This window comes from Rhipicephalus sanguineus, chromosome 6 (assembly GCF_013339695.2).
Source record: "Rhipicephalus sanguineus isolate Rsan-2018 chromosome 6, BIME_Rsan_1.4, whole genome shotgun sequence".
NCBI lineage: Eukaryota > Metazoa > Arthropoda > Arachnida > Ixodida > Ixodidae > Rhipicephalus > Rhipicephalus sanguineus.
Genome location: NC_051181.1, coordinates 151611212 through 151683300, shown reverse-complemented (window position 1 = coordinate 151683300; position 72089 = coordinate 151611212). Strand labels below are relative to the sequence as shown.

Genomic DNA, 72089 nt, shown 5'->3' with positions numbered 1-72089 from the left:
AGCCTGGAGAAAATGATCATTTTACAGGCCATTCGTACACTCAGTTCAAAGCTTGGCAGCATCATATTCAAACTCAGACTTTGAGTCTGAGTTTGAGTACTTGGTTGGAAACAGCGCAGTTTTAACGTAGACGAAAACAAGATAGAAAAACACGACAGCTGAGTCACATGTAAAACAACACTCATAACTGCAGCTCCCACGTGGCAATAGTATCACACGTTTTCAATTAATCCATAATTGCAATATCTTTTACAGTTAACTTGATTTATGCTTGGCTGATGCATGCATCTTATATCTTCTGAATGACGCAATCTTGGATGTTCAGGCGATTTATGTCATGTTTATTTCATACAGTGGTCTCAGTTTTACCATAAAGCGTTGTCCACCGCATGTATCTGTTACACACGGGCCGATCAATGGCATAAGACAAGCAAGTTCTTCACTCCAGATGTGTTCCAAATGTGTGCCCCAAAGATGTGCCCTAAAGAGAGAGAACTCTGGGTGCCGCACTTGCTCCTCACGTACCTCGATGCGCCTGTGCTCTGCCTGCTTCATATTTCCCCATATGAAGTCCGGCTCCGGCCCTGGAATGCCGAGATCCTTGAACAATCTGAACCTACGGCGACGATTTAGCAGCCAGAACACTGCTGTGGCCGCGACGATAGCAGCGACACCTGTGCCGAGGCTCATCGCCTTCTCCATGTTAATGCTGGAAAGGAACCATTGATTAAGCATGTGACTGTTCCTTTAGAAAACGGGTTGCAACATTCGGGCAGGGGTGTCGAATAATCATGATCAATCTATTTTCCCACTGTAGGAAGAAGGTTTCTACAAACTATCTGCAATCACAGCTACCTTACGCGAGCTGATTTCACTTTATGAGCAAAAACTTCCAGTTTTCTGAGGTCACCTATACCGAGCGTCCTATTGCCTGGCGCACATTATTTCACTCTGACAGATTGTTATCTACCCTGCACAATACATGGCTTGCATAGCAGAATTCATTGATCTATTATCAATCGGATATCTGTTACGCTTGTTAGCTGTCTGATACCAATTCACCTTATGAGTCAGCGCAGGTAGACCTCTACACATACACAAGACAGCACAATGCCTTGAATAAAGAGGTTTCCCTGACAGCATGTAAAGGACTCAAATCGAGTATGAGGACTTCAGCAGAGCTCATGAATAGCAACATTAATATGGTCATGGTAGCGTTTGCTGTCGGGCTAGTTGGTGCATGGCTGAAGTTGAATTGATGGCGCAAATGGTCGGACATGGGCGAAGAACACAGGACGCGGAGAAGCGCTTGTCCGCTTGTCCGCTTGTCCGCGTCCTGTGCTCTTCGTCCCTGTCCTACCATTTGCGCCATCAATTCAACTTCAGCAATTAACATGGTGGGTGTGAAAGAAAGAATCGTAGTTGTTCGTTTAAACTCCCCTCCCCCACCCTCCTTGCGTCATTTGCGGCCAAATTATACACGTCACTTCAGTTATCAATGTGAAAATAAACACGTCACATGCAGCCGTGCGACGTGTACGTTTTCGCAGTGATTCATTTATTTAACTTGCAGTCACAATCGTTAAGTGTCTCTCATCTTCACAACGACCGCGTTCGTCTATATAACCAGAACATCGGGCATACCAGAAGTCTCCCGTGTCAGCGAGTACTTCTCCTTTCAATTAACAAACGTTTTCAACGACAATACAGTTTGATGAAGTAAAAGCAGATAAGACGTCAAACACATACCTGCAAATACACGAACACTGCAGGACCGATGCTTCCAATGCGGTAATGCGATGTCGAACAGGGATGCCTCGCTTATAAAAGCGATCGAAGCGTTCGCATTGAGCGGCAGCTACAGTGGTGAAATGACGTACGTGATTTGAATAGCGCCTTGTCGCTTTCGGTGCTGCTGGATTAGTCGGAACGCACTTCGATAGGAATGTGTTGTTTGCCGTTTGTAGAATGACGAGATTAGCAAATGTATGCTGCCAACTATGGCGGTCAACTGTCACCGCATGATTTGCATTCGACATTACATATAGCGTCATTCCAGGCCAAACGTCCCAGCTACTTTGGCGATCATCTCCAATGTTTCCGAAAAAAATCGTGCTGATTTCTTGCATTGAAAACAGCGAATTGCTAGAATATTTCGGAGACACAAAATTTTTTGGTCACGTGGGAGCCTTCCGTTTTTCGCAGAATGTCTTTTGAGTGTTGTATATGAGGAAAATTATTCTGAAAGTATCGTTGCTTGCTTCAATACCAAATTTGGTGTAGCTATTGAGGAAAGGCGTTTGTGTAAGGTGTCGAAAACTCAGTAATCTTACGATTTTTCTGCCGTACGTGCCTCCAGAATTATTGCCAAAATGTTAAGTGTTTTCCTTGTAATATTGTGCTATGTATATCAATATCTGAATAATGAATACGTACTCTAAAGAAGGTATAATTTGCGGTAAAAATATTTTCAGACCACGGATGTTTTCAAGTTTTAGGAGAAAATCACAATTTTGAAAAAATTATCAATACGATCCACATTAAGACACAATTTACACCACGTGGTGCTCCAATTAAAATCAATTTTATACCTCAATCAAAAACAAATAAATAGTTCTTCTTATAAGGCAAGTTTTAGCTTTACAATTTTTGCTTTAAGGAAGAAAATAATTTTTGAAGTTCTCTATTGACGGCTACGGGGAACTTTAGCGAGCAAGCTGCCGTATGACCGAATGGGAAGTTACCAGGGAATGGGGAAATTCAAGTATTATTTCCTTCCTTAAAACAAAAATTGCAATGATAAAATTTTCCGTATCAGAAGAACTATTCATTTGCTTTCGATTGAGGTATAAAATACATTTTTAATTAAGCACCACGTGGTGTAAACTGCGTCTCAATGTGGACCGAAATAGAGCACTGCACGGACCGTCATTCTCGGCCCGGGCCCGGCCCGGGCCCGGAACTCGTTTAAGTTTACCCGCCCGAACCCGGCCCGGTGACTCAAAGCGAGACCCGGGCCCGGCCCGAACCCGAGAAAAAATTTCGCCTACCCGGCCCGGCCCGGCCCGACAGCAAACCGGGCCCGACAAGGGCCCGAACCACTAATTTAGGTGGTGTTGCCCAACATGGAATCGACAGCAAGGTGTTTTAAGTGGCAAATGTCTGCGCTTTCTTCGCGCATGTTTCGCTAACAATTATACTTTTAACCTACGGTAATTTCCCGTAAAAAGGGACTCACGGGGGAAACAGTTGACCGGACATACTGGGCACAATGGATGGTTGTTCAGCAGTGGTATACTAAATCTATTAACGCGATAGCGTTAAAGAGCTCGTATCGCAGAAATTCCGCCGTCGGCGTCGGCACCGTTGGTTGTGAGCGAAAAATCATCATCTTGTCCGTGACCGAAAAATCGAAAAAGCTGCAAATAAAATAAATAATAAAAATGTTGGGTCCGAGTGAGAATCGAACCCAGGCCGTCTGCGTGGCAAGCAGGTGTTCTACCACACAGCCACGCCTCTGCTTGGAGCTGCACTGAAAGTAACTTTCATGCTTCCCAAAAATACGCGTCCTGTATACAGGTGTCACAGTACGAGATGTAATATCGCAGTAATGTTGCGTGGTTCAAGCGTACATTGCCATCGGGCGTCACACCACGTCAATATCATAACGACTTGGTTTAAAGACAGCCACCCATTACAAAAGGCACACACATTACTGCGCGTATTCCCTTAAGACCACGTAGTGGGTGCATCGCAACTTCGAAAACGTTTCTCGCGCATAATTTCTCCTGGTTTAAAGCATGCTACCGATTACATAAGGCACACACCTTATTGCTCGCATTCTGTTAAACACTCCTGCTGTTCGAAATGCGCACTAGGGGCAGGATATCGCTATCGCGTTCAACTCTTAAAGGCGAAGCTTAAGCGTCCCCCAATTTTTTTTTTTCTGCAAATACAATGGTGATCAAGGGCGTTTTGTAGCAGATAATATTGTAGCAAGGAAAGTGATTTGGAGCATGAGTTCAGTTTCAATAGGGAGCGCATTAAAAACAGGAGACAGATAACAGAGCGCCCTCTTCACTTTGTTTTTATTGCACTCTCTGTTGAAATGTAGAACATGCTCTAACGACGTAGCCTATCGTGCACCCTTCTGGATGTGTAGAACCTGCCTTCAGCATAGTAGCACCTTGCCACAGGAAGAGAAATAGAGGAAGAAGGCCAAACTTATTACCGTGTTGTAAATACACAAACCAATAGATAAAATTATTATAAACCGCGTGCACCACGTGTACTTTTAGAAATACGCATAAGCAGTCAAAAGGAAGGGGAAAAAAGCTATTTGTCATAGCATTATTCGCAAATATCACACCACTGCTAGCTATAAGTATTTTGTGGCTTATTTTATAGTTTATTTCTTCACGTGTTATTGTGCAAAAATACCAAATTGTCAAGGGATTCCGGCTTTAAGCACACCGTGCGCTGTTGCATCACATATGCTGCCGCACTAAAGTTTCTCGCACTGCCTGTGCTAGCCGCAGCGGCGCACATCTGCCTTACGAATCGTGAAGGCGTCGGCAGTCGTTGTTCTTAACTTCCACCACTGGAGGAAATTTAGGACGTCTTTGTGGGCCTCTACATAATGAACGTAGTTGTGCAGCTGATCCCTTCATTTCTCTCGTTCTCGAACGTCGTGACACTCTTTCAATATATTCTATAAAACTCCTCTTTGAGGGCTTCTCCTTGCAGTTTTCAGCAGTGTATGTTGCGCACGGTTTGCACCGTGCTCTTTTTTTTCATATTATATAATGCTGTATGCCTTCCTAATGATGTTGTACTGGTAGAAGGTGAGGAGCAAAAAATATTCAGCACTTGTCCCTCATAAAACTTCTCCAAATAGCCTGCACCACATGAAAGAAAAAACGTTTTTTTTAGATAAAATATGAAACATATATCATATGCACAACGTATCTGGAACAAACATAGAGACACTGAAGAGAAATACGATTTTACTATTATCAGTAAATTACTCTTTTACAATTCCAGAATCATGACGCTCGCTGCGACAAGACTCTTGGTAAGCGATAAAACGCACAAAAAGAAACTGCGGGTGGCGACGCCACCTTAAAGATCGCGCGGCAGACACCGTGACGTCATATATTCTGAGAGCGTCTACTGGGGCCTACGTAGTTCCTAATCAGTAAAAATGAAGTACAATGACCTCTGAGGGCGCCATGGACTTAAAGGGACCAACATATGGGCAGATTGTGTGATTAGATCTTGGTAGTAGAAATGAAAAGACCATGAAATTTAGTGACAGATTCCAGCATCATTTTCGCGTTTTGAGTCGGATTTATATTTTTAAATCGTGCTTAAAAGTAGCAAAAACCGATATATCGCGCAGCCTATCGGAAGAGCCTTGAAGCTGGATTATGAAGTCGGTCACTTTGCTGTACGTATAGTCACGTAGTCTAATGCCGTCGTGCGCGCCATAACTGGCCCTCGAAGTTAGAGTATGTATATTATTATCTATCCCCGCTTGGTTCTGTGCTGCCTACGAGGTAAAAGGAGTTGCACGGTCAGAAGCGGCGCGGCCTTCGCAGCCGCCAGTGGCCCATGTCCAGCCACAGCGCATGCGCGCGGAAAGCACGCAAGCGCAGTAAACCGCCGCGCTCGAACGCGAACCGCTCTCGCGCTCACTGTTTGCAGCATGTGTTGTCAAGTGTGATAAGATTCATATCCGCCGCAGATAGAAAAATTCCGGTTAAAAAATGTTTGACAGCGTTTTCCACGTTACCGTTCCGTGGCTAGACACTGACCAGTTAGCTTTCCGTTGCGCTAAAGAAAATAGGTGCCCTAAAAATTGGTTGTCAGTCCCTTCAACATACCAAGTTTCAGGAAATTTCGTTAGCCAAAGCCCCCAAAATACAACAAATACAGTTTGAAATCCGTGACGTTGAGCAAGGAGTTTTCAGGGCAAAACTTAAAAATGGAATTTGACCTTGATTTTCTCCTTTATTAATAAACTTGTGATGGCGGAATTAATGACATTCGAGTTCTCAGAGTACACTTTATCAGTCTAAACCGATTCAGTGTTTCACTTTAGTGTTTCTTTAAGAACGGAGCAATGTCCGAGCCCGGCCCGACCCGAGCCCGCCACCTCAAACCCGGGCCCGGCCCCAAGCCCGGAGCTTCAGGCCCGAGCCCGGCCCGGGCCCGCCGTGCAAACTACTTTACCTGGCCCGGCCCACGGGCCGGGCCGGGCCCGGGTTTTCGGGTAGGCCCGAGCCCGTGCAGTGCTCTAGACCGAAATGATGATTTTCTCAAATTAGTGATTTTTTCTCGTAAAATTTAGAAACATCCGTGGTCTGAAAATATTTTGAACGCAAAATATACCTTTTGTAGAGCAAGTACTTATTACTCAGATATTCATACATAGCGCAAATTCACATGGAAAGAATGCAAACATAGAAAATTTTGGCAACTTTCCGGAGGCATATATGGCAGAGAAAGTGCAGTTATTGCATTTCCACTACCTTGCGCAAAAGATTTTGTTTAGTATCTGCACCAAAATTGGTATTGAAGCAGGCAACGATGCTCTCAGAATAATTTATCTGATACGCCACACTCAGACGACATTCTGCGAACTCAAAGGCTCCCACGTGACCAAGAAATTTTTTGTCTCCGAAATATTCTAGCAATTCGCTGTTTTCAATGCAGAAGTCATCACGATTTTTTCGAAGGCATTTCAGATGGTTGCCAAAACTGCTGGGACGTTTGGCGTGGAATGACCCTACATGCATGTTAATATTCAGAGCGGCGAGTTCCCCCTGGGAATGGCTCATGGCCAAGATGGTATCACTCACGAGACCGGTGGCGTGAATTGTCATCCTATCTCCCGTGCCTTTTTGCCTAACACCTATATTTCAAGCAAAGTTCCTCAATATTTCTCCTGAGAAATTGACGCTGCTTGCGTTCACGCGGAAGGCAATGACGTCATATCCCATCGCCATCAATGGACACAATGCCTGCTACGCCAGGACGCACAGGTTCTTGGGGGTCACCGTCGATCGAAATCTGTGCTGGAGTCCCTATATGGCGGCTCTAAAGAAGCGCCTAACGGCCATTGCACATCTTTTCAAATTCCTCAGAGGAAAAACATAGGGCATATCAGTGCACGCGATGTTGCACTTATACAAAACGCTGTTTCTGGGGTACCTGCGGTACAGCTTGCCGGTTCTGACGAACGCTTGCAAAAGTAGTATACGCACAACCGAAAACGCCCTGAGCCGGGCACTCAGAGTTTGTTTTGAATTGCCACGCTGCACATCAACAGCGGAGACCATCGCAATTGCCAAAGATAATCGGACCACAATGCACATTACTCTGGAGCAGGCCCGTAGCCAGGGAGAGGGGGGCCCTTGCCACCCCCCCCCCCGAAATTTTGGTCAAGTAGGTGTTTTTACCAAAAATAAATAATAAAAATAGGTGTTTTTCTGAAAAAGTCAAGGTTTCCAGCAAGTGCCCTCCCCCCCCCCCCCCCCCCCCCCCCGAAAGAAATTCCTGGCTACGGGCCTGCTCTGTAGGTGCTCATATTAGGCGCCTTGCTCGCGCCTCTGCCCACCACCTGGCTCCGCTTCCAGAAGATCGACCAAGTGCTCCCTTCTGTAAGAGAATATACTTACCCAGAGTACCCTCCAACAATCTACACGCCTCCGGAAGGATCCTGACACCCCCTTGGTGGTTGTACCGACCAAAACTACGCTTCGCAAGAAGGCGGAGCTCTCGTCGCCAGCTTTGAAGCAGCTGCCTCTACTCATGCTGCACGAAGAATACAAAGACCATGTTAAACTTTACACGGATGGCACGACAAGTGTTGGAAGATCTGCAGGAGCTGGGATCTTCTCAGCAAAAGCAGAAAACATCCTGTTTCGAGCGTCACACAAGACAACATGGACATCCGCGGAGTTCGCGGCACTCCGCAGCGCACTCCGCATGATTAACCGAGAAGCATCACTAAAATGGAGCATCTTTACTAATTCTAAACCAACTCTGCAATGTCTTCGCACTGCTATACGTCGTGGGCCTTAAGACCAATTGGTGCTGGAAATAAGACAACTGTACTATCAACTAATAGACAAAGGGCATGATGTAACTTTTCAGTGGTTACCAGGCCACTGTGGCATCATCGGTAACGAGCATGCTGACGATACAGCTAAGAATGCTCACGAAAATTGTGGGATGGAACCTATTCCACTATCAAGAAACGATACAGTAGCAAAGATTAATACGCTTACACATGATGTCGCAAGGTCTATGTAGAACACGCCCGGTTTTCTCCACACGCGTCTTCACCGCCTGGATCCGTGCCTACGACTCACTATGCCATCTGGCCTACGTCAATCCGAGACGACCCTTCTCTGCCGCATGTGGCTTGGGGTGTCTTTTACGAACGTCTTTGCTTGCCGTATCGGAATGACAGACAGCGCTGCATGTGACCGTTGCGGCAATGACGAAACCATTGAACATATTTTATGTCAGTGCCCTCAGCACAGTTCTCAGAGACAGTCCCTCTCAGCACTGTTTGCACGCCTCGACGACAAGCCGCTTTCTGGGCAAGCAATCTTGGAATGCCGGAAAGATCGAGCTTCACGATAGAAAGCTACGAAGGCGCTGTTGAACTTTCTGCGAGCGACCCGCCTCGTGGAAGGATTGTGACACTCCTGTGTGTGTGTTTCTGCTTCCCTCCCTCGTTTTCTCATTCCTCTCTTCCTTATTTTTCTGGCTTCCCTTACCGCTTCCCCAGTGCAGGGTAGCAAACCAGATATTTTTTTACGGTTTACCTTCCTGCCTTCCCGCATCACATTTCTCTCTCTCTCTTTCTCTGAGCCTGTAATTTAAGCTAGTCTAATTACCTTTTTTGTATCAAACACTTCCTTAACTGTTCACCAAAATGGTTCAGCTAGTCGGATAAAGTGTTCCCCATGGCGCAGTTCAAGGTCGTTAACGTTATCTAATCTAGAATAATTACCTTTCGGCTTCACCTGCATTAAAGAGTTTGCAGTGGCTTAGCTCGGCTATGGCAGGATATACGTAGCGTTAGCTATGGTTCAGCTGATTATTCTTAGCTTTCCTGATTGTCAGGCTTCTCCGCTTTTCTGCGCCGCTTAGCAGTATTTGCGCTCTCCTTCTCCATGGCCATACCACACTGGGAAACGCCAGCCAGCAGGTCTGGCAACTGGCTAACCTGCCTGCCTTCCGTTTGTCTTTTCCTTCTCCTCCTCCACACTATATGTATACCGACACTGGTACGTCTGCGCATGCGCGCAAAATGAGAGGCGCTATCAAGCGGCTCCGCCGCAGCGTGAGACGGCCACTGCGCAACGAAGGCGCACAGCTGGGCGTGCGCCAGCGCCAGTGCATCTGCCGCAGCTATGACGTCACTCCTCTGGAATGCGCAGAGCGGCGAGGCACGCGCGGCGGCGGCGGCTCCGGAGTGCCAGCTGTGCGCCGTGTGACGTCACTGCTCCTCGCGCATGCGCAGCACGGCTCTTGGACTGCCACGCGAAACTGTTCCACCTCGGCCAGTGTAGCTAACGCTACAGTATTAGATACGTTACCTACGACTATATTGTTTATAGGAAACTTTCAAGCTCATCTCATGCATCAAGCCTGCCAAGACATTCTAATATATCTACCTTGCGCGAATTAAGGTTACTGAAACTCCGTGGTAAGAAGCGCAAAGTCGTGAGAACAACTAGGCTGACGCTTACTCTGAGAATACTTACTACATCAGCGAACTACCTCCTGCGCCTGTTGGCTCTTAGAAATATTTCGGTGTTTACAGTTCCCTCAACCTGGCATGGAATGCGCACGTCGACCACATTGCTTATAGCGCTAACCTCGTACATGCTTGGCTTCTCTCGTTGAAACTTTTCATGTTACTTATACCTACTGGAAATTAGTATTGTACAAAACTCTGAAAACGCCTCATCTGTTGGGTCCGCGTACGAAACCCCTAGCACGGAGCGTCGAATCCACAGCACAGCTAAGCTTTCATCCTTTCCAACTTCTTTTGTTTTCTTGGGGTATCAGAAACGAAGAAAGCTTGAAGTTTACCTGGCAATTCCATGCAGCGCAGTATTGCTTGCTAATGCATTTCAGATAAAATTTTTTGTAAACTGCACACGTTTCAAACGCACTTTCAACCTCATATGCACAGTTTCGAACTGCTATGCGCAAGAAGTGCGCGTGGTGCTGACATCTTAACGAATAAATAATCATGCGGCAATGTTCGAAGCAAGCAACCTCGCTCACGTAAAATATGTAACTCTCAGTTTATTTCATTCGTGCTCGATCACCACACTGACATATTTGAAGAATTAGTGCTTCATGTGGCAGGCTGCCAAGGTATCTACGTCATTTACTGTTTGAAGCACCACATTGTCTAAAATTTGGCGATGTCTTGTGAACTCAGCATGTACAGCTGATAACAGGCGATTCTTCTCTTAGCGACAGCACCATGCACAAATGATATCTAAGTTAACGTGTTAGAAGCGAGGGATGCGGATGACGTTGAAGGATTGAAATGAATTACATGCTCATTTATATCGCTCATAAGTATCAACATTTGTGCGCATACCCTGCCAGGTACACTATGCAAATTCAGGCTGGCGCACTCGCCAGCCTGCGCTACAACCTGATCTTCCAATAGCGCGCGCACACACGAATACACAAAGAACGACGACACAAACGCAGGCTATCAACTGTGTCGTCAATGTCGTTGGTTCTTCTTTGTGCATTCGTGGGTGTGCGCTGTTTCAAGATGACGTTACACCAGCTAGGCCAAATTTCAACGCTGCTCTAGCCTAACCGTCACTCCGTCGCCCGGAACAAGTGTCATGCTAGGGACAGATAAAATAGGCGGTTCCGCGGCCTCGCTTCGTAGCGTCAGCTGAAACTTGTGAAGAACTTGAACGAGTGCCGACCTTACCGGCATAAACGCTAATTACTGACCTATGCAGACCCTGGGTCCTAGCCCGAAAGGCATATAGGCTCCCTTGTGGTGGCTTCCGGCGCTGTCTTCGGCGAACCTGTCCGGAAGGAACTCGTCGGGATCTGGCCAGAGGTCAGGGTCGTGATGGACGAGCCACGGAGAAACGATTACGTTGACACCGGCTGGAATGAACTGCCCGCAAACAGTCGTGTCTTGGGAGCAGTGCCTTATCAAATACAATGGGACGGGTGGGTAAAGGCGAAGTCCTTCGTAGATCACCATGTCTACCCTCTTCAGGAGGTGCAGTTTGTCAAAGCGGAGCTCGCCATTTTCTTCTGCAAGAACCTCTTCCATCTCCTTAATTACCTTCTCCTGCTCTTCTAGATGTCTTGCTAAGAGATACATCAGGAAAGAAAGCAAAGAAGCCGTGGTTTCGATTCCAGCCAAAAGAAATATTGTGACGTTAGACGTCACGTAGCGATCATCCAGATATTTCTTTCGCCTCCCAGGCTCATTTTCTTCCGTCTTGAGAGTTCCTGCCTGCGTTTCCAGAAGCGTCCGAAGCACGCTTGGTTCTTTCGGAAGTTTTCCGGAGCGGTACAGCTCCACGGTGTTTTGTACGTGGTTGATAACATTTCTGAATTCTCTGGCATGTTTTGTGAGTGGATATATATGTGTAAGAAGTGCGCGTACAACAGGAACCGTAAAGGCCACTTCAATAGCTGAGTTTTCCATGTCTTTGATGACTTGAATGAGGGACTCCAGTATTGGCTCCTTGCAGTCTTCTTGGGATCTGACCTGTATAAGAAGCATGCCAAATTGTTCGGCTAAGTGCTCGCTATCTTCAGGGAGCGTCGATGCGAATATTCTAGAATTAATGTCGAGACTTTGACACCAGTTTCTGTGCAGCCGACGCTGTAGACCGCTCAGTTTGAAATCTAAGTTGTGTGTCTGTTATTATTTTTTAATTATCCATGTAATTAGTACACATAAACATGTTGATACCGGCTCAACACATACCAACGACAGCGCTAAGCTGTTCTTATTTGCATAAAAATTGAGCTAGTTGGTATGCGCTCATCTTTGAGCGACAAGCGCACACGGGACGAGGACGAAGATTAAGAATAACAGGGCAGGTGCTGACTTGCAACTAAATTTTATTAGGAAAAACAAATGTATATATGGGTGATGAATGTCATCACTTAAAAGCCCCAAGCAAGGAAGTACAGATAAACTCTGGTATCATATTTTGTAAGTATACTACTTAAGCACATAAATTCTGCGTCACTAAGCGACAAACTGTGGAATAAACCACACCTTACACTATACAGATTGCAAGGAGGCCATTGTTTATCACACAGCATTATCATGCGGAAGAGCTCACATAGGCCAGAGCGGAAGATGCGTTAACGTTCGTCTTAGGGAACACGAACGTTCATTGTCACAGACAAAGCGGTTCAGTGTTGCCGCCCATTGTCAGGAATGCGGCTGCGCACCCTTTAGCGACACCATGATACTGTCACACCATAAACAACAGATAGCAAGAGAGGTCATTGAGGCCTTTTACTTTCGAAGGAAAGGCGATAAGTGTGTCAGCCTGCCGTCAATTTCGCTTAGGGACGCAGAATTTATGCACTTTATTACTTGCAAAATATGATACCAGAGTTCACCTGTATTTCCTTGCTTGGGGCGTTTCACTTATGATGTACATCACCTATATATACGTTTGTTTTTCTTAATAAAATTTCGTTGCCAGTCAGCACCTATCTTGTGCTTCTTGTTCTTCGCCCTCGTTCCGTATGCGCTGCATCAACCAAGGATGTTCTTACGTCATGCTTGCTGCCAGCGCTAGCTCGCACATTCTCAAATCGGAGATTCGCGCAGAGGTAACAGAACTGTCGTCATTAAGGTCTAAACAAAGAGCGCTTGCTCACAAAGCGGTACGAGATTTAAGAGTGAGCATATAGGCACTTCAGTCAAGATGTATTGTTTACTTGCGTTTATGACTATTAACACAGCACGCAACGACCTTCAATGGCAGAAGAACATGCAGTCTTGATACACGTACCTGCTGCGCCAACACCGAGTTCATAATGAAGTCGAAGGTAAAATCCAAGGCTCGGTCGAACACTTCTACGCATCCATTTCTCAGGCTTATGGAAGAAATCCTCTTCACAAATCTAGCGGCACACACGTTAGCTTTTTCAGAGAGCTCCTTGATCGTGCCTGAACTGAAACCGTAGTTCAGCCTCCCTCGAACGTACTTCCATGCGTTGCCTGGCAGCAAAGACAGAGATTACATTAGAAACTGAACTTGAAACGCCGTAGAGGTCGTTCGTTTTTAGCAAGGGCCAGTCTGCAAACCTTGAGTGGCTGCTAAGTAAAGCCTTCTAATCGGTCGTGCAAGATTTGGCACACCTCCAGAAGCAACTCTTAGTGTAAAACGTAACTGACTTTTTTTCACGCGAGTTTATTCATGCATATTTATCCCTTACAACAAAGGCAGCTATTCACGCGTAAGTATCGTTGAGTTTCTAGTGATACCTAATAAGAATCAAACTCTAGAGATTACGTGTCAGGGCCATGATCTGATATTCAGGCCCAAAGCGGTTGTAGACTTCGGCACAATTTCAACCATTTGTGGTCCTTTAACCTGATAACTAACTGATCTAACTGCACAAGCGTTTCTAAATTTCGAGCCCTTCGAAATGGGGCCTCCGAGGCTATGATCGAACAATCATCAGCTCAGCACAGCCAGGAACATCAGTCATTTGGATACTACGGCAGGTTATTTTCAGTCAGCATTCACCATCGACAATGGAACACAACCGAATATAGTCCCATATCGCCGAACGCCGATCAAGCCACTCGAAATCACAGATTCAGGTCTGTTAAACCTTTTGTTGAACATCGACACAAAGAAAGCGATTGGACCTGATAACATACCCAATATGTTTCTTAAGAGATCTGCGGTGTGGAATGGTAAATACCTGTGTCACATCTTCAACAAATCATTAACGAAGTGTTTACTTCCTCCAGAGCGGAAAATTGTTAAAATCATTCCCATTCAAAAATGTGGTAGCACGTCACGGGTATCTAATTTCAGGTCCATTTCTTTAACCTCGACCGTGTGTAAACTTCTCGAACACGCAGTGCTTAAACATATAAACACGTACCTTGAACAGGAATCTATTCTTTCGCCCTATCAACATGGCTTCCGTCGCGGTCTCTCAACAGTCACACAGCTATTACAACTAACGCATGACATATCACAAAGTCTAGGTTATAGGAAACAAACAGACTTAATTTTATTGGACTACTCAGAGGCTTTTCATTGCGTACCACACAAGAAACTAATCAGGAAGCTTCAGTGTACAATAGGTGAAGGCCCTATTGTTAATTGGATAAAGAACTATCTGAGTGATCGTTTACAATTCCTGCATATTCATAACGAAAATTCCACTTTAGCATCTGTTACGTCGGGAGTGCCCCAGGGCAGTGTACTGGGTCCTGTCTTATTTCTGCTGTACATTAATGAATTACCTTCCAGATTGAATGTTAACATCCGGCTATTCGCTGATGATTGTATCTTGTACCGTGAAATTAATTCCGCTGATGATCACCATGTACTGAATAATGCACTAGAGTCTGTCTTTTCTTGGTTTGAGGAGTGGCAAATGACTTTGAATGCTAAGAAATCCGTAACGCTGACTGCAGCTAGAAAGAAACCAATATCTGATTTCACGTACACTATTAATGACACACCGCTTACTCGCGTATTCGAACATAAATATTTAGGCGTTAACGCATGATCTTCGATGGGAAACCCATGTCAGCAATATAACCTCAAATGCACTAAAGCGGCTTTTCTTTTTGAGAAGACGCCCTCATCTGGCATCTCAAATACAAAGTTGCTGGCATACAAAATGCTTGTCAGACCAGTGTTAGAGTACGCCAATATTGCTTGGTTTCCGTACACAAAGGACCTAATCGCAAGAATCGAAGGGGTGCAGAGGAAGGCAGTAAGGTTAATTTATAATAAATATAGGCAAACGGATTCTACTACAGAATTATTACACAAGGCTGGTCCGTGAACACTACAAGGTTGGGCAAAATAGCAAGACAGTCTCTTACAGTCGTTCTAGGTTAACACGTTACCGGTACTCTCGAACACTTAATGAAGACACTTTTCATTCAAACTGCTTTAAATATTCATATTTTCCGCAAACCATAAGAGATTGGAACCAACTTAGTCCTTCTGTTACCAACACTTCGTCTTTGAATGTGTTCTTAGATGCGGTAGAAGCAAACGTACACGCTGAGCAGTTTTTGGGAACTCTGTTGTTCTTTTTCTTGTCTTTTGTCCTCTTGTATTTTGTATCCAGGCTGTCTATATCGATAACGAGATTGCATCATTCTACACTTTGTCATTATAGTTGTTGTAATTCGTAGTTTTGCAGTGATTTGTGCCCTCACCTTGCTCATTCTACTACTGATTCTCGTGCATTGATTACCTATTGTTTTACATGCTAGAAATGATTGCTTCGTGTTTCTTTTCTGTTTCATATGTATGCCCTCCCTGCAATGATCTCCTTGTGAGATTGGCAGTATTGTTAAATAAATAAATAAATAAATAAATAAATAAATAAATAAATAAATAAATAAATAAATAAATAAATAAATAAATAAATGCTATCAATTCTCTGCGGCAGGCTATTCTATATATGTACCGTCCCGTGTAGCAGGCCCTAATTATTTATTGTTGCTTGCAAATGGCTCGCAAACGAACTGTTCCTGTATGCGTTTTCAGTTTTTGTTATCGGGTTTCTTGTGAGTTAAAGACGTATACCTTACCGCCCAGCTGAAAGAAGCTGCTTTTGAAAGGCTCCGCATCCACGAAGGCCGCTGGTCTGTCTTGAAAGATAGCTGCTTGCTTCACAAAGCACTCATGGGCCATTCGTGGATCTGTGATCACCAAGCAAGGTTCGCTCCCGACGTAGACGCCAAAAAGCTTTCCGTATCTCTTTCTCCATTTCATGAAAGCTTGGAGAAAAGAAGCATTTAGGGGTCACACATGCCTTGCCATCGACGCGTGGCAATCTCGTGAGTTGACTAGAGATTGAGACCGACCAAGCCGTTAGTCGTAGTTTGAGTTAAAACGCCTTAGTTAAATTCTGCGGAGATTGAAGTGGAGCGAACCCTGTCCAGTAGAATTTAAGTGAGTATGAGTTCTCTTGAATCCACCTCAGAGGAAGATTGGCGAGTACGAGTCCGGGTGGGCCCAAAGCTAATAATAAATGTTGGGGTTTAACTTCCCAAAACCACGATATGACTACGAGGGACGCCGTAGTGGAGGACTTCGGAAATTTCGACCACCTGGGGTTCTTTAACGTGCACCTAAATCTAAGTACATGGGCCTCAAGCATTTTCGCCTTCACCGAAAATGCGGCCGCCGTGGCCAGGATTCGATCCCACGACCTTCGGGTCAGTAGTCAGAGAACCTTAACCACTAGACCGCCGTGGCGGGAGGGCCCAAAGCTAAGTATATTGTCACGCGCTATAGGCTCTGTAGGGACAAGAACAGCGGAACGACAAGACGCGAATGATAGACACGGTCCAACGGCTAGCGCTCCTCGCCTTCGTCTTCTTCACCTTTTTTGGCTGGCCACGGTATGCTGGCTCAAAACACCAGGTGGCATTATTCCCCCTCCCAACGGAACATCGACTCGATGTTGACACACAAGAGACACACCGAAGGGGCCGATAAGAAAAAAAAAACTAAACAAGAGAAAAAAAATAAAAGAAATACGTTATAACACAGAGCGAAGATGCACGCGAAAGAAAATGCGGTCTGGGGTCCGCAATAAGGGAAGAAAACGCAGTTCACAGTTCGTTGGAGAGCTAACTGACAAGATCAAAGGGAAAAGAAAGTTTGCTGCACGATGACAATAAGAATAGGAGTATCACCGCGTAAAATATGGTTTTAGGCGGACGACATGTACAACCTCTGTGCGCGGTACACGGCGTTGGGACGATACTGAGCCGCCGTCTGGGATAACTTCATAGTTGACCTCGCTCACACGCCTTAGTACTTTGTAAGGTCCGAAGTACTTGCTCAGGAGTTTCTCGCTGAGTCCTCGCCGTCTAATGGGAGTCCAAACCCAAACTTGGTCACCAGGTTCATACGTAACTTGTCGATGGTGGATGTTGTACCTTCGTGCATCTGCACACTGCTGCGTTCTTATGTGCATGCGGGCCAGTTGACGCGCTTCCTCTGCGCGCTGAATGTAATCCTCGACGTCAGGAGCTAGCTGCTCGTGCTGGGAGGTGTCGTCATAAGGAATCATAGCGTCTAGCATGGATTGAACATCTCGACCATAAACGAGGCGGAATGGTGTGAATCGAGTCGTTTCCTGCGTTGCGGTGTTGTACGCAAACGTTACGTACGGTAGGATTTCGTCCCACGTTTTATGCTGCACATCCACGTACATAGAGATCATGTCCGCCAGCGTTTTGTTTAGCCTTTCTGTCAAACCGTTAGTCTGAGGGTGGTATGCCGTGGTCTTCCGGTGGTTCGTGTAACTCAGCTTGAAGATGTCGTCCAAGAGCTTTGCCGTAAACGCTGTCCCTCGGTCAGTGATGATGAATGACGGGGCGCCGTGACGAAGCACAATGTGATGCATGAAAAACTGGGCGACTTCGGAGGCTGTCCCACGTGGTAGTGCCTTCGTCTCAGCGTAACGCGTCAAGTAATAAGTGGCGACTATGATCCACTTGTTTCCGGAGTAAGACAAAGGAAACGGCCCAAGGAGGTCCATTCCAACCTGATCAAACGGCGTACGCGGTGGATCGATGGGTTGTAGCAGGCCTGCAGGCTTTAAGGGTGGTGACTTGCGACGCTGACATTCACGGCATCCTTTCACGTAGCGCTTGACGTAAGCAGCCAGTTTAGGCCAGTAATATAGTTGTCGCACCCGATCAAGAGTCCTCGAGTAGCCCAGATGGCCAGATGTCGGCTCGTCGTGGCAAGCTAACAGGATGTCATCGCGAAGGTCTTGAGGCATGACTAGAAGATGAGATCTGCTGCCGACACCGGTGTTTCTTTTGTATAATATTCCCTCTCGTAAGCAAAATGACGGCAACGTTCGCGAAATATGACGAGGGATTGACGCGGTGCGGCCTTCTAAATGATCAACGATGAGCCTTAACTCAGCGTCTGTTCGTTGTTTAGCGATGAGATCCGCCCCGCTGAGAGTCCCCAGGAAGGCGCTGTCGTCTTCTGCGGCTGCACTTTCAGATACGAGGGGAGCTCGTGATAGCGTGTCAGCATCTTCATGCTTTCTACCCGATTTGTATACGATGGTGACATCGAATTCCTGAAGTCGCAGACTCCATCTTGCTAATCGGCCAGAAGGGTCTCGGAGGTTAGCCAACCAGCATAAAGAGTGATGATCAGTCACAACTTTAAATGGGCGCCCGTAGAGGTAAGGTCTGAACTTCGTAACAGCCCAAATTACCGCGAGGCACTCCTTCTCTGACGTTGAATAGTTGATCTCGGCGCGTGACAAAGTGCGGCTCGCGTAGGCGATAACTCTTTCAGTCCCATCTTGAGTTTGCACCAAGATAGCTCCGAGACCAATGTTGCTGGCGTCAGTGCGTACCTCTGTGTCAGCGTCCTCATCGAAATGGCCAAGTACGGGAGGAGAAGACAATCGATGTTGCAGTTCCGCAAAGGCAGTCGATTGTTCTTCGGCCCATAGAAATGGTGTGTCGTCACGCGTAAGTCTGATTAGTGGCTCCGCAATCTTAGAGAAATTTTCGATAAAGCGGCGATAATACGCACACAGACCCAGAAATCGTCGAAGACTTTTCTTGTCCGTCGGGGCTGGAAAAGCAGCCACGGCAGCAGTCTTCTCGGGATCGGGCCGAACACCGGCAGCGCTCACAACGTGACCGAGGAACTTTAGCTCTTCGTAGCCGAAATGGCATTTCTCAGGTTTGAGGGTGAGGTCAGCCGATCGAATGGCTTCGAGAACACTCCGAAGGCGGCGAAGGTGCTCGTCAAACGTTTCCGAAAAGACAACGACATCATCCAGGTAGACGAGGCAACTTTTCCATTTGAGGTCAGCGAGAACGGTATCCATCATTCGCTGGAATGTGGCCGGAGCGGAACAGAGGCCAAAAGGGAGCACTCGAAATTCGTAAAGGCCGTCCGGAGTTACAAAAGCAGTTTTTTCGCGGTCCCGCTCATCGACCTCTATTTCCCAATAGCCACTTTTCAGGTCGATTGAAGAAAAGTACTTTGCGCGCCTGAGCCTGTCTAGAGAATCGTCGACCCGAGGCAACGGGTACACGTCTTTCTTTGTGACGTTATTCAGCTTCCTATAATCCACACAAAACCGAAGTGTGCCATCCTTCTTTTTAACAAGGACGACTGGCGATGACCACGGGCTGCTTGAGGGCTGTATTACGCCGTCTTGAAGCATTTCCTTCACCTGCGTTTGAATCGCGCGTCGGTCGGTTGGTGAAACACGGTAAGGGTGCGCGTCGTCGTAGGTGATGATACGATGTTTCGTAATCGATGTCTGACGTATCTTCGACGAACGTGCAAAGCAAGTGTGGAACTCTAGCAACAAGTCGTGCAGCTTTTCTTTGTTTTCGCCAGGAAGCGTGGGACTTATGTCGACTCCTCGGAGAGGTGCTTCATCAGTGCCGATAGCCTCGGAAGCAAAACACTCAGTAACATCGGCTACTGGGTCGGCGTATGCGATGACAGTACCAGGGAAAAGGTGCCGGTGCGCGTAGCTGAAGTTTGTGACAAGAACCTCGCAGTGGCCATCACGGAGGTCAACCAGGCTTCGTGCTACGCAGACACCTTGGGAAAGGAGTAAGGAACGATTGCTTTCTGCGACCACTTCGCCGTGCAGTAATCCTTCGCACGCCACTTTAACCACGACACTTGCGCGCGGTGGTATCGTGACAGCGTCGTCTATTACACGCAGAGATACTCGATGGTGGCTGGTGTCGTTCGCTGCGGTGGCGCTCTTTGTCGAGAACGTGACGAGGCGTTGTCGAGTGTCGATTATAGCACCGTGCTCCCTAAGGAAGTCCATTCCGATTATCAGGTCTCGAGAACACTGACGGAGAACGCTCAAGCTGACAACAAAGGTACAACCGCGAATCTGTATTCGTGCCGTGCAAACGCCGAGTGGTGTAACGATATGCCCGCCAGCAGTACGAATTGGCGTTCGGTTCCAAGACATCGTCACTTTCTTCAGAAGAGCGGTCAATTTTTCACTTATTATAGAATAGTCCGCACCCGTATCCACTAAAGCGCTGACTTTGCGACCATCGAGCAGCACTGGAATATCCAAGGAAACCTTTCCTGAATCAGCCGGTAACGTCGTCGTCGGTAGATCGTCGTTTCGCGTAAGCGTCGATGGGGGGCCTTGAGCATGTCCAGTCTGAGCGGCCTCGCCCCCGAAGGTCGCTGTGGTTAGTTTTCCCGGCGTGGGCTGGGTGACCGACCCTGCACCACGCTCGAATAGCTACGGCGATTAGGGGAAAACCGCCGCGGTGATGGGGAGCGAGGTTGGTGCAGGGATGACGAGGATCCACGCTGCTGGGCAACGTAGTCTTCGATTTCAGGGGGCCGCTGGCCAAACCTGGGGCGCGGTGAATTCGCCGAAAATCCGCGTAGGCCAAGCTCCCGGTAGGCGCACTGTCGGTATACATGCCCAGCTTCGCCACAGTGGAAGCAGAGAGGACGTCGATCTGGTGCACGCCATACGTCTGATTTCCGCGGGGCCAATCGATGGTCGTTGTAATACGGGGCCGCTTGAACTGTCTGCAGCATGGCTGGGGCCGCGGTGTGAAGCGGCATTGCAGGTGTGACCGGTTGCCTCAAAGCTTGAGCATACGACATCCGGGAGAAGTCACTCGGCGGTTGAGGTTCTCTCATAAAAGGCGGTTCTCTTAGGGCATGCTGAACTTCATCTCGGACAACGCTGGACAAAGAGGAGATGGTGGGCGGCGAGGGTACTGACAGCTTCTGAAGTTCTTCGCGTATTACTGAGCGTATGAGCTCTCGGAAGAAATCGATGTGGCCACCGAAAGCTCCCAAGCAGTCCGTAGTTGTGGCAGCGTTGACTTGTCGTTCGTATGATGGGGCCCTGTGCCGAAGAGTGTTCTCGATGGTCACGGCTTCAGAAAGAAATTCGGACACAGTCGTGGGCGGACTGCGCACAAGTATGCGCACCCGCGTGGGCGCTGCATACTTCAGTTGCCCCAAGGAACAGTGGCGGCGCAGTGAAGCTGACTTACGGGCCCGCGCCCAGGCACGCCACGAATGCTCAACATAAAATTTTGTTTCTCGCCAAAAATAATAAACACTCCCATTAAACTTTCACAAATAAATCTCCTTTGCTTATTCTTCCCAACGAGACCAAGCGTGCATTTTTACTTGGACTGCATCACCACTCTACATGTGCCTGAACGTGGAGCATTTCACACATTTTTCAATGTTTGCGCCCCTTCCACATCGAAACTACTCGGTCATCGACTTCAATACTTTTTTGACATGCTTACTGCCAACTATCCAGCCATGTGATTTAGTCCTATTTTGTCTGTAATATTCGTAGAATTTTTAAAAAATAATCAAAATGGGCGCAGAATTGCAGCATTGCTTTACCACAAAGCACATCGTTCGACAAAGTAGTGGTCGGCAATGAGCGATAATAAGATAGTGCCATTCCTTTTCAAGTAAACAGCAGATATTTAAGGCGTTCCGTAAGGCATTGTATTTTTTAGAGTATTTTTTCCCAACCTATGTCTCACCCACTACGGCAAAATTCAAATCACTGTAAAAGACAAGAAAAATTCTTTTTCGAAAGAATACTTTCACAGGGCAAATAGTGCACTGATATGAACATCCACAATTTTTTACAATACAATTGGAGAGGGTCGAGCGCAATGTCTGGGACGTTTGGCGTGGAATGACCCTATTTCACGAATTTAGCGGGCGCCCCAAAGCCTGCCCCAAAAGCTTCGGGTCAAACAAACATGACGGTCCCCACTGAAGCAACGGGTCTTGGCGAAGACTGTAGAGTGACATAGAATAGGGGGAGTGTCCCAAGCACCGCAGACCCCATTGGAAAACTCCTAGCTCCTTCTTGACCCAAAGCGAGCACACGCAAAGGGCCTTGGGGCCCCAGACTTTTGGGGCCCCTATTCGAAAACTCCCTGTTGACTACATTCAGTCAACATAACCGTATGCAACAAGAATAGAATATGAAACGTTGACACTTATCATTCCATCACAGCATAGGTCACATTAAAAATGATCGCCAACACAATAATTTGGACACGTAAATGTGGAATGAAGAGTAGAATTGTCTGGGTGAGGGTGATTACGAGATGAGTTGTTACGAAAGGTTGCCCGCCTAACTGCTGAAAGGGAAGGGGTGAAGAGGATCAGTGGTTGAAGTCCCAACCATAGGTCGGCAAAAAAATTGGAGCTCGCTCACTCATTCAAGAAATATATTTTGCTCCGAGGGCTCACTCGGACTCGGACTTGCCAAAATTTTCCTCAACCGGACTCACTAAAGTTTTTCTCAACGGGACTCACTCAGATTCACCAACGTGTTACTCAGCCGGACTCACTCAGACCTCGCTTGACATCGCTTGACCTGAGTCTGGGTGAGTCTGAGTGAGTCCATTCATGAGTCCGTTAGCGTAAAATTAGCTTTTTCGATCATGCTGTCACTGTTTAGCGCCGATATCTCACATAATCAGTGCCCCACGATCACCTTTTCATCTTGTACCTTCAAATACGAGTTATCAGTGGTTTCAATCCAGTAAGGACATTTTTTATTAAATCCACGACTTACACGAGATATTTTATGAAGGACTTCCGTGAAAGAGTTTGGGGGGAGGGGGGGGGGGTGGAGTCATGGCAGTCTCCCCCTTAACTCGCGCCTCTGATCAATAAATACTGAGGTGGCGCATGAACGCTAGTGCATTGAAGTATGTGAATAGACTTGAGTATAAATGTAAGCCGGTATATGGCTAATAGTAATGCTGAAGATGAGCAGATAGAACCATAGGCCGGCAATATAAGGTGGAGGTCACTCAGACTCACTCAAGAAAAATATTTTGCGCTTAGGGTTCACTCGGATTCACACTCGCCAATATTTTCCACAACCGGATTCATGCGGACTCACACTCACTAAAATTTTCCTCAACCTCACTCACGCGAACTCAAGCTCACCGAAATATTACTCACCCGGACTCACTCAGACACAGACACACGGCCCGATCTGAGTCCGAGTGAGTCGACTCATTAGTGAGTTTGCCGACCTATGGTCCCAACACAACATTTGGCTGAAGCACTCTTTGCAAACGCTCCCTGTAGGCCAATGCAATGTCGCATGCCGTGAGTCTGTATTGGCCACATTGGGCTAAGTGCGTTTCTTCTCGTCAGATTACTTGTGCTAAGTACCATCTGGTCGGACAGCCCTTCATAGGGGGACAGCTTGCGAACCCCACTTCAAGATGGTCCCTTTTTTACAACTGAGGGAATCATTTGTCCACCTTGAACAAGATATGTTGGTCTGTGAAACGGCTAACCTGTTAGAATCCGATGCATGGTTCGTGTCTTTCACGTACCTCAATGCGCCGGTGATCCATCTGTTTCAGGTTTCCCCATATGAAGTCCGGCTCTGGCCCTGGAATGCCCCTATCTTTTAAAAGTCTCAGCCTGCGACGACGCTTTAGCAGCCAGAACAGGGCTGCGCCCACGGCGATAGCAGCGTAGGTTGTGGCGAGGCTCAACATTTTCTCCGTGTAAACTCTGGAAAAGAACCATTGATTAGCCATCTAGGAGGCGACAGTCATCGTGTTATGTAGAGTGGTCCAACATACGTGGTGTATAGCGACTGGAAACATTGGTTATTTTCCCGTAAATAACTGAGCTGGAAGCAACTTATATGCAGCTGCACATGCGCATAATACAGTACAGCGGATGAGGTGCTTTCCTTGACAAGATCGAGCGCAAATTCGGAACAAGGACGCAACCATGGTTTGCGAACAACAACTGTGCCCGTTACTGTAGCAAGCGCTTTAAAAAAGAGTCGCAGTTCGCTTGAGTCTTTTCCCACTACATTTTCAAGGGCATTTCTTCGGGCCAACCTTGGCCAATGAGGTTAAGGCGGTACGAAGGTTAATAATAAGGTTAATAAGGTTAGTACGGTATCGCAAGGCTTCTCGATGTCGTTACATTATCGTTAACCACTGTATGGTTCAGCAGGCAATCAAGAAGACGAATCTTATGTTCGGTGTTTTATGCAACACTCAGGAGAGCATTTTAGGGTTCCTTCATCCAATCTGCGACCACAATCATTAAATAATCTGTCGTTTTCGTTACATCCACCTCGGTCCATCCATATTGGTCTGGTACGTATTCTTATGTTAATTTCTCATACACCTACATTTATCAAGAATGCGTTTTACGCCGGGCACCACCCAGATATCACGGATAACCTTTCTTTTTAAAAGAGCACAAGGTTTTATGACACCTCCAGGAGATGACACCATAATGCCATTATCAGTCTCTACTCTGATCCATTGACCACGGAACTGTTGTCACGTCGGTGGAAACAGGGACTTTCCTCTCCTCCTTTCTAAATTTTCTTCCCTTTCCCAGTGCAGGGTTGTCTTCCTCACTTAGCCCTGGCTAACCTCCCTGTCTTTCTTTTATCCTCCTTCTCCTCTTCTCTCCTACTCTGACGGTCTGCTGTACAAAGCAGTTTCGTCGCGCGGGTTATCTTCTGCGTCGGATTAGCTTATAACGCCTAGTGCTATCCGGAGTGCAGCCTAAATGCTCAACCTCAATGTTTACCTGCCACCTGTTGCCTCGCTTGCAATTGCACGGGGCAAACATGCTGCTGCGTTAAACGCCACAGAAAGCTTGTAAGGAGGCTGCAATTTCCGCAAGCGAATGCCATTAAACTGGCTGCGTTATACCAGAGAGAAACACATTACCATAATGCCCAACACGTTCGCTCGCACTACGAGCTATCCCTGTCGAACTCGTAGAAATGAGCGCGTTGCTGGTAACCGAACTGCCAAGGACTTTTCTGGCCGGACTAGCAGAATTGATTTGATTTGATTTGATTTTATTGATTCATCACAATACATGTGATCGGAGGCGAAGGGAAAAGCCATTTGAATGGCTTGAGGGCCCACCTTTGGCAAAGCCGGGGGCTATGAGAAATCGCAAAACGGCTGCGGATCCGCCTAGTGTGTGCCTTTCGCTGCAGCGGACCGCGAGTTCGAGAAGGAATTTAGGGACAACCCCTTCTTCTTCGCTCGTGCGGTTTGCGAACGCCTGTGGTTACAGTGTCTTGCCATGCTCTGTGTCTGTTTGTTAGGACAATCGCTTCAGCCACCACAAGGGGTTGCTGATTGATGCATGTAGACGCTAGCCATCGTGACGGGGGCGACGTGTTACATAAGCGTCATTGTGGGGGCGCGTCAGAGGCTGCTATGCTGGCCCAGTAGCAGTTGAACAGTATTTAAGGCTCCCTGACAAGCGTTTAAAACTCTTTTTCACTCACACTTTTGAGATAAGGGAAAATATGCATCGGTGGGCGCACTAGTAGCAATAAACAGACCCACGCTATTGTATTTCGTTAACGTTCAACAAAGCTAGCGGCAGGCACTTCTCTCAAGACACATTTCCTTTACATTTTATTACTGATTCCCGTAAAAGAGGGTTCCATCAACATCTTTATTTACATTCCTCGTCCGATGCCCACCGAACCTTATTTGTGTCTCTTCTCTCAGAGGTGTGAGGAGAGAGAGAATAAACGTCTTTATTTACAAGGTAGCTAATGAGAGGCATCCCTAGTCCATGATGACTTCAGCTCGCGCCGCGTCCTGGCTCCTCGCGACCAGCCTAGCTGATCGCCAAGGTTGGAGCTGGCCAAGGCTCTCTCCCAAAGTGAATAAGATTTGTGAATACTTGCCAGAGAGTCTTCAATACTCTTCGGTAACCTTTGCATACTTCGTAGGGGCAAACAAGCAATCCAGGATTCTAAAGTTTCATGAGGCGAAAGCAGAATGACATCAAGCACAAACCTGCAAGAAGTCACGGCCACCTTCACCACCGTCAGGCGTGAACACTGGTGATTAAGGCGTCTGCCGCTATGTTGCGGTGCACTCGGCAAGTTCAGATCGTTATAATCCGAGGCAGACCCGAAGAAGGTACGGCACCGAAGATGAGCGCTTTGATTTCAGCTGCACGGTATCGAAGCGTTCGTACAGATGAAATACGGCGTCGCAAAAACGTGAATTGAATGGCCTTGTTGCTATTTGTGCTTCTTCACTAATGGCAATGCACTTCGGTACGAAAATGTTCATCATGTACAGAATGAGGGGGAAACTACCGCTGGCGCTTCGGAGTGGGACAAATGCCAACTGCTCGGCCATGAACGGTCGCCGCAATGTGTGCGTTCACTTAATGTAAACTTGTTCTGCAAGCCGTGATCCTAATACGAAGCCATTTTGTAGGTCATGTACAGTCACCATAGTAGATTTATTCGTCTTTTCGTATGAAATCGTCTTCTTGACATTTCGAAATGCTGAACACGTTATGGATGGCACGCATGTGAGCGTTGACCAGGCTTTCACACACATGAAGTTTTGGACACTAGAAATAGTTACAGGCCACGCGTAAGCAAAAACGAAGATAAGGAGTCAGAGAAAAGAGGTAAAACGTACCACTTCCCACAACCATTTCTTCATCTGGGATTGCTGAACCAAGCGAAAGAGATAAGCTTTATCGAGTAGAGTACTGCCATGTGCATTACCATCTGCGTGTATGCATCACGTGTGTCGGCCAGTATACACAAGCAATAGGGCCACATTAGCATTGACATTCGCTGGGGCTGCTGTTCGCAAGTGGCGCGCTCCAGCACGGTCGATGCGCCACTCGTGACAGGCGCGGTGACGACGCGGCAGCGTGCATTAAGATGGCAGCAGCAATGTTGAAGTGCCGCAAGCCGCCTGCGATATTACAATTAAGTAGGTGCCTTAGGAGCAAGTGGCAATGTTTCCGCATTCATATACTGACCCCACAGCCACACATTTTCTAGCACTATTAGCCGAGTGGACCATTTTTCCCTCGTGTTATAATTCCACACTGGCGCAAAAAAAAGGTAAAGTATATGTTTCCAAAGAGTGAAAGTAAACTGTGCGAACACTTATATCTTAAGCAGACAAAGTTGTCGCCTTCTGCGTGCGTTGTTGCTTTGAAGCAATAATTTTCTTTGCCTCTTGTCCTCGCGTTACAGATTTCGCAGTTCTCGCCATTCGTGGAAAAAGGGCCAGTAGGTGGGCCAGTAGGTGAGCACCCGGGTAGACAACTTGCTGCTGGGTGCTGTCTGGCCTAGTAGACAACTGCAATCACTGGTTATGCGCCAGCTTATATATCTACCTGAACAGAAAAAGTTCGGCACTTGCGCATGTGATATTGTCATGGGCCCATCCTCGGCTAACGCATTGTAATGTATCCCGTGCGAAGGAGGCGTACGCTGTGTATATCCTCAAAAATAACAAACCGATGACCCCTCATCCACAGCGCGCGCATTTTCTTCGAACACGTGGCCCGATACAGCCCATTAGAAATTATTAACAGTGCATACGAAATTAGGAAACGGGACAGAACAAACCGGGTCAAAGAGCGCTGACTTCCAAGTAGATTTTTTAACAGCGAAACTGTTCTAGCTGGGCGTAATGTGTCGTGACCCAATACTATCATCATCATGAACCGACACGCTCCCAGAACACGTGCGCCGATTTGTCCGGCCTATAGCAAGGGGGCAGCACAAAGCGAAGCAGAGATGTGAAGGTGAGGAGGAGGGCGAAGAAGGAAAGAAACAGAGAAACAAAGAAAGAAAGATATAAAGAAAGACAAAATCTTGCCGAAAAAGAATTCTCATGATGCGGCCGGATTCGAACCCGTGTACCCACGATCCGAAGGCGAGCGTCTTAACCACTCGGCTATCCAGACACTTTTCTTTTCTTACATGGTATTTATTACAAATGCACTTAATGTATATACATAGCATACGAAATATTCAGTCGCCTCTATAAGCACGCAATAAACGTTACACAGAAACAAGTTTCTAATAACACTGTTATAAAGGCGTTTTTGAGCAGTGCATTTCATGAACAGTGGATACGCTGACAGAACATAGCATAGCCTTGCATAGTATCGTATAAAAAGGGTGTAGGAGAGGAAAGTGAGGGTGAGGAGGAGAGATGTGAAGGTGAGGAGAAGGGAAAGGAGTAGGGGAACGAGGAAAGCATCGCATATTGAGAATGAGAAAGAAAGAAACAAATACAGAAAGCGAGAAAGAGAATCAAAGAAAGAAAGAAATAGAGAGAGAGAGAGAAAAGATAGAAACAAAGAGGAAGCAGGCTAGAAATAGAGTGAGACAAAGATAGGAAGAGAAAGAAAGATAGAAAAAGAAAGAAATAGAAATGAACGGAGACAAAAAAAGAGAAAAGACAGAAAAAACAGAGGGAAGAGAGAAAAAGACAGAGATGGAGAAAGAAAGAGGAAACTAAAGAGAAACAAAGGCCGCCCAGCTCTATAGAGAAACATAGATAAATTGAGAAATAGGTTGGCCAGCGAGAGGCGACGGGCCCATGCTTTGGCGTGCCAAACTCTGCGAGACTTAGTGTGAGCTTCCCGCATTTTTCTCTTTTTTTTCAGTTAAAGAGTGCTAATATACAAGGCAAGAGACAGGGCACAAGGCAAGAAAAGGCACGACTGCCACCTCATCTGACATGCTTCAAACATACAGTCGCCTTTGCCCTCCAGTTGTACGTCATGTACAATTTGAAGAACCACGGGTCTTCCAAAACAGGACGATGTCCAACGAAAATAATATGTACGTCTTATAATACGCGACTATCATCTGCACCACACACCTCCATGGACAATAACAGTAAACGCCTTTCATAAAAGTGATGTGGATGTCGGAAGGATTGAGTTCATACAAAACTTGTTCTTGATGTCTTGCTCACAAATCTCAGTAATCACACACATATCCAGTGAGTTATTGCGGCGTTCAAGTCACCATCCGATCTGCGCTCTAGGCTTACCTTCACTCCTTCTCCTGGAACAAGTGTCATGCTAGGAGATAACATAGGCGGTAGAGCGCCCTCAATTCGTAGCATCAGTCGAAACTTTTGAAGAACTTTAACAAGCGCGGACTTCACAGCCAGGAAGGCTAACTTCTGACCTATGCACACTCTGGGTCCTAGACCAAAAGGCATGTAAACTCTTGCGGCGGCTCTCACAGATTTCTTCGGCAAACCTGTCCGGAACAAACTCGTCGGGATCAAGCCAGTAGTCAGGATGATGACGAATGAGCCATGGTGGGACGATTACGTTGGCACCGGCTGGAATGAACTGCCCACAAACATTCGTGTCCACGGGGCCACGCCTTACGACGTACAATGGGACGGATGGGTAAAGTCGGAGTCCTTCAGAGATCACCATATCGACTCTTTTAAGCAGATGCAGCTTGCCAAAGCGGAGCTCACTGCTACCTTCTGAAGCAAGCACATCGTCAATTTCCTTGAATAGCTTGTGTTGCTCTTCTGGGTGTCTTGCAAGGATGTGCATCAGAAAAGAAAGCAAGGACGCCGTTGTTTCAATGCCAACCAATAGAAATATGGTTGCATTGGACGACACGTAGTGATCGTCCAGATGTCTGTCAAGCCTACTTCGATTTTCTTGTGCTGTGTTAAGATCTTCTGACTGCGCGTCAAGAAGCTTCTGAAGGATGCCGAGTTCTTTCGGTAGCCTTCCGGAACGGTGTAGTTCGACTGTCTTCCGTACGTGACTGACAACGTTTCTTAATTCCCTGGCATGTCTTGTCAGTGGATATATCAGTGTGAGGAATGCGCGTACAACAGGAACCGTGAAGGCCACTTCAATAGCCGAATTTTCCATGTCCTTGATGACTTGCTTGAGGGACTCCAAGATTAGCTCATTGCTGCCTTCCTGGGACTTTACCTGTCGAAGAATCAAGGAAATTGATTTATGCTATAAATGCTTACAATTTGTTATAGGCGCTTACGACATGAAGGACATCGGCTTTATTACAGAGAAGCCTATACTGGAGTCTCCTATAAGTTACCCTCAGCTCTATTATGCTTGAAAGCTCTTCAATAGCAAGTTGTTCCCAACTATGCTATTTGTCATATGGGAACAAACAGAAGTGCAACTCATTAGTAATGAATGCGTGCGACGAACGTTAGTACCAAGGACAGGATGTCTGATTAAAGCGGATCAGCGCCGTATGTTAACCATTGCTCACTACATAGCAGAGCATGGGCCTTACGCGTGCACCGATAAGATACTTCCTTACGTACACTGTAACACCGCGTCGCGATGAAAACTGAACAGAAAGGGCGAACTGGGTTAACGCTGGTTACAATAGGAAGGCTCTAGTAACATATGTGTGTGTGACTGGCAGGAACAGCAGCGGAACATTCACAATATCGGGGGGAAACTGGAACGAAGGACAGCTGCAGGATTCGATAACAGTTACACTTACTGTAAGCGCAGTTGTCACAGTAAAAACAGGTAATATCTTCTAGGCATCTAGGCACCCGTTGTTTAGTTATATTTATTATATTAAATATATTTAACAGCGTGAGGCACAGCAACACACTCCCTTGATACACGTACCTGCTGTGCCAACATCGCGTTCATGATGAAGTCGAACGTAAAATCCAGGCCACAGTCGAATACTTTTACGTATCCATTCCTCAGGCTTATTGAAGATATTCTCTCCACAAATTTATTAGCGCACCAGTTAGCTTTTTCAGAGAGCTCCTTGATCGTGCCTGAACTGAAACCGTAGTTCAGTCTTGCGCGGACGCACTTCCATGCGTTGCCTGGAAACGCAAAGAAAGAATAAATAATAATGCCCACTTAGCAACGGGGTAAGGCTTGTTCTTGCAAGGGTTATCTGCAGGCAATGTGCAGCTTGGAACGAACGCCGCCTATTTAGTCGAGAGAGAGATAAACATTTTAATGAAGCTGGAGATGTTTGCCTGGCTGTTCGCCTGACATGCTGCTCCAGGTAGTGGGTGACGATTATGATATATACAGTGATAACCACATAACACATACAGTCACACAAGTTTACGAAGTTTCGTTCAGGCGCGTGGCCCACAAGAAAGTCAACAGCGCTTTCGTGGCACGTAGCGCACAAGTGCTGCTTTGCCATGGGCCCAGAACTGTACGCTTGTACAGTTTCATTGTGGCATTCTTATAACTAAAGGGCCCTTCAAAAACCACCATGCTTACCACCCAGCTGAAGGAGGCTGCTCTTGAAGGGTTCAGCATCTACGAAGACCACTGGTCTGTCTTGAAATATGGCCGCTTGCTTGACTAAGCACTCGTGGGCCATTTGTGCGTCTGTGATGACGAAGAAAGGTTCAGTTCCGACGTAGATGCCGTACACCTTTCCGTGCTCTTTTCTCCACTGCATGAAAGCCTGTAGAGAAAGAGCATTTACATGTTATCGGTGCTCTCGGTTCAAAGGTAGGCGAAACTCGTGACCCTACTCAGTCGGGTTCAGAGTGACCCGGCCCTGAGTCGGAGTTTGAGTGAGGCCGGTGAGAGAGAGATAAGCATTGAAAGGCAGCGAGGTTAACAAGACGCACGTCCGGTTTGCTACCCTGCACTGGGGGAACGAATAATTGGGAAAAAGAAGACAGAAGAAAAGGGAGGGGTGCAGCATAGAATTATAATTACATAAGCCTATGCATTCTCTCTGCTGGTGGAAATTCCTTACAGCGGCGTAATTCCGAGAGAGTTACCTTTTAACCCCTTCTTGTTCCCCCTCCGAAACGCTGGGTGGAAACAAACAAACATGTATATAATTGTGGTTGCACGAAGCGTCACAATTATGTCGCTACCATCGTCCTGTAACCCGATATTTTTTGACAACTTTGCATATACTGGCACACCGTACACGCTAAGCACATCTATTAATAGCTGAGCTATATAAAAAATTAAGGCAGCTTCGCACTAGTGGCGCCAAGCCTGAAGGAAGTGCGGAGCTGCGCGACCTTCTCTGTTTCTTTGTCTCTTTCTTTCTGTCCTATGCTTTACTCTCTCCCCGCCTCCTTTGCCTCATCTTCTCCCTCTCACTTCTTTTTCCCACCCCCTATGCTATTCAAGGCCATGCTACTATCTACCAGCTTACCTGTATAGCCGAGTGGTTACGACGCTCGCCTTCGGGTCGTTGGTATGCGGGTTCGAATCCCGTTCCGCCAAGAAATATATTTCGGAAAGAATTTATCTGTCTTTCTGGCTATTTCTCTCATCCTTTTTCTTTCTTACTCATTCTCATTTCTTGCTGCCTCTATTTCTGTTTCGCTCTTATCTTTTTTTCCCTTTCTCTCTCTCTCTCTCTCTCTTATATATATATATATATATATATATATATATATATATATATTGTCGTGAACTCAGACACAGAGACAGCACCCGTTCCTGGGCCGGCTGTTCTATTCTGAACCTCTTCTTCCTCTGCTTCGATCAGCTAGCTCCCCGTGCGCCAGAGCCTCGGTGCCGCTCTTCGTCATCACACTCGGCCATGACTGCGAGCGCGCGAAACAGTCGACAATGTCTCTGGTGGGCGGTGTTGGCTGCATCGCGGTGGTCGGTCCCGACCACGCTGCAAGTTGGTTGGGAGACCTGCCAGAAGTGCCTCTGGTGGGCGACACTGGCTGCATGGCGGTGGTCGGTCCAGGCCACGCGACGACTTGGCTTGAGAGGGCGCCTCAGCCTGCTCTAGCGGGCGACCCTGGTAGATATAATGTGGTCGTATGTAGCCCGCACGTTTATGTCGTCGCAGTTGGGAGAACAGGGAAGGAAGTGGTGGGTCCTGTAACGCCACTTGCTGTACCGAACTAGGCCATCTGCGCTTTTTGCAATAGTCCGAGGGGCGTTTAGGTATCTTATTAAACGTCTGTGGCAACTTGAAGCTGTGTTCACGCGCTGACCTTCGACGCTGACGTTTTCTTGAAGCGATGCTGCGAGCAGCCGAGACATCCTCGTCAGAAGCCACTCCAAGAGATTTGTGCTGCACTGGCAGGTCTTCGACCAAAACGATCTCAGCCGTGTCAGACACCTTGGCGGCTTCTGGATAGACGTCTCGCAGCAAGTTGCAAACGTTCTCACGTTCTGCCATTTCATGCTGTGAGGTACGCTGATCCGCTTTCGTTTGTTCAAAGGGGGTCTTGCTGGAATCCACGGACAGGTACGGCGCGTTGCATGGCAGAGCGTCCAGTACTGCAAGTGCCGGTGCCTCCAAGTGCTCAAGCGACGACGAGCATGGGGGCAGCGTTTCCGACAATATATATATATATATATATATATATATATATATATCGTTTCCTGTTCCTTTTTATCTTTCTCTATCTCTATTGCTTTGTCTCTCTCTCTCTTCGTCTTTCTGTCTTTCTTTCCTTTCTCTCTATTTCTCGTATTCTCTTTCTTTCTATGCTATGCTTTGCTCTCTCCCCCCTCCTCAACTCTCTTTCCCACTGCCTTGCTGTACTATACCATACAAAGCTATTCTATGCTCTGCTAGCCTGCCTGGATAGCCGTGGGGTCATGACGCTCGCCTTTGGATCGCCTTGGTACGCGGGTTCGAATCCCGCCTCGCCAAGAATTTTATTAGCCAAGAATGTCTCTCTTTCTTCCTTTTTCTTTCGCTTTATCTCTCTGTCTGTGCTCGTTCTCTCGCCCATCAGAGTTATTGCATCCAATGCCGGACAAATCGGCGCACTTGCTCTGGGAACAAAGTAGAAGACGAAGAAGAGGACGAAGAGCGCGGGTGCCGGTTCGTGATGATGATAATTTCTGTTCGCCCTATCCGGCATAGCGAAAAGCTTAAACAGCTCCGATGTTAAATGTACGATGTAAGAATGGCAGACTGGGTGTGTTGGTTCAGCATAATTGTAGTGTAAGGCGCGACGACGACAACGGGCAAAAGGGAGAGTACAAACACCCGGAGCGCCCACTATAACAACACGGGGCGCTCTGTGTCTACTCTACCTTTTGCCCGTTGTCGTCGTCGCGCCTTACTCTTCAATTACGCTGTTAAAGCGTAGGCGTGGTAAATGTCTTTCGCATACCTCAATGCGCCTGTGGTCCATCTGCTTCAGGTTTCCCCATATGAAGTCCGGCTCTGGCCCTGGGATGCCGAGATCCTTGAACAGCCTGAGCCTTCGGCGACGCTTTAGCGCCCAGAATACGATTGTGGCAGCGGCGATAGCAGCGAAGGCTGCAGTGAGGCTCGTCGCCTTCTCTATGTAAAAGCTGAAAAAGAACCACGTCTTAATAATCTAGAAGTTGTAGTGATCGTGTGTGTCCAATATGCTTCAACTTACGCAGATGTGTGACTGCATGCTTCCATCCTTTTCGAACAACTGTGCTCATGCCCAGCCGCACACATGCACACACAACAGCCCCCGGTACAGCGGATGAAGAGCGTTGCTTTACGGCATAAAAAGAGCACGAATGGGGATCAGGGATGAAAGCACAAGTTGTAAATAACAACTGCGCCTCGTATCGTATCTGTTGCAAAAAAATAGTGATAAAAAAATCAGAACCACATGTTGTTAGCTTAACATTGTCCCCTTTCAGTTCTGGCGCGTTTCTCTGTGAGGACCGCTATTCGCTGGAGTTTTTACAGCGAAAGCTGTTATGAGATCATTTCACCGGCCGTTTTTGGTGCCGTAGTTGTCCGCCGCCGCCGCCGCCGCCGCCGCCGCCGCCGGTGTCCGTAACCAGTATCGCTCGAAATAAGAAAAAAAAAACTAAATAAGAAAAAAATTCCAGGATGGAACGAGGTTCGAACCTGAGCCCTCTGCGTGGGAGCCCAGTATTCAACCTCTGAGCCATGCCGGTGCTTGAAACTGCTTTGCAAAAAGGTCCTATACAGGCTTCATGTTGGGAAGGAACCACATTAGCATATGCAATATAGCGTGGTTGAATAGTAAAATAAGCACCAAGCGTCGCACAACGCGAATTCTGTAACCAGGCGTCACACAATGCGAATTGCGCAACGAGTAGGTTGTTGAATGCTTCCAACCCATTACAAAGGACTCTGCCATAATTCTTCATCGTCATCAGGCACTGCATCAACAAAGTGCGCATAATGCCTTACATGCGTTTAGCAGGTACCACGGCTGTCTGTAGAATGACGAAAAATGGCACAGTGCCTACTGCCCTACTTCTCAAAAATTACAATGATTTATAGCCTAGTGGGTTCCTCGCAAGTGCACTTCCGTTGGTTGCCAAGGAAGCCCATAAGGCTCCCATGATCCATTTCCTCAGGGTCAGAATAAAGTCAATTCTCTCTCTCTCTCTCGCTCTACGTTTCTCCGGTTAAAGTGTGTTATAAAGCGTGGTGGGACAGTTAAATAACGACCGGGCGTCACATAATATGAATTACGTAACTAGTGAGTTGTTTAAAGCTTCCAACTAGGGGTGTGCGAATATCAAATTTTTCGAATACGAATCGAATACGAATATTCACCTTCGAATATCGAATTGAATATCGAATATCAAAGGAAAAATGCCTCCACAGTGACAATATTTTATTTAACATCTAGCTATTTAAAAAAAAAACCATTAACAGCCTGACTGGCAACAAAACATACACTGCTATCTCCAGAACACAATGTCCAAGCTAGCACAATGCACATCACAACGCAAGTGAATATCACGGCACAATGAAAGTAATGACTAGATGGTATCATGAAGAAATATGAGTTGCTCCACATGATCATGCAGCAGGCGCTCCCTTCTAACAAAGACACCCACCCCCCGGTGCCACTGAAAAGGTACGCTCGCTTGGAACAGAAGTGGCTGGTATAGGGACGTACATGGGGCAAAGCTTTGCCAGACAGGGGTATCTGAAGGTGCCTACAGTGCGCCACCAGTCACATGGGTCACTGTCTTTCTTCAGAAGTGGTCCCGCATAATGAGCGAGTGGTAGTGCGGCACGTTACGGCCGCATAATATTGAAAATGTACGGTTACATGATCGCCAACAGCGCTGCACGTTGGATAATACGCACAGACTCTACATCAGCCATAAAGGAGCTCCTCAAGGTATACAGGGTGTTTCAAGAAATGTGTCCAACCTTCTCAAAAACTCAGGAAAATGCGATATTTGATTGCTGCCTTCACAATTGGTTTTTCTGTAGTGGCACGAGTTTTAAGATGGTTAAAGAAAGTATTTGGGACTGTAATAAAAAAAGTTAAATTAATTAACTTTTTAATTATTGGAGTTAAGTGGTTGTGTCAAATGGGAGAATTGAAGTTCTTCATGCCAGAAACCCAACCCAACTTTGAGATTTCGAAAAAGTACCATCTAGTATTAATTACGAAGTAATGAAATTCAACCAAATTCAATGGCGAAACCTAAACAGAAACATGGAAGAACGCAACTGCCATATTCTTCTGAGACGTCCAAAATGAGTGAATGACTTTTTCTGTAGCGCTGGGCATCTTAAGATGGTTAGAGACATGACTTGAGACAGTAATTGAGAAAGTTAAATTAATTAACTTTTTTAATTAGTGGAGTTAGGCGACTGTGTTAAATTGGGGAATTGAAGTTCTTCGTGCCAGAAACCCATTTCAACATTGAGATTTCGAAAAAGCGGCCTCTAGTAATAATTACGAAGTAATGAAATTCAACCGAATTCGATGGCTTTCGCTGTTGAAAGCCGTTGCATTTCACTGAATTTCATTACGCCACAACAATTACTTGAGGACGCTTTTTCGAAATCTCAAAGCTCGGATGGGTTCCTCGCATCACGAACTTCAATTCTTCCATTTGACACAATCACCTAACTTCTCTAATTAAAAAGGTAATTAATGTAACTTTCTTAATTACTGTCCTAAATGATGTCCTTAACTACCTTAAGATTCCTGCCGCTACAGAAAAAGCAATTCTGAAAGCCCCGAGAAAATATCGCAGTTTCCTGATTTTTTGAGAAGGTTGGACACATTTCTTGAAACACCCTGTATAACGCGCACACTTTCGCAGGTGATATACAGCGTATAACTGCACAGATGCCTGGCCAGATAAGGATACAGTGGATACCACGGGACACCATTTCTGCTCACATACAAGCTGACACCGCCACCCACAGTGAGCTGCCACGTACTCTAGAAGCGCCTTTCCTGAGTGATCCCCGGGGTGAGTTCCTCCACCGCAAGGAGATTCTCCGCCGCACCACACGAGATTTAATTCCACCGTGTGGTTCAAACCTCCCAGGTGGGCTTACCCACCAGGAGGAGGTGGTGTTGCGGAGACTTCGTGTGGGGGCGGCACTTACTCCGTCGGTCACATATGCCTGGCCATAACATCTGCATGGACATTTTGGGGATACTTGCCCATTCTGTACCACCGTAGCGTCCACGGTTACAATCAAGCACCTGTTGTGGACATGCCCTGGCCTGAATCAGATACGGCGGCGCTACGTGAGAACAGTGCGCCTTCATCCGACAAGACCACCAGATTATGATTTGTGGCTCTATGGGCCCCACCATAGAGCATTGTTGATGTATATAGCGGAAGCCGGCCTCTACCTGTATATTTAACTACGTATGCCGTCGGGCAAACTCTCGAAATTAAAAAAAAAGATGCACCAGCAATAAATCATACGTGTTGAGGCGCTCGTCGCACGCAGATATCGTGCCTCCGAGTACTTACGATGTGTATCGCTCCTCTCGGCAACGTTTTTTGCTATAAGAACGCAGCAGAAATGTGGAAGACGAGTTATTTTATGCACGATAATAGAATCGCATATTCGAATTTTTTGAATATTCGAAGTTATCGAATATTCGAAACTTTTCGAATACACGATTTTCGAATCGAATACGAATATTTCGAATGTAATATTCGACGAATATTCGAAACTTTCGAATATTCGCACACCCCTACTTCCAACCCATTACAAAGGGCGCAACCATAATTATTCGTGGTCATCAACCGCCGCATCAACAAACTGCACATAATACCTTACAGATGTTACCTCGCTTCTCCGCAGAACAACGAATAATGTCGTGCTGGGTGCTTCCCAACTTCCCAAAAATTACGGTTTGTGGCGTAGTGGGTACGTTGCTAATGTACCTGTATTAGTAGCCACAGGAGAGTTTATAACGGGCTCTAGAAAAGCCGCTCTTCCAGCTTTCGCTGTGACTGTGCTGCGCTTTCCGCGCAGGCCTGGCGTTTTTTTTTGAAGGATCGCTGCCCTGCTGTATTACCACCTTAAAACAAACAAAAATTTTATTGCTTAACCCTTTATGGGACATAATGTTATGAAAAGCGCACACCACCTATTGAGGGCGGCATTGTCATTTCTATCAGCTTCTTATTATACCTACGAAATTTAAGCTGTCTCTTAAGGATTTTCGAGAATAAAGTGGGACGTATGTGTTCCACTGTCCTATGAGTGTATCTGCAAAAGTGCGAATTATGTGTCCCGCTGACCACTGAAAGACAGTCGTTTCAGGAAAAAAAGTACTTTTATTTTTTTATGCGAGCTTGTGCTGCCTCACAAACCACAAAGGACAGATCGTACAAACACCTACTCTCCATTACAAAAAAATTCGGCAGATTCCACGTACTTTGGTAGTCGACGTTATGCGAAGCATGCGGCGGCAAGGTGACTGCGGCGTAATTTTTTTACTAAGTGACACGTTACAAAATGACACATAAGTTTTGCATAAATTTTATACACACTCATATATGTTGAAGAGCCGCATATGTGTTATATAACCAGTTGTTTACGGTTGGGTAACGCTGCCAATGGCAACATGGGTATTACCAACACCAGAAGCGGTAAGCTGATATGTAGTGCTTATACTTTTCCCAGAACGCACGCACGTTTCACGAACCCATGTGCATGTGTGCAAGAAGTTCTTGACAGTTCTTGAACAAGGGCATCATCACCGTGATCAGAGAGCACCAGCAGCTGGTCATGATTTGTTATGGGATCCGGTCGTGATCGTGGTGACGAGGGGTCCATGTGTAGTGAAGTATGTATTATAGTAGAGCCGTTGGAATTCGTGGATGCCTCGGTCATTTCGTCGACAAATTATCTGTCGACAGAGCCGGCGAAATGCCGGAACCTGAAGCCAAACTTCGCGTTGGTGAGGTATAGGCCGTCGAGGCTGGTAGCCCTGGATAGTGCTATGTAGACCAACATCAGTGGATGATGTTTGTCGTAATCGTAGACTACCTGGGCGTACGTGGCCTACGTAGCCTAGTGTAGAAAGCGGCTGTCAATTAATCTGGCATCATCCTCGGTCAGCATGAGGCCATCGCACAGCCTCGTAAGAAATGAAGAGGACACTGCGTCGTTGTGGTGGACGAAGTGCACTTTACGGTGCGGTGATGTGGATATCATATGTAACTTTCGTTAATGTATTTCTCCGGGGTCGAGCAATGCTTCAATATAGCTTGCTGAACGATAGAAATACAAACGTAATGTTTATTAGACTGCTATAAAAGCGGAGCCATCACTGGAACTACAGATGTTAATCTGATATGACGCCTGTATCGTAGGAGTGTACATATCGTAGGAGTATCATGTAGTGTTTATTGCTTTCTTGAAAAATTAGACAGCCAGCACCACAACCACAATTGACATTGCACCGCCATTACGCCTGCGTAGACTGTTTTTTCAAACCAGTTTATAGACCTGGCGTGGCTCAGTGGTAGAATACCTGATTGCCACGCAGAATACTTGGGTTCGATTCCTCCTGGGATCCTAATTTTCATTTTTTCCATTCGTTGAGTCAAGGGTGCCGATGTTGGTTTTCCTTAACGCTCTAGCATTTAGGTTACCAATGTCTGGTCTCGCCGTTCCTGGGTAGACATAAACTGTCAATCACCTGTGGCGCATACCCGTACACCGCGGCCTGTGGTAAACGGGTATGTGCCACACGTGTCTAGTGGAAAGGGTTTGACGACGTACGCGACAGGTATTTACGTTATTCATGTCCTGACCTGGCACTCATATTCGCCAAATGTTCTTACCCTCCCATGCAAATTTTGGTCTACACCAAGTTAAGGAGGCGATCATGAGAGCACCCAGACGTAGGCGGCTAGATAGATAGATAGATAGATAGATAGATAGATAGATACGTAGATAGAAACGCTCAAAGTGCCAGAGGTTCGCTAAGAAATGCTTCGCATTTAAAAAAAAAAGACAGCTAAATATTCACTGTACATCCACTTGCTAACGTCACTCGAGCAGCAGATGTGGGTACATGGCATATCTGCAACAGTCTAATTTTTGTCCGTGGAGGAAGCTCAACTGATTCCTCCACTGGAGGAGACTTCCCTGTGTGAAGCAGAATGAAAATTTGATACTGCAATCAGTTGCTCACAATGTCAGACTGGCTACGCTTTCGGAAATAAATCAGTGAAAAGTTGTCAACTTTGCATTACAGAAATTTTTGAGGAAACCGTATGGGTATGAATGAATAAAACCTCTATATAAGCACATTTAGGAACTCGTGAGTATGAAATAAACTTTCAAGCACACCGCTCATGCCGAATCGGGTGGAGAGCGCGCCAAAACAGGATGAAAAAAAGATACAGCGAGTGCGCAAGCGGAGTGGTTCGTTTGGAACTCGAATATGTGCGGGTACCTTACGAATACCATGCAAACAACTACCACAACTGCTTTCTAGAACATCCACGCGGTTGCACAAAATGTCTGAAATCAATCGATTCAGTGGTGTTGCTCTAAAAGATTAGAACATGGCGACGAAAAAAGTGGGACATATGAGTAACACTGCATGCCTCACAAATGGACAAAGTTTCTGCGTTGTTTACCGGGGTTTGTGCTTACTATAAGAAAATTGATCAAATTTTAGCAGGCAATAAACGTTGCGATTACTCGTATGACCCCACCCTTGCTTGGTTTTCATATTCTCCATTTTTTTCATATAGCGTTGAGAAAACGCTGAAATGCTTATCAATTATAGGAGCAAATCACACAAATTAAGGCGATAAATTAGCGTTCTAAATACGCTCTCTTAATAAAACCATGCCTGCCCGTTATAACAACGCAGATATTGTGACAGTGAAGAACGCCGTGATTTTTCGGCGAAATCTTTCCCCCTCACATGTCCTGTCAAAAACTCGGAAAATTCAACGTGCCCCATGTGTTCAAAAATATTTTTTGCTTGAAGATATATTGAAGGCGCGTTTTTCTTGAGAGCCTAGTTATCATACACTCTTTTAACGAAAATGCTCTGATAGCCAATTTGAAAAGTTTGCGTGGAACGACTCTAGAATGTATTCACAAGGTTTCTTGATGTCATTGCTGTACCGTTCGATCCTGACAGGCGCATGAGAAAACTGGGACGACGAATCTCACGCGCAGTGGTTTCTGCGGTTATGGAGGGCACATTTGTATGACATTATTTCATGTAATTTGCAGCCAGAATAATTAGACGATTTCCTACTTTCACTACTTCCACTCTCTACCAGCCGTAGCAGTCTGCGAAACTTTTTTCCATGTTATCTCTACACCTGTTGTATTCGCCTGTTCTTTATATTCCGCATTCGCAAGCCGCTGAATAATCTTCTCCTCCCCCCCCTCCCTCCCCTCCCAGTCTTTTCCAATTTTCTGACGCGTGAATGACAGTTTACTAACGTAGACTGCTGAACTAGTTGGTTCACGATTTTTTCTTTGAAAATATAAACAACCAGTTGAAGGAACGCTGTACACAGAACAGTGGGCGGTCCGTATCGTCTCTCTCTGTGTTGCGTTCCTTCCACTGGTTGTTTATACTTTCAATACAGCGAGATGTCGTTTTTGCTTTCAATTATAACAGAAGCCTCTTCGTTCGATCTGTATGACCGACAACACGGTTTCATGGGGAAAAAAAAGTAGTAGGATGTTTAACACGCACCTGTAAAGAATTCGCAGGCTCCTCCGCCACCGTAAGGCACATAAACACTGGGGCAAACGCGTCCGCCGTTGCGTTGCGGCGATACCGGCAAGTTCAGTGCGTAATAATTTAATGTGGCAATACGAAGCCGTAGTTGGGTGCTTAGGGCTACAACGGCGTGGTGCACCGTGGCGCTGGTACACGATCAGGAAATACGGTGATGCAAAAAACGTGACTTTAATGCTGACTCATCGCTGTCTGTGTAGTAGCAATACACTTCGATGGAAACACGTTGCTCTTCGTGCACCGAGGGGGGGGGGGGGGGTTAAGGAAAACGCCATTGAAGCTTCGAGACGGGACGAGTGCCAATTATTGTGTAGACGTTGGCATACATTATTATGCTGTAGACATTGCTAAATGCTGAGTACTCACCAGGATGATGCACGTGTGAGAGCTGACCAGGTTTTTTGATACACTTACATGTCCGGATATTAGCAGTGCGACAAAAAACAAAACGAAAAAAAAAAAACCGCGGAGAATACGGTTGCCCAACAGTTGGAATGTTAGGACTTGTTTAACAGAGCGAGAAGGGAAAAAATCTATGTGGCAGAGAATGCGGAAATCGTACCACCTGCAGAGAACATGAAGGGCAGCGAGATGGCAGTAGTAGGCATGACCTCCGCAAGTAGCGCTGTTCGCAACTGGCCCGCTCTTTCATGCATACCACGTCGTGTGCACGACTTGTCACTCGTGCGTTGGCCTTTAGTGTGACCATCTTTCCTAATAGCGAAATGCGGGACACGCTAAAGACGAGAAAGGGGGGTGGGGATTCCCACTAATAATGGCCAGTGTGAACTGAACGCGTACTATACAAAAGAAACGGCAACAGAAGCGCTGCATTGGTACAGCCGATGAGAAATTAACTAAAGTAATCACGCCATCTCCCGCTAAAGGGGACCATGAGGCGATGCGAAGCAGCGTTTCGGCATGTCGAGCCCGCGTTTCAGAGGGGGAGGGGAAAGGGGAAGTGGAGAGGGGAAAGGGACATGGGAGGGGGCAGTGAAGAGGGGGAGGGGAGAGGGAAGTGGAGGGAGAAAGAGAGTTGAGAGGGGAGGGGGTGAAAAGGGAGTGGAGAGAGGTGAGAAGGAGTGGAGAGGGGGAGAGGAGAGGGTTCGCGCATGCGCAGTAAGGGTGGTCGCGCCGCACACCACCGGTTTGAACGCCGCCATAAGGTGCTTAGCATCTAATAATTTGTTTTCTAACTTCAGGCAAGAAATTTTCTCTCGCCATATTTTTTCATCACTGATACAGGGAAATAGAGCATCTGATACAAGTAGACGTTTAAATGCGCATCTGTGTAAACAAAGCTATTTTATGCATCACTGTAATATTTTCCGACACGAAACAAAATTGTTGATATCAACATGAAAATTCGACAAATCAAAAAAATAGTCACTCACAAAACAGATGTGAAAGCTTCCACACTCCGGTTATTTTACTTTCTTGAAGTCTTATGTCTTCTTTCTCCAGGTCCTATTTGTAAAGGTGGCGACAGAAGCATTCGTTGCCGCCGTGCATGAACCGTGCGGCTAGCTGACTTTCTTGGAAGCTTGGAGCGCTTGCAGCTTTTATACGTCCTCGAACAGGGTGGCCAGATGCAGCTGAACTAAAGGTGCCGCCGATAAATAATAACAAAGTGTGAAACGCTGGACATTTTTGAAGACTTTCGTAGCTCTTGCAGAACGCGGAACAATAGCCCTCAATGCGGGATAGTCCCGCGGCTTGCGGGACCAGTGGTCCGTGCGGCCGCGTTACCAAAGGCGACAGCGCCCTTTCAGAGGGACCGCAAGACATCTAAACTTCACAGTGATCGAAGGTCCCTAGAAAGCAGTCACAAAATTTCTGTGTCGAGAAATGTGCCCCACAATGACACTGTTTTTGTGGTTGTGTCAGCCGAGGAAATACAAAAACTATTGCATTTCGCTCTGCCTATTCCACGTTTCAGAAACGCATCGCGTCTGAACTACGTCTCCAAAAAGCTCAAGACAAATTGTGTCAAAATTTTCATTTTACTTAAGCAAAGTCAGGTTCCTCTCTGGTGTTTGTGTTAGAGCGATAGTTTCCTTTGTCTCCCTCTTGTGCGAGATATCAAAGTAAAAAACAGAGGACAATTTTAAAAAATCAGCCAGTTTCTATTTATTTACTTAAGCCCACACACTGAAACTTATAATAGGAGGAATAAAATTAAAATTAAATAAAGTTAAGGTGGATGAAAATAAAACTAGATACGAATAATCCTTTTGTTCCCGACACCCATTGCATTTCGACACTTAAGAAATGTGCTTAGAGCAGTTTCTTTCTACGTCACAAATTAAGAAATGGTGCACGTTAAGAACACGACATGGCCAAAGTTTCCGGTTCCCCCCACTACGGCAGCCCCCAGAATCATATTCCTGAAACACAAACCTAAAACCCAAACAATTATTATATATACAAATTCAGATATTTTTGTGTGCACGACTTACCATGGTTGCGCGTACCGAAATATATATATGTTAGGCACCTTTGGAATCTGCTTGCTTTCTGTTCCTTATTTTTGTGGGGAGGGGGGGGGGGGGGAAGAAAGTTGTGGGTTTGGTACAAAGCTGATCGCTCACGTAGAATATGTCATGGTAATTTTATTCCATCCAAGGACAATCATCAAAGAAAACTTCGAAGTAGTTTTGCTTCTCCTAGTGTCGAAAGATGCACGCACGTCGTTTCCCTTTCCCACAATGCGTGGGATGTGCTTGAATTAAAAAAAAAACGACAGGCATGTTTAACTTACTCGTCGTCTCGCCCGTAAACATCGACATTCACGGACACTCCCTGCAATCGTATTGCCACACCTGCTTCTTTTCTGTATTTCTATGTGACATGTGTAACCACCGTTCGGCGCAGGCCTCGCCGAAAGGTCTGGGAACCTTCCCGATTGTTTTAGACATTTCTGATAAGCTTGTATGCATGACGCGAGTGACTTTATTCTGGAACTAACGCGGCCACAAGCAATAACGCTGCAATCTTAGATCCTGCATGTATCGAGGCCGACGCGTTATCAGTGATCAGAATGTCGACGACCGACATCCGTGGTCGCCGCTAGCATTGTACAGCGAGTATCGCTTGTACTTCGAGTTTATCTTTTACTGGGCGCAAGTTCGCCAAATAAAAAGTTTCATCTCTACCAGCTTCTGCGTACTTCGCCGTCACAACAACGTGCCAGTATTGCAGCATTCAAGCTACCGTCCTTCCCAGCCTGCGCTCTAGCCTGATCGTCACTCCGCCTGCTGGAACAAGTATGACGCTGGGAACGGACAGCGTAGGTGATCCAGTGGCCTCATTTCGTAACGTAAGTTGAAATTTTTGAAGAACCTTGACGAGCGCAAGCTTTATTGCCGTGAACGCTAGCTTTTGACCTATGCATATCCTAGGTCCCAGTCCAAAGGGCATGTAGGCCTCCTTGCGGTGGCTTTCGCTGCATTCTTCGGCAAATCTGTCCGGTATGAAGCGCTCGGGATCCGGCCAGTAGTCAGGGTCGCGATGAATGAGCCATGGTGTCACAATCACGTTGACACCGGCTGGAATGAACTGCCCGCAAACAGTCGTGTCCCGAGAGCAGCGCCTTACCAAGTGCAGTGGGACGGGTGGGTAAAGACGAAGGCACTCGTGGATCACCATGTCGACTCTCTTAAGGTCACGCAGCTGGTCAAAGCGGAGATCATCGGCCTTCTCTGAGGAAAGAACGCGGTCCATCTCTTTGACTACTTTCTCCTGCTCTCCTGGGCTCCTTGCCAGGAGATACATCAAGAACGAGAGCACGGAAGACGTAGTTTCTGTGCCAGCTAATAGAAATATGGCCGCGTTGGAGGACATGTAGTTATCGTCCAAGTATTTGCCTCGCCGTTTGGACTTGTGTTGTGGTCCGTTATGGGTACCAATTTGCTCGTCAAGAATTGCCTGAAGCACGCTGGGTTCTCTCGGAAGCTTCCCGGAACGATGCAGTTTGAGTGTGTTTTGTACGTGGTTCATAACGTATCTGAACGCTCTGGCATGTTTTGTGAGAGGGTATATAAGTGTAAGAAGCGCGCGTAAAACGGGAACCGTGAACGCCACTTCGATAGCCGCGTTTTCCATGTCCTTTATGACTTGCTTGAGGGACTCCAGAATCGGATCCTCGCAGCCTCCTTTGGACTTCTTTACCTGTCGAAAAAGCAAACGGATTCATATATTTGTTTATGAATTTTCTGCTTTGAGCACTTGAACGTTGACACATATATTCTAAGATGAATATCAGACGAACTCCGGCCACGGTGACCGTTTGTATCCCTGTGTGCGTGCAGTGCTCGTCTTCTCCCTCTCTGTCTATTACCCCATTCCCTTTCCCCAGTGCAGAGTAGCAAAGCAGACACTCGTCTGTTTTGCCTCCCTCCTTTTCCTCTTCTTGCTTTCCCCCCCTCTCTCTCTCAAGATCGAACACCTGACTTTCTCGCAGTTGAAATCAATAGGCATCTCGCCTGCCCTTCTCCACATCAGAAACCAGCCAGAGAGGTTCTTCAGAAGACGGGTGTTTACTACTAAGGATTTCTTATATTGGGAAGCAGAAATGCGACACATTGATTGATTGATTGATTGATTGATTGATTGATTGATTGATTGATTGATTGATTGATTGATTGATTGATTGATTGATTGATTGATTGATTGATTGATTGATTGATTGATTGATTGGCATATCACACTGAAAGATGGTCCATTGCCATCGAGATTTAAAAAAACCTGCTCAAAACAATCGTGCGAGCTTGAAACGAAAAGAGTATCTCAGAAATCTAATGATACTGCAATTCGTGATAAAGCAATTCTTGCTGTCCCGACGACAGTACAACTAGCCGTCTCGATACACGTACCTGCTGTGCCAGCACCGTGTTCACTGCGATGTCGAAGGAAAAGTCCAAACTATGATCGTCCACTTCTACATACCCTCTTGTCTGGCTTATCGAAGATATCCTTTCCACAAATCTAGCGGCGCATAAGTTCATTTTCTCATAGAGTTCCTTTATCGTGCCCGAACTGAAGCCGTAGTTCAACCTTGCCCGCACATACTTCCATGCATTGCCTGGAAACGAAAACAAGAAATACGTCTTCAGCTACACGTTTAAACGCTGTATAATCATGAGAAGCTTGCAAAAGAAGCAGCCTATTTTTAATCATACGAGAGCAGGTGCCAGGGGCGTAGCCAGAAATTTTTTTCGGGGGGGGGGGGGGGGTTCAACCATACTTTATGTATGTTCGTGCGTGCGTTTGTATGTGTCCGTGCCTACATACGCAAGCAAAATTGAAAAATTTCGGGGGGGGTTTGAACCCCCCCAACCCCCCCCCCCCCTTGGCTACGCCCCTGGCAGGTGCCGTATTGCGTTAAATAGTATAATACGTTACTACATGGCTGCGTGAGTCGCTCAAAAAGTACTTTTAGGCGCAGACACGTGTATTCCATGCTAAAACTACAGCGAACTGCTTTTCACGTAAAAAATATGCGAATAAGCGTTCATTTCATATTCGCGCAAATCATTGCATAGCGTCTGTTCCTTAAAGAATGCTCCGTTCACTGTAGTAACAGATCGTACTGTAAAAGTTATAACTTGTCTTTTTTTCACATGCGAGGACTGTTCCACGCATTTTCCATCAATCGTTAAAGGAGAGAGCACACCATCGCGATTAGTTATGATAGCTATTAAAATATTAAAGTGTAGATCAGGATTACCTGATTTTGATGACCTAGTGTCCTTTAACGTGCATCTCAATCTAAGTGCAGAAGCGTTTTTAAATACGAATGCATTTCTTAGTCGGCGGTTGTCCTGCGTCCCTGGCCGGCGTGCGCACAGGCGTTATCTCTCCGCGCACGCTCCTCCTCTCGCCTAGCAACAGCTGCGCCGCGCCTAGCAACCGGAGCAGGCGTTGAGCGGCGGAGGGTAAGGGAGAGGAGGAGCGCGCGGGCGTGTGATGGCGCTCGCATCGCGGAGCAGCGGAGGGTAAGGGAGAGGAGGAGTGTACCCGGTGAGGGCGCTCGCATCGCGGAGCTCGCTCGGCGGAGAGAGAGCTCGGGCGCTCCTCCTCTCCGCGCTCGGACCTATATATATCATGCAGGGAGCGCGCGCTTTGGTGTCTTGATAGCAATGGAAGTCGGTGAGGTACCACTAGGACGAAGTGTAACACCATGCAGCTCGAGCATTACGCCTCTACGTGCACACTCTCGTCTCTCTTCATTAATCGCACACTCATCGGGTGCACCCGAATACATTCGCATTTCCACACGATCCCCTTCGGTGAGGTGCGGGTTGTTGTTTTTTTTTTCATTTCATCGCTATAAAAACGCATCCGCCATGACCGCGCTCCGTCCTTGGATCTCTGCGCCGCTCCCACCCCCCTGCTTTGCTTGTAGCGCTAGAAAACCAAGGATATGAATTCTCTCAATAATGCCGTTGTTCGACCTCCCCCCCCCCCCCCCCCCCCCCGTGGGACCTTTCATAGTAATATACACAGCCTGCCTATATACCTCACCCCAACCCGGATAAATATCCTGGCACCGGGCCTGCTGGAGTCGGGCCCACGACTCCGAGGTTAGGCAGTGCACGGCACGAGCCACGGGGGTACTGCTTTAGGCGGGTGGCCGGGCTCCGCTAAATGTATTGTCCCATTTCTTTTTCACAGCGGAGCTGTTGAAGCTTTCTGTTGTGCCGGGTATTGTGAACAGAAATTCATGATCCGGCACGCGCTCTCTTCGTCCTCTTCTTCACGTCTGCTTCGCTCCCACAACACGTGTGCCGATTTTTCCGGCGTGGAATGCAATAACTGTGATGGGCGAGTCTATTGAGGGACTAAAAATCACATAACATCCCATAACAACTAGCATCGGGACTAATGTCACGTAACATCACGTAACAACTAGTCACGTCACTAAAAACCATGTAACATCACGTAATATTAGTCACGTGACCAATCACGCTGCTAAAATCACGGAACATTGCGTAACGTCTAGTCACATGACTAAAAATCGCGTAACTAGTCACATGGCCAAAATCAATGTAACATCAACTAGTCACGTGACTAAAATCACGTAAGATGACGTAACAACTAGTTAAGTGACATGTTCCAGGCATAAACCACGTAACAAATCACGTGACTGACATCACGTAACAGCTAGGCTAGTCACGTGACATGTTCCGGTCAAAAACCACGTAACATAACTTAACATTAGTCACGTGACTAAAATCGCATAACAAGTACCATGACTACAACTCACGGAACATTATGTAACAACTAGTCACGTGACTAACATAGCGTAACATAACGTAACAACTTGTCACGTGACTAAAATCGCTTAACATCACGTAACGTCGAGTCAAGTGACATGTTCCCGCCAGAAACCCCGTGACAGCTAGTCGCGTGGCTAAAATAACAGCATCACGTAACAGGTAGTCACATGACATGTTCCCACCAAAACCCCGTAACATCTAGTCACGTGACATGTTCACGCCGAAACCTCGTAACACATGCGTAGTCTGGAGAACCTACCGAAACCGCAGAAGAATAGCCATACTTAGTTGTACTAGCAGAAACTTGGCATCTCAAGCAAAATCTATGCATTACTAGAAAAACCTTTGAAGAAGCTAGGTCGAACACTAGCTCGGCTGTTCGTTCCAGCCTTGCGCCACTAGTGCAGGCTGCGCACATTCTTTCTTTTTATTGCGATAGCAATTATATGGACAGTCTCGGCTGGATTTTGCCGTCGCCGCAGTCATGCACCGTGTATGTATAAGTATATATATATATATATATATATATATATATATATATATATATATATAAAAGCCCCAAAGAAAAATAATTCAGAAAAATGCTTCCGAAGTGCGGAATCGAACCAGGTACCTCTTGCTCCGCAGCGAGTGGTGCTAACCACTACGCCACGAAACGCAGATCCTCCACGCAGCTAACGGCGAGCATAACATACACACCCTTTACCGCTGGACGGACTCAGAGACGCTAGGCGCTTATAGGCGTTTCTTCATTACCAGCGAGATGGCGCTAGGAGCGCGACGGGCGTAGAGAACGGGCGTAAGGTGCACTCTAGACGGGCGGATTTAAAAGTCGTCGGCGAGCTCGCTCGCTCGCTTCTTCTTATATTTGCGCAGGGAAAACATTGCCCTTCCGCTGTCTGCTCGCGCGGTTTTCTCGTGCTGAGGGGAAGAGGGATGTTTCACGCTTTCACAGTAATGTCCGCGCTCATGTTACGGAGCGTACGAAAGTCACTCGAGCTCAAGGGACCCCGCTAAACGAACAAACAGAAGATGAGCGCGAACTATCAAGTGTCACAGCTCGACACTTGAAGCATTCTAGTTTCCTTCGCTGCTTTGGCCGCCTTTGCAACAGGAGCGTTGTTCAAACTGAGAGTATCCATTGGCGAGCCTCACTTCGTAATGCATTAGTTTCTTGCTATCGCATTCATTGCTTCGCCCTTGCGGCGAAGCTGTGACTTTTTTTTTTTCCTTTTCAATGTGTGGGAATCGCCGCCGATAAACCCCCTCTCTCCCAATGACTACGACACGAGTTGTGATCCGACGGCAGTGCGCATGCTCCACGCGTCAGGAGGAACGTATAAAGAGCGACCGTGGACAGCCATGGGAGAGTGGCCGACAGACTGTCACGGGGAGTGTTCGTGTACGCGGCGTGCGCCCCACCGGGGCCAAGGTTAGGGGCCGGAAGTTTTACTGTTAATTGTTCTGCCTAACCGTTGAAGTTTGTTCTAGCTAATAAATGCTTTCCAAGTTCTCCAGTCTCTGACGGCGTTCCTTGGGGCGGACGACCACGAACCCACATCTGGCGCCCAACGGGTATTGTCGTCCGCTACCAGCAAGAATGGAGGCCGCACTGAAGAAATTGCTGGAAACTATGGAGCGCCTCGACATCACCTCAGCAAAATTTTGCGCGGCGAGGGGAGACGCAGAGTCGGCAGCCTACCTGGCAGCGAGGGGCGTGGCGATCCCGACCGCCGGCATTGGACAATGGCGCATGCCCCAGTTTGGACAGCTGGGCACACCACCGCAAGCAAACCGAGAGCCCGAGGTCGAGACTGTCGACGGAGCAGAAGACGAGGAGCGGAAGGCCCCGGTTTGGAAAGGATGCACGTCGGCGCAAGAGCCTGAGCAAGAGTACGGCAAGGAAGAGGTCACCGAGAACGAGGAAGAGGTCGACGGTGGTGGTGCGGAAAGTAGCCGCGTGGAACCCGTTCTCAAGTGTGACACTGAAGAGGTCGGCGGCAACGCCGAGGCAGAGCAGCTCCTGAACAGCGACGAGGACGGGGACGCCGACAGAGAGGACCAGGTCGCGGCAACAAAGGACACGGCGAGGACAGAAACGCCGACGTCGAGTGCCGACAGTGAGAAAAGGGCTACAAGAAAGGCAGCGGCTGCGGCGGAGGCCATGACAGATGCCACGAATGCCACGCCAAAGGCGGCCGCGGATAAGGTGCCTGCGCGGGACCTCTGGGTGAGCGGCAAACACGGCATGGTTGGGTCCCCCAACGTCGTCAGTGACACCAACACGGCCGGTGCACGCTGTTTCGCCTCCTCGACTACGAGCACCGCCGAGAAAAAAAACAAGCGCGTCCGGCACCTGCAGCGCAGCGAACGGTACGGAATGGTCATCTCCGTCGAATGCACGGGGAACGGGGCCGGTGACGCCCTCCACAAGTGCAAGACGGCAGCTGCCGCGTTGGCGGCCACGAGGACCGCGGGCGCCGTCAAAGAAGACTGTGAAGCGGTTTCTTCAGAGGGGGGGAAAATGTGGGAATCGCCGCCGATAAACCCACTCTCCCCCAATGACTACGACACGAGTTGTGATCCGACGGCAGTGCGCATGCTCCACGCGTCAGGAGGAACGTATAAAGAGCGACCGTGGACAGCCATGAGAGAGTGGCCGACAGACTGTCGCGGGGAGTGTTCGTGTACGCGGCGTGCGCCCCGCCGGGGCCAAGGTTAGGGGCCGGAAGTTTTACTGTTAATTGTTTTGCCTAACCGTTGGAAGTTTGTTCTAGCTAATAAATGCTTTCCAAGTTCTCCAGTCTCTGACGGCGTTCCTTGGGGCGAACGACCACGAACCCCACAAATGTTTTATGATAAAAATTGACCATTTTTCTTATACTTCGCAAATACGGAAGCTGCATTATATTATAAAGGCTTGCAAAAGAAGGGCTTAAGTATGCCTACTCAGTTTCTTTATCAACTTCTAACTTAAGTACAAAAAGTATTAAGCTTACCACCCAACTGAAAGATGCTGCTTTTGAAAGGCTCCGCATCCACAAAGCCCACTGGTCTGTCTTGAAATATAGTCGCTTGCTTGACAAAACACTCTTGGGCCATTTGTACGTCTGTGATGATCAAGAAAGGTTCACTCCCGACGTAGATGCCGAACACCTTTCCGTACTTGTTTCTCCATTGTACGCAAGCCTAAGGAAATCAAGGATTTGCACGTCATTCATTTTCTCAGATCAACGGTCGGTGCTCAAGAGTCGACTAGGTCAGAGTGAGAGCGACCCACGGTCGTGAGTCTTCGTGTGTTTGAGGTAGCCCGGCTGGGTAATGTTCTAGTCTGATTCAAAGCGAGCCCAGCGCCGCAGAATTTCGGTTAGCCTTGAGTCCTAATCACCCTGGCTGAATAGCGTTTCTGGGAATCTGTGCTCCACAGTGTCCATCTCACGGAAAAATTGGTGAACCTGACTCCAACCGAGCCCAAAGAAAGAAATGCCTGTTTTTTTCGTGAGTGAATTTCAGTGAGTTCTATCCGTTTAGTTTCCTAACATATTTCAGTATGTGGCCATTGAAACGGCACTGTTGTTAGCGCGGATGTACTCTGACGGCCTATCATAGGCACTTCTTGAAAGGTGGATCGGCGCCTGCGCTGTAGGGCATTGGTATTGCACTATTTCAATGTGTCAGATTAGTTAGGCTCATTGGCGTTTGGGTGGGTTAATACTTCCCAGGAAACAACATAGGAACATGGAGCCCTGATGGTTCTTTTCTATTGTGTAGTGATTTCTTCTTTGGAACGAAAAACATCTGAAACAAGGGACGAAAAGAGTTTGCGGAAGTTGCACATTACCGTGCAGTGGATCATGCCTCCGCCTTGGCCAAGATATCGCACTATATGTCCGCAGGAGAGATGATCTCCCGCAACCCACAAAACATGATATACAATACAAACACGTTCGCTCACCGATAGTCACAAAGTGCACAGGAGATTGCAAGTTAATTTGAGATGTGGCCTACAGACAACAGCTGAGCTAGAGAAAACCGAGGCATAGTACACGTATTTTACGTACCTCAATGCGCCGGTGATCCATCTGTTTTAGGTTTCCCCATATGAAGTCCGGCTCTGGCCCTGGAATGCCCAGGTCCTTGAAAAATCTCAATTTTCGGCGACGCTTTAGCAGCCAGAACATGAACATGCCCACGGCGATAGCAGTGAAGGCTGTGGCGAGGGTCATCGTTTTCTCCATGACAATGCTAGAAATGAATCATTTATTATGAAGTTGACATTTATCATACGTATATTACTGTGTGACTAAACCTATATAGAAGATTGACTGAATGAATTTGCGTTTTTCAAGTAGGTAGTGTTACCTACGCGCAGCTGCACATAAGTGCAACAGAACAAAGTGTACAGCGCGGTAAGTGGAATGTAAAGAGCGCAGATTTAGAACGACTCAAGCACCATTTTTAAATGATAGTTTTGCCTGTATACTACAGTGAGCGCGAAAAAATAGTCGTACATGTTCATTGAAGCTTGTCCCTATTCCATTTTCCAGCTCTTCCATCACGTCATCCGTGGCTGGAAAAACGTCGTACGTTATCGTTAAGGAGGAGTTTCTTTTTTTAACATATCACACATAGGAAACGAGGTGCTTGATTCACGCCGGTTACCCCTTGTCATATAGAAATGCGCAGTAATGAAGCCTACACACATGAAAAAAAAGATCACAAGAAATTACGAAAATTCAAAGTAAATTCTTATATTCATCAGTCAAGCATTCAATGTTGAAGCCGTAAGAAACGAACAGGGAACCTCAAACACCCGTTGCATGACAGCGCTAAAGTTCTGCACAAAGTCCATCCACACGACTACAATAAAGTCTGGGCGCATGAGGAAGGAAGCAGGATGCTCACATGAAGCTGGTAAGCAAACGGGAGGAGGTCAAAACATACCCAGACATTGAATGGCAAGTACTGTTGATATTTTTCGAGATTATCGCACGCTTCTGGAGGTCTGTGGAGCACCGTTAACTCCCACCTTTTCTATTAATATCTTCTCAATCAACCTAGAGGACCTTCCTAGTGCGTTTTCGCCCTTATGTAATACCCCGAGAGGTGCCTCAAGGGAAAATTAATTATGATGATGATGATGATGATGAAATGCAGACGGAAGTTTCGTCGAACAGGGCAGTTTCATTAGGAAAATACAGAAAGACGTGAAACACCAACCTGTTCGGTGCACGGTCGCTGCCAGCTACACCACTGTCAGGCACGTACACTGGTTCGAATGCGTTGCGGCACAGTCGGATACTGTAGGATGTAATAATTCAAGCTGTCAATACAAAACGCTAAAGCTGGGCGCTTCGGTTACACCGGCACTGGATTGAAACGTTCGCAATGAGCAGGAACTGCCGTGGTGCACGGACGTGGTTCGACTGGTGCCCTTTCGTTGTCTGCGATGCTGGATTAGTGGCAGTGCGATCTGATGGGAATGTGTTGTTTGTCATGTGTCGATTAAGGAGATGAGTGAAAAATGCCGTCGGGGTTTCGAGGCGGGACAAATGCCAACTATACGGCCATGAGCGATCGCCGCAAAGTGCCTTTTAGTGACGTTTGTTCTGAAGAGATTACGATGCACACGACGCGCTTCGGATGACACGTGCCTGATAGCTGAGCAGGCTGTACACATACATACGCATACTTGGGTACTATGAATGGTTAAAAGCAGAGCTAAAAAAAGAACGCAGACATAGGGGCCGACAAAACAGGAAAGACATTCCAAATCGCTCAAGTGTGGCCACATTACGAACGGTTGGTAACGCTATAGCACAGCCCCGCCACGGTGGTCTAGTGGTTATGGCTCTCGACAGCTGACCCGAAGGTCGCGGGATCGAATCCCGGCCGCGGCGGCTGCATTTTTGATGGAAGTGAAAAATTGGGGGACGCTTAAGCTTCGCCTTTAAGAGTTGAAAGCGATAGCGATATCCTGTCTCTAGTGCGTATTTGACCACTTAGTACATACTTGATATTGGTATGTTCTTACTCGAGAAGTTCAGATTGTGCATTACTGCAATGTAATTGACAAAGTACAAAGTGGTCGCATACCCGCAGCACGCCAAGCTTTGGTATCTGCCTTCTCTGCCTCCGTCTTGCGTGGCCGCCCTCGCTGTCGTGCGCCACTTGACGCTGATGCCCTACCAAAACTCGCCGATGAGGAAGACACCGTAGTGCGGTTGGCGCTTGTAGACGACACAGAATCCATCACAAACGTGTCAAGAGACCAGTGGCGTCAGAGAATGTCTGTGCGCGTGACATTTTTTTTTTCGAAGTATCATTGCATACGTGTGTGTAAAGCAATGAGCGCACTAAGGTGTGCGCCTTGCTTTAAACCAGGTGCAATTATGCGCGGGAAACTTTTTCGAAGTTGCGATGCACCTACTACGTGGTCTTAAGGGAAAAGGGAAGTAATGGGTGTGCCTTTTGTAATGAGTGGCTGACTTTAAACCACGATGTCGTGATATTCACGTGGTGGGACGTCCGATGGCAATGTACACTTGTACCACGCAATATTACGGCGATATTACATCTCGTACCGTGACACCTGTATACAGGACGCGTATGTTTGTGAAACATGAAAGTATTTTCAGTGCAGTTCCAAGCAGAGGCGTGGCTGTGTGGTAGAACACCTGCTTGCCACGCAGACGGCCTGAGTTCGATTCTCACTCAGACCCAACATTTTATTATTTATTTATTTTGCAGTTTTCTTGATTTTTCGGTCACGGACAAGATGATGATTTTTCGCTCACAACCAATCACGCCGACACCGACACCGACGCCGACGGCTGAATTTCTGCGAAACGAGCTCTTTAACGCTATCGCGGTAAAATGTTTGAGGCCCGTGTACTTAGATTTAGGTGCCCGTTAAAGAACCCCAGCTGGTCGAGATTTGCGGAGTCCTCCACTACGGCGTCCCTCATAATCATATGGTGGTTTTGAGACGTTAAACCCCAGATATTATTATTATTAGCTCTAGAACACAATATTCAAGCAGACATTGACGGGCGTCAGTTATCATTGTCAATACGAATATAATGTCGACTGGAGGAAACTCCGTCAACATTGTGGAAACACGTGAAGCATCCCAACGCGCTGGCTTGCACGCGGGATATTCTTGAAGGAGGCGGGAACACCGCATTTCGCTCGGCCGGGCGCGGTCGCGCGCGCTTTATCTGGAGAGGGATCCGCAGACGGCGCATACCTTAAAGGGCCAGTAAACAATCTCGCGGTCGAAAATTTGTGATGGCGAAATAACTGCGCATTTGTATGTCGTGAACGTGCTGCCGGGATAATTTTGCGAATAAGTGCTCTAATAAGGAAGTTACAGGGTATAGAACAACCCCCTTCGGCTGGTTTCGGTTTCTCGCTCGGCCTTCCCACCCTTCTCGGCAGCGAAGAAGAGAAGGCGTAGCCCTTTATCGTGACCACGCTAACTTCGCCAACGTAACACGACGTCAGCGATTACGTCATCGGCGCGCAGCCAACGACCGAGCAAGGCTTCATCTACGTGTCGCTCGTGTCGGAGCGGCGCGTTGAGGAAGCGCGATGCATGTGGTAAACAAATACGCCACAGCGCATGCGCCTTTCCCTTGCGGTAAAGTCGTGACGCCTCTTGATCTCGGAGGTTTTCGTTCTGGCAATAACGCTTGTCCCGGTAGTATGGCCCCTACCAAAACGCAGAGGGCAGCACAGGAAAATGCCGACTGCACGGCCAAAACTGCATCACCGCAGGGCCATGACGCTGTATCGTAGTGCAAAGGACCAACTGACGAAGTCGATGCGACGTAGTGTTGCCCATGGGCAAGATTACGTCACTGCGCAGACGAAAAGAACTGGTCAGGAGCAGAATTGGGGCCCGGGAATCGTATTTCGAAATAGAGCGTCTGCGGGTGCGCGGCGCTGTGGTATTCGCCCAAGTGTAATCGCCAAGGCCTGCTGCACGAATTAGCGAGCTTGTTTGGGAGGTCTAAATAAAAAAGTCGAAGCCTGTTTACTGGTCCTTTAATAGGGACTGTGCGCCCACCACATACTTGGCGTTTCTCTACTATCGTATTCTTTTGAGTTATGCCATTTTAGATGATAATGAGTGAGCTGCTAGCCCTACTTCCTATATAACATTCCAATTTGTTCTATCGCAGCGTCACAGATCAGAAGTAGGTAGGGAGCTCTTTGTAAGGAGGCGAATACATTTAAGTTTTTCTTGGCAGCTCCAATGATGTCAATTTCATAGCGATGTGCCAATCACTGTGTTTCTTTTATGCATTTTTATGCTTGCTGTTGGTGGTGGTGGTCGTGGTGTTGCAGCACCCACAGTCAGCCTGACATGCAGCCTGGCAGTCAGCCTGACATGCCTGACATGCAGCCTGACATGCATCTACCGCTGCGGTGGCTACATGGTTGAGCGTCCGCTTCCAATGCGGGAGGTACCGGGTTCGATTCCCAGTGCCGACCGGGAACCCACCGGTTTTTCTAAAGACCCCTGGGCGCACCTTAACCTACCACAGCCTTGGTGAAATAGTTGAGCATCCGCCTCTGCTGCCGGAGGCAGAGAATTGCTGCCGCCGGTACCTACCGGTAAAATAGGGACAAGCGCACTTCTGGCCTGGTGCTCGGCAGAACGAAGTTCATAGTCGCTTGGGAGGGCACCCACTCTGTGGGAAATTGGCGGCATGGGACCACCAGACCTAAAAATAAGGTCACCCTCTTTTTAGGGGCGAAGCTCCTAAAGCCGTGGGTCTGTACATGCATGTCTTTCGTGGTACGTGACCGCCTAGTTATATGAAGTGCACTTGCGAGCAACCCACTACACTATAAATCATCATAATTTTAGGGGCGAAGTGCACTTGCGAGGAACCCACTACGCTATAAATCATCATAATTTTAAGTGCACTTGCGAGGAACCCACTACGCTATACATCCTAAAGCCGTGGGTCTGTACATGCATGTCTTTCGTCGTACGTGACCGCCTAGTTCTATGAAGTGCACTTGCGAGTCTTACGAGTTTAGAGTTCTATGAAGTGAACTTGCGAGTCTTACGTCTTTCTTAATGATGTAATGGGCGAACTTACACGGGAGAGTTACGGTTTTACCGATGATCTCCCCTCTCGAGCTTCGCCCCACTCATCATCATTCATTCCGTGAATATGGCGTGATTTAGGTAAAAGCGCACTTCTGGCCTGGTGCTCGGCAGAACGAAGTTCATAGTCGCTTGAGAGGGCACCCACTCTGTGGGAAATTGGCGGCATGGGACCGCCAGACCTAAAAATAAGGTCACCCTCTTTTTTTTTTTTTGCCGAACATTGTTCCACCTGAGCACCTCCTGAGTAGAAGGGGTGTATCACCAGGCGTTAAGCAGCCCCGGGTCATGCAGCAAAGCAATGAGACACCGTTGAACACTCCTCCTGATTACCGAGGGCGCATCGGGAAAAACAACTTCAAATGGCCGGTGCCTTAGACCACCCCATTTGCAGGCTGAGGACCATCGTTTCTCTTTCCCTGTCTAACTGCGGGCAAAGCCAAATGAAATAGTCAATGTCGCCGATGTCACCGCAGAAAGCACAGAGCTCGCGCCGTGTTATCTAGTACGTGTCCACGTGCGACCAATCAACCAAAGTTGTTTTTCAACGCGTGTGGGTGTCTACGAGCAGGCCTTCCTTTGTGTTAATGTTTTTTTTTTTTTTTTGCCCTCCCTGATGTGCTGCCAAACCTGTCAACATTTTGTCCATGTGAGCTCTGAAACAGCCTCGTGCACGTCTCATGCGAGGTATCTTTACCATCATACCTAACGTCGTCGCGATAATCGCCACTTAAGTAGCGACCGCGCGCATTTCGCCGCGATCAGTCGCAGCCATCATTGGCGTTTATCCAGACTTGAAGCGCCAACGATGTGGTTCTTTCCATTCTCTTCGAATCTTCTGATTTGATACATAGCGAGCGACCTACTCCGCTATAAATTAAGAGACTAGGAGCCCACACGTCATCGAAATGACGCTTAGAATGTCAGAAAGCTGAGCTGCTGGACAGGGATTCATAGTAAAAGACGGTAGGGGTGCAACAAGCGTGTCTGGGCATGCACAGAAAAATATTTGCGTCTACTTCCTTTTCCGCCGATGTGGCCCTTTTCAGTTGTTAGTCGGCGTGTGTGGTGTCCCGACTTCTCTCTTGTGCCTTTGTTTGCACGCCTGCCGTCTTTTATCATGGACGAAATGACATATCATGTGTTTGCCGCCAGCATACCTAGCGCTGTGTTGTTGTGTCATCATTTCGGCACTGTGTCATTACATGTCCCAAGCTCCCGGCCAGGCCTCGTATCGCTGCCTTCTATAGATACGTTTTAAACTTGCTTACTAGTCCAAACACAAGAATGAGAAAGAGAGCGAGAGAAATAAACATTTATTAAGCACACGCAGATGTCTTCGCTCTAGTTGGGCAGTTTATTTAGTCGAGGAAACCATGGACCCTGGTAGTTTTCCGCGCCCAATTGATCAGGTTGCGCTGGTCTTTCAAGGCCAAGCGTGAAGCATGGTCAGGCAGAGTGCAAGAACCAATGGTACAATGACCATCCGCAAGGCAATGGCCGGTGCATTTGCCACCGTTTTCGTGCCTGATAGAGGGGGAGAGGCCCTTAGCTTTTATTTAACGCATGTACTTCACGTTGTCTTGAATTTATTTCATAAAATTATAATTCCGTTAAAACTTAAAAAGGTTTTTAAGACATTGGGAAGAAATTGGTACTCTCAACTGTAGTGGGCATAGACTTTCGTGGTATGAAACTTTATGGGTGCATCCATCAACGTAATGAGAACCCTTGCGTCAATCGCGGCGGCACGAGACGTCGATGCAAGTCTAGCTCGTGGGACCTATGCGTACCGTGTGGTGAAATCGAAACATCCCAAACGTACGTGCGCCGTGCCGCTATGATCGCAAGCACCGCCCGCACTCCTACTAAGCGAAGTCTATCTATCGTTGATATAAGGGCGAGCAGTCGTACTGAACATCTCGGAAGAGTAGACAGTAGCGCTTTTCCTCGCTTCGGTTTCGCCGGAGAGATTCGTCGGATTTCATCACTCTGGTAAAATTACCAGCGCTCAATTTTTTTATAAATTTCAAACCGGCAATGGGCTCTTCGACGAAAGGGCTCCAAATCTCCCATTTCATTCGACCGACTGTTTCAACTAATTAAAAAGTTAGTTAATTTATTTCTCATAATAATTGTCGTAATTGGTGTCTCTAGTGATGTCAAGATGTCTGCCGCCACACATAAAGTATTTACGAAGGCAGCTATAGCTAATATTGCATTTGCTTTATCATATAGGATTTTCGGGCACATTTCCTGAAACACCCTGTTACACAGGACCTGTATACTCGTACATTGAAATATGAGAGATCCTATGCTTCAGGTTTGGCTCCCAGATTAACTTGTCTTTGTTATTTTACTTTACTTTTCTGATCAATTTTTTATTCCTCAACGAAAGGGAATATGCTATATTTTAGTAAATAGTAATTGGGAAAATAAGTAATTTTCTTCAACTTACTCGATTGAAGTAGTTCATTGCATTATTGTTTACAGCAAAATGTAATTTGACTACTGTGATTTAATTACTGTAATTCCATTACTGCCAAGTATCGTGCTTATAAACTCCTACGATACACATCGATTGTTTTCGAATGTAGTCAGCGGAACTCCTGCACCCGTATGCCAAACCAAAGTTCAAGGTCGTCAGTTTTCTTTCGCGTTATTTGACAGTGCGCACTGTCCACTCCATTCTTTTTTCCTTTATGTATAGCGTGAGCAGTAAAGAAGAAACAACGATCATGGTACGGTGGTTATAAAGGCCTTAAGTTTGGAGGCCATCGTAACCAGTGGTTAGCGAGGGCGTCACGCGTCGGTTGAGCGCCGCTGTATCCGGTCACCCGGTTTCGGTCCCGTGGTCTGGGGCTCACACCGCGTCTCCTCCTTCACTATTCCATGTCAAGAGAGACGGAACACGCTTTTAAGGAGGTTGCCCCACACCAACTCCCAATCTCTCGTTCACGGCTACTGCCCACACGCGTCACGACGTTCTCTCGGCTGATCACACGGCTCGAGAACAGGCGCTTTCCGAAACCTGCGAACGTGCCAGTGTAACCCTGCTCTCTGCGTGATCTTTATGTGTCATGACCGGATGGCGGTGGTGTCCTGCCATGCGCATACCGTACTTATACAGCGAAGCAGCAAGTGCGGCGCCAGCGGGAGACGCGGGGGGGGGGGGGGGCATCTTTCCCCTATGATTCCACCCCCCCCCCCCTGGACCTCCCCAAGAGCAAACATATCGAAAAACACAGCGTCTAAGTTCCCTGCCCCCCTGAAGGAACTCTCTTGTCTAGGGTGCCCCGCCAGTGAAAAAACTGGCGCCGACCGGAAACTGCCTTAGTCTACCCTATTCCGTCGTCATCATCGTCATCGTCGTCGTAGTAGTAGTAGTAGTAGTAGTAGTAGTAGTAGTAGTAGTAGTGTAATAGTAGTAGTGGTAGTGTAATAGTAGTAATAATAGTAGTAGTGTAATAGTAGTAATAATAGTAGTAGTGGTGGTAGTAGTAGTAGTAATAGTAGTAGTAGTAGTAGTAGTAGTAGTAGTAGTAGTAGTAGTAGTAGTAGTAGTAGTAGTAGTAGCAGCAGCAGTAGTAACATGCATCAGGCAGGTCACGTGACCAGAGGGGAAGTGAATAAACAAATAAATAAAACGCAATGATGATGATGCTGGATCACATACACGCGCACGCTTACAGCTTCGCTGCCCGACGGTTTTCATGTCGTGAAATTGGCTTATTTTTTTATTCCTTTGTACCATAGGCGTGAGAAAGCGCGGTATATGCGTATGTAGCAGGAAGGCACAGACAGCTTTAGTGTTGTGGGCCCCGATACTAATGCTCTTTCATGTCACTTGCACTTGCGTGTGCGGCCATCTCCTTATGTCTTATTAGTTCGTGTGATATTTTACGACATGCATTTTATTCAAATATAAACGATTAACGTGGGTTTCCTTTTATCTTTTTTTTTTTACTTCTTTGTGGTGGAGCCGGACGCCTGACGGAGACCACATCACCAGTAACACTAAAAATATCTTTTTTTTTTTGCTTCTTTCACGGTGCCTCTTAGATACTGTTAAAAAGGTTGTCCGAAGGCTGCAGGTTCGGTCCCTGCATACCGGCGGCAAGTTGTCTTTACCTCCTCTTTACTTTTCGTATATCTATATAAGAACTACTACGATACACTTAAAACAGTACAATTAAAGGCCCCTATATCTTCATTGGCTATATTATCTGCTGGTTTTCATTAAAGTTAGCTCTTAGGCAAGAAGCTACTCAAAACATTAAAAACGAAAGACGAAGCGAGGGGACACAGGCAGCGCTTGTCTGTGTCCCCTTGCTTCGTCCTTGGCTTATTTTTAATGTCTTGTGCAATGGAGTACCAACTGGCCTTAACCGTCACGTAGAAGCGACTGCTATTCTGCAGCCTTTTCATTACGGAGCCAGCCACGGATGTGCGCCTCAGGGGCTGGCCGAGGCAAAGCAGTGAAATCCCCCCTCCATTGCGGTGGGATGCGGCACACAACCGGCGGATGGTGCCTCGCTGCAAGTCAAGGCCAAGGTCGTCCCTAGTCACGCGTATCTGGAAAATGGAGAGGACGTAGCTCACGGTGTTTCTCCCTCGCTCCGTTTCTCGTTGTTCTCTCCCTCACCGCCACACCCCCTGGTATCCTTTGTGGTTGCGCAATACCTCGCGATGCACGCTACCCCTTTTCTCGGTTGCACCCTTCTCGCACGCACGCTGTGGAATTTGTCGGAGGAGAATATTTGCCGATCACATACCGCAGATGGTGTCTAACGGCTCGCCTCTGACCTTGAGCATTAAAACATTGTCTGAAGCGACCTGACTCGATAGTCTAAATACTAAATAGGGGACGATAGACCAAGAGAGAGAGAGAGAGAGAAATTAAGCTCGACAATTTTGGTTGGTCATCAGGGTTGCCAGGTTTGGCTACATTGCGCCGATTAGACTACTTTTTTAGGCCGGTGGCAGTAGAAAGAACGTCTTGCTTACTTGGCTATTTATTGGCTACTTTATCGTTTCCTCGATTTGAACCAAATTATGAATATCTTGTGACGTTGCAGCCGCTGGAATTAGAGTATGCGGTATCAAAACACGGTGACCAAGAGGTGTTGTTCAACTCTCAATATTGAATTTGGCGCTTGCATTACACAAAAGAAAGTACTTCTGGATACGGCGCGGAGACTCGGGAGAAAACTGTTGTATGGGGCCTCATTTTGCAGACCACCGATTGCTGAACACGACTTTAAATTGTAATTGGAATGGAACAAGACAATCGAAAACGCAGCCCATCCAGGAAGCTCTGCACTCATCACCACTGTAAATGTGATATCCGAACTGTCTGTTTTATTTCATTGAATTAGGTGCGGACTGCAATTTCGTCATAACGCGGGAAGCGATGGCGAAAATGACTACAGATTATGCCTGAACACCAGAAACTGTGACTTTGAGCTCACTCATGATATACTCACTTTTATTGTCACCATAAGGCTGGTACTTCTGGTCCCTTCGAGAAACGTGACGCAGTACACGTGAAGATAGTGTCATTCCTGAAAGAGCGCAAGAGAATTCGTCGTCCTGCACGAAATGACTGCTAAAGTCAACAAGTTATGCTTCAATCTCAGCAATTATGATTTTAAAGGGTTCTTGCTGTAGTTATTTACATTTCCACCAAACGGCTCTTGGATTTAGTCATTTAAGTAGAAAAAGATGTAATTGTTTTCACATACGCGTGGCTACTTTTGGCCACTTTTACTGTCCTTGGCTCAAGTTGGCTACTTTTTGGATAGTGTTTACAATTTCTTGCTTTCTTTTTTTTTTGTCTTTTCGACCTGGCAACCCTGCTGGTTATCACCACGGTTAAACTAATAACATTAAATCAAGAGTTTATCCAGAACGGTTTGCCCGTGGCAAAGCACCACATTTACGTTACGCTCCACGAAAGTGCTTCTGGCGTTCTTGCGGACCACAAGCCTCAACGAAATTTGGTAGTGTAATCTATGGGTGTGTGTGTGTATGTGTGGCACTGTATGTGCTGTTATGTGTTTATCAGTGTATATATCATAATCGCCACCCAGCATCTGGAGTAGCATGTCAGGCGAATAGCCAGGCCAACATCTCCAACCTTCCATTAAAGAATTTCTCTCTTTTTCTCTCGGAATTTCTATTCTTTTGCGGGGTGTACACCAAAGCGCAGGCGGGGGTGGAGCGGCGGTGGGGGAGGGGAAGGGGGACGGGGGATGAGCCCCTGTCCGTACTAGGGGATGATAATGGGTGGGGGGGGGGGGTGCATAAATTCCGGCTGAAATGAGTTTTTAAACATTCAAACTGCTGAAGTTGGCGTTTTCATGCATAACTTGAACAGCTATTTACTTCTTTTGTCCAGAGAAAGAAAAGGTAGCCAAAAGAGAAAACAGAAACACCGCTGAGGGTGAACGGTTGCATTGCGCCAGGTTATATCCATGACCGTGTGCGTCAGTTTGCGTGGGCGCATCGGAGCTGTTCGAGCCATCCGTGCGCATCGGTTATTGCGGAAGTGTGCGTAAGCGCCGCAGTAATCGCTCATCCGTCCTCCCGACACGTACGCTGCCAATCTAAGGAGAGCAAAAAACTCCTCTGTACACGCAGACAACAAAAAAGAAGATGGGATGACTTTCTTTTCTTTTTTTTAATCTGGTTTATCATCGGAAAGCCGGGAACACTGAAAACAAAAAAGAAAAATCGAGCACGAAGGCTACCGAGCGTGGCACTCCCGAACTCTAACAAACCTGCATGCATCAATCCAGAATAATATGGCGCAGCGACAGAGCGAAAGGAGAAGGAAAGAGAGAGAGGGGGAGAGAGAGAGAGAGAGTGGATGTGTAGACTTTCCTAGTTTTTCAATCTACGCTTGACCTGCATTAATTTACCTTGTTGTTCATGCTTTCCATCGTAGCTTATCATTCTGTCCTCGTTTTGCTCCTCTATGGTAATATTGAGGACCCACATTTCTGGCGTTTATCCTTGGTTCCCGAACTCATTTCGTTAAGCATTTAACTCGTTACGTTAAACATTTATTTATTTATTTATTTATTTATTTATTTATTTATTTATTTATTTATTTATTTATTTATTTATTTATTTATTCACTTGCACATTCATTCGAATGATTTCTTACCATCTCCGTTTTTTTTTTTCTCGAACCTGACGCATTTTATCTGGATCCGTACGTAGGAATCAAAATTACAAAAGCTGTTATCACTGTTATTCCTTTAAAAAAAGAAATTATTTCGTTATAGGCGTCGCTAAGTTGTGCCCCCCCCCCTCCTGCTTCCCCTCCATCGAAGATTTTACACTTGAAGTAGAAATTTAAGATTTTCCTTAAATATTGTAAATTAAGTGTCTAAGCTCGTGGTGAAAATAAGTTGGTGACGTTCGCACAACTCAAAGCGCGCTCGTGTGTGCGTGCGTGCGTGCGTGCGTGTGTGTGTGTGTGTGTGTGTGTGTGTGTGTGTGTGTGTGTGTGTGTGTGTGTGGCGCGCGCGCGCGCTCTGCGTGCGTGTGGTGCATGCGTTCTGCATGCGTGTGTGCGCGTTGTACGTGCATTCTGCGTACGTGCGTGTGCGTTATGCGTGCGTGTGTGTGCGTAAGACTCGGAACGAATTCGGATTAGCTGGAACAACCAGTACGGATCATTTGTGCTGTCCTTACCCTGCCGCGAGTAGCTGAATCTTCGCAGAGACGGACAGCTATTGCCATCTAGTTCTCCAATTTACGACTATGGCCGTTTCTCCACGGCCGGGCTAGACCGCACGCGCGCGATAGCCCGGCCGTGGTTTCTCGCGCAGCCTCCGAAGCTGGCGCGCGAGATCTCGAAGGCAATGATTCCTTTATCTCACACGATGGCATCGTGCTGCCACCTCACGCGAGTTGAGAGAAACTCAGGAAAGGCGCTTAGTTTGAATAATGGCGAAGGCGTCGTTCTTGGACGGACGGAAAAAAACGGGAAAAGCCCGCGAAATAAAAAAAAAAAATCCCCCATGACAGACCCATTTGCGCACCAGTGCGCGCGATGATTCTAGTGCTCCCTAGAGAGAGAGAGAGAGTAGCGTCCCGCATGCATAGCATTCCCCATAGCGTTCCCCATAGCATTTGCCCGGTTGTGCTGCCTCGACAGGGCAGCGACGATGGTGGTGGCTGTGTGACGAACGCGTTTTGATAGCCGTAACACAAGCGATAACCGCTGCGTCTGATTATCGCTGTCATGAACCGCCGCGAGGGAAGCATATCGTTTGTACGCGGAACATTGGGTAGCACTATAATCACGGCGCGCATAGACGCGCATGCGGGAATGTCACGTGGTATTTTTATATTTTTTATGTTTTTTATTTCGCGGGCATCTGTAGCAAGCTGAAAAACGGTAATACTTAATGTATAGAAAGCTAGAAACTGTCTAATCGGACGTTTTGTAAACCGATGTACAACTTTCTCATAGCAATTTTTTGCCCAGCATAGTCGTTTGAAAAGTTAGTTAGTTAAAGTGGCTTAATTAATCAAATAATCAGAACAAAAAATAGTCTGACGTGCACCAGGCAACATTCACCAAATGCATTTGGTCGCGCCGTCATTGAGTCTGTCGGCATATTTTTAAACTCTGGCTAAAGATAGCTGGGGCATGCACCCTGCATACATACACAAAATTGAAAAATTTCGAAGGTTGGTTTGACCCCAGCCGCTCCGGCTACGCGATTGTCTCTTAGGCGTACTTTTTGATACAGCTCAAGTCCTAAGTAGTGCAGCGCACCGCAGTTTTGGCAGGAGCACCTGTGCTAATATTTTTTAGCTTGGGCCACAGCGCAAGATATATACTCTTTATACGTTGCACACCGTGGCCTGTGCCTAAAGGCTAAAAGCTGAACTGTGCTTGTTGTAGCGCACTTTTTTTTTTCAAACCAATTCTTGAGAAAAAACCCGAGAACCCAAAGGATTTGGCGAGTTTACTTCTCCACATAGCTAAAGCGTTAATTGGCGCAGCAGCTGTGACAGGGGGGCAAAACTTCTGACACAACCCGTGCTTTGCTCTGTCGGCAGATTGGGGAATGTGCTTAGGGAAAATATAATATCGGGAGGCAACTTCAATGGAAGGTCGCGCGACTCACCATGACTCTTCTCTCTGCAGCCTCAAATTCCTGCGCTTAAAAGAAAAAGACAACTCAATTGTCTTAGGTAACAGATGAGTAAAAATCTACACCATCATTATCGTGTAACTATTAATGACTGCGTGATTTATCCGCGTGAACATTGGCACATCCGGACACATACACTGCAAACGGCCATCACCCAACTGAACGGAACCGGCGTTTTACAAGCATCATATAATATTAAGAGAGAGAAAAGAGAGACGAACAGAGAGAATAAATTCTATCCAGAACAGCGCACGAACGGCTTGTAGGTTTTCCGTACGGCAGTCGCTTTGTCTTTCATTGGTCCTGCTGTTGCGTTGCTTTTCTCTGAATAAGGTTGCTCAACCAGTGAGTTCAACTAGGCATCGTTGTAGATGACTGCTTTACTTGTAACCCGTTAGCTACAAAATACAATCAGTGTGTGTGCTTCACCACAGTACGTTTTTGCAAGCGGTTTCTTTCGCAATGCAAATGCGTATTGCGGAGAAGCTTGCCTTTTGGTATATTGGAACGTTTACGAGAATCTTGCCGCGATTTTACCACCTTTCATCTTTCAGTAAGTTACATCTCAATAAAGCTCGAATTTTTTCACCTTCCACAGAAGAATAACGGTAAATCGCAAAATACGTGTGAAATCAGTCAGCCATGGAAATGTTACTAAGAAGAGCGGGCGTTATACTAGTGAAAATGTTGTGGACGATGCCGTGTCTCCATACAATAAACAACTTCCATTATAGCTTCATTGTAGCAGATTATAGTTTAATTAACTAATTAGTCACTGCTGATTTCGAACGGTCCAATGAAAACGCTTTTAATGGCTTATTAACATTTCGGCAGGCACACATCCATTCATGGGAAGGGCTGCTGATCTACTTAATATGGGCTCACTGTGTGACACGCTGCCCCCTCCCCTTACCACCACATGCGAAGAAGCACTGAATCGAGCGCGCTGCCATTTAGTGCCTTACGCCATCTGGTCCTCCCAACAAGAACACGTTTCTGATGAGCTGAAATCTCACGACCACGACCTCTCCTCCCATCTTGGAGGCTGTTTCCATGTGCGTCGAGCGCTGACTAGGTGGCGCCACCTCACACGTGTGCTGAAATACATGAGCCGGTAACAGCCGAAAGTTCCTGTCTCTCTTGCGCATGCTCTTTAGCCGTCCTCACAACAAAGGCTGCAGATATAGCACCTTTTCTAGCACCTTTTTTGGGGACGTTAAACCCCAGATATTATTATTAGGTGCGTGCGAATATTCGAAAACTTCGAATAACGAATCGAACATCGTTCTATTCGATTCGGTACTCGAATCGAGTAGTGGATATCAGAAATATCGAATACATTTCGAAACTTTTTTCGAATAATAAGCACCGATGAAGAAACCTCGAAGGAACGAAACGTTGCAACAGAGAGGAGTAACATTTCTTGTTTTAACCATCGAATTACCTAGAAGCATGCAGCCCAAGGTTTACGGTACTATCGATGCTATATTGATCGCAGGATGAAGGAGCTTTTTCTTAAAACTCCGCTGTCGCCGAAGCGACAGAGTGATCAATCCACTATCTTCAGTTTGTTTTTTTTATTTCTTTCAAATACAAAGGCACATGGTTAGTAGTATGCAGACGATCTTCATCTATCTTCATCACGATGATGCTGACTCATCAATGTTGTTTGGTATTTATATATCACATTTATTTAAAAGCTGTTTACAAAGTGCCACCTTGAACATTGTAGCCACTGTTCTATTTAAACCCACAGTTGCAAAATATTTCTAAGGCTCTAGTTGCTGTTGTGTACGAGCTTGCGTCAGTTTACAAGATCGTGGTATTCTTTTTTTTTTTTTTGTCAGTTAAAAGTGATCGTAATATTATGTTGTTAAAGCTTGTGAATATTTGTTCCAAATAAAATGCTGTGGAATTCTTGGGCTGTTTCTGAAATGGTTACATTACCGTTCTGAGGCTGCTTTAAAAATGGTTACCTTGCTATTCGAAAGCCATTCGAATAGCATTCGATTCGTATTAGATTCGGTCCTAAAATTCAGTATTCGAACCCCTCTAGTCTTTTCCTATCCTTCAACCTCTATACCCCCTCCCCCTCCCACACGCTCTTGCAGGTATTTGTTTCATTTTAGTTTTTACACTCGCAATATTGTGATGTATGCCTGCCAAAATTTTCAGTGTCCCTTAAGTATGCGTGCGCGTATGTGTGTGTGTTATAACAGCAAAGCTGTTTAAGCTAGCCGTAATTTGTGCGGCCTATCAGAAAACTATCATCATTGTGAACGGGTATGTGCCACAGAAATTGGGCAAATCCCACTACTCACCACTGGTTCACTAAGAGAGAGAGAAAGCTTAGAAAGAACGAGAGAGAGAAACATTGAGAGAAATAAAGCGAATAAAGACATAAACAGATAGAAACACAGAGAAAGAGAGAGAAAGAGAAACACAGAAAGAGATAGAAAGAGATAAAGAGAAATAAAGATAAAAAGAGCGAGAGAGAGAAAGAAATAGAAAGGAAGAAAGAGAAAGAAACTGATACGAAATAGAGATACAACAAACAAAGAGAAAGAAGCAAGTAGGCAAAAAGGTTACACCATCTCCCGCTGAAGGGGACCATGAGGCGATGCGAAGCCGGAGCACTTGCACGATCGCGTTCTGTTGGCGTTCGTTGGGCATGCTACCGACCTCGGGCACGCTACCAAAGCCGCGTCGTGGAATGCGAAGAGGAACACTACACGAGTCGCGTCTTCCCTCTAGCCTGGCCGTTCACAGGGCGAGCAGGGAACGTGGTCGACAGGCGCGCGAGAGGGGAGCAGCGTAGGAGAGCATAGAGAGGGGGAGGGGACGCGCATGCGCTGGCGCTCATCACGGCGCTGCGCAGGAGAGAATTTTGGCATGTCGAGCCCGCACTTCAGAGGAGTCAACCGTAGCAAGCGCTGGACTGAACGCGCGCAGCGCTCTACCATTTGAAGGAGAGGAGACTAGAAGAGGAGAGTAGCGCATGCGCCGCGAGAGCAGAAGCGAGAACGCAGGAGAAGCGCAAGCAGATGCTGGCAGAGAAGTGGAGAGAGTAACGCACAGCTGTTGGAGAGAGGGAAGGAGGAGAGCTGCGCATGCGTTGTGTAAGTGCGGACTACCAGGCCGACGCCGGGGGACATACCCCCGAGCAAGAGATGCCTTCGCATCTAAAAGAGCGATAAAGAGAAAGAAATAGAAAGGAGGAAAGAAACTGATACTAAGACTTGACCGAAGCTACTTTCAGGATATCGTGTGCGTGCGGGGTGGGGCAATGCGGTGGTGTAGCCAGGAGTTTGGTATGGGGGTGGGGTTCGAACACCCCTCCCCCCTGACTGGACCAGCGCAAAGTCCTGTCAGACTCTCTTGTCTCGTGTATCTGCGCTGTTCCCTGTTATGAACCCCTCTCCCCTCCCAGGATTTTTTTACGATTTATTTATATCTATGTATATACGCGCACGCATACAAATAAAAGCACGAACATACATAAAACCTGGAAAAAAATTTCGCTATGACCTTGAAGGGTACCAAATCATGGGTTAGTGTATAGGAAGAAAACTCTCTGTCCCTATTTGCTGTCTCCTGCAAAAAATTGAAGGGGGAAAAGTGTGAAAATCCTCCTCGTGGGTGTAGGAAGTTGTTTGGAGGGCGAGGAGGGGCGTATAGACAACTGCAATGTGAAATGCGAGAACTTCCGTATCTAGGAAGAGGTGCCCGTGAAAGCACGCATTGTCCGTTGGCGTGTCCTCGCCAGACCACGTGCTAGCAGAGAGACAAGAATGCTTCGAAGCACCCGAGAAGCCACACTTTCCTCGGTCACGTTTTCGCCGTATACCTCCGCGGAGTTTAATATGGTCATATGTATGCGGATCCAGGCGCGCGTCGAATTTATGGCGCGTCATTGTAGGCCCTTCACCGAGTTATTTAATTACGTCTAATTATAGACCTGCGAGAGTGCGTTGCTTGTCTATGACTGCACTTACCGGATTATTGCCATAAAGGCGACCCACGTCGTGGGTCGTTACCCATTTTCGCTGAATGTTGCTTAATTCCCTCTCGCGTGTGTGATACGCCGCGAAAGATGAGGGCCGGCAAAAAGTATCACATATAGGTGTGCTCCTCGGAACGATTCGGGAATACTTATGGAACGTAAATTTTCGCAGCGGTTAGCGCGAGAACGCTAGTTACGCAAGGCCATGGCGGCGGTGAACTGCACGGCAATCGCAGTCATTGCGTCGCGGCCGCATTCCTTGCCAGTGTAATAGGCATAGGCTTTCTTCTTTATAGTAGTGATATTCCTAACGGGTAGCGTCTGTATAGTTCGGCAACGACAACGCTGAATCAGGTTCTCACCGAAGACTGGCCAAAAATAGAAAGAAAAGAGGAGAAAAAGAAGCAAGAAAAACGTG

General features: G+C 46.9%; 1 protein-coding gene and 1 pseudogene across 1 annotated transcript; both read right to left on the bottom strand.

Moving 5' to 3' along the window:
* Positions 1-28476: 28476 nt before the first annotated feature.
* LOC119397640 (cytochrome P450 3A4-like) lies at positions 28477-31649 on the bottom strand (annotated as a pseudogene).
* A 13152-nt stretch (positions 31650-44801) lies between these two features.
* LOC119395518 (cytochrome P450 3A4) lies at positions 44802-54816 on the bottom strand. Its single transcript, XM_037662508.2, has 5 exons — positions 54586-54816; positions 53427-53610; positions 52365-52554; positions 46960-47168; positions 44802-46255 (listed from the first exon to the last, which is right to left on the bottom strand). The coding sequence occupies exons 2-5, from the start codon at positions 53601-53603 to the stop codon at positions 45290-45292; spliced, it is 1542 nt and encodes a 513-aa protein (XP_037518436.1). The 5' UTR covers positions 53604-53610; positions 54586-54816; the 3' UTR covers positions 44802-45289.
* Positions 54817-72089: the final 17273 nt, after the last annotated feature.

What these genes read in the sequence shown, in the direction of transcription:
- LOC119395518 (XM_037662508.2), bottom strand. Translation starts at nt 53,603, where the DNA reads ATGGAGAAAACGATGACCCTCGCCACAGCCTTCACTGCTATCGCCGTG. An exon ending in CAGCATCTTTCAGTTGGGTG is followed by an intron (nt 47,169 to 52,364) that starts GTAAGCTTAATA and finishes TTTCGTTTCCAG; the next exon opens with GCAATGCATGGAAGTATGTG. An exon ending in ACACGGTGCTGGCACAGCAG is followed by an intron (nt 46,256 to 46,959) that starts GTACGTGTATCG and finishes CTTTTTCGACAG; the next exon opens with GTAAAGAAGTCCAAAGGAGG.